Genomic DNA, 72,089 nt, shown 5'->3' on the forward strand with positions numbered 1-72,089 from the left:
CCTGGAGAATGTGTAGCATTCAGCAATTAGATTATAATTTAAAAAAGCACCTCTAAAGGCTAAAGATAACAGCATTGTTGGGAAAGGCAAGGGACAGAAGCAAAGCTTGTTGCCCTTCTGACTGCTGTGATGTGGGGCATAACCTCAAGGCTAAGGTGTAAATATCTTCCATCTCAATAAGTTCTTTAAGTTTGTATACTTTAATCTTTATGGTTTACACCATGAATGATATATCTACCAATCTAAGGTCAAAAAACATAGCAATAAAGAGCAAAAACTTGGTGGGAAAACTGAGGAAAGCCGTGTGGTAGCTTGCTTTTATATCTGGATTTCCTCCAATAGTCCAATGGATGATATGAATTATGCCAAAATGATTTTATGAGTAACTGTAATTGTGTTATACAAAGAGTAAAATAATCTGCAGCGTGTATTTTAAATGTCCCTTTGGATGTACAGTTCCAAGTTTTGTTTTTGTTTTTTATTTGGTTGGGTGGGGGTCTTCAGTTTTGACCATATTTAGTAACATCCTAAGTTGACCCTATATTACCAGTTACCGGTTCTGGTGATGGCTTTCAATTTTCTGTAAGGCTGTTTGGCTGTGTTCTGGCTGGATTTATATCTTCAAAGCCTATTAATAACAAAAGGGGGCTGTTCAAATTCCTTGGGAAATACAGATGTGCCATGCTTTTCTGTTATCCTTCATCCTTGTTTGTTTCATAGGTTTTGTATTCTTGTTATACAATCTGAGATACTCAAATTGAATAACAAGAATACAGACTGAGATACCCAGATTTTATAACAAGAATACTATCTGGGTATCTTGTCTGTTTTCTTTTGTCTTATTTAAAATCTTCTTTTTCATTGGAAAGTCGCACGTACATCCAATGGGACTTGAACCTATGACCTTACTCTCACCTTGTTCTTAAGGGCCTCATCTGGGTTTTTCAGAGTATGTATTTATATCTGTTCCCTGTTGCAACGGGAATAGATTATTTCTGTTCTTTTATGTATTCTTTGCTGCAGTCACTTTAAATGACTCTAATTATGTTTTGGCATATCAACAGAGGCTTGGATTGTGGTGAAATGGTTGTGCTCCGGTCTTCCGTCTGTTTCTCCCTGTCTTGCTCCTTGACTGAGGTTATTCCAGAGTAGAGATTTGCATAGACTGTCCATTAAAGAGGATATGTCTTTGAATTAATAAATTTGTTTACCTTGCCTGCAATTGGGTTTTATTTCCTTTTTCTTCTTGCATTCAGATGTTTGTACAAAATCCAAATACAACCGCAGGTTCGGTGCTGGATGACTTAGATGATTATGAAATCTCAAACTTCTAGTTTTGTTTTGTTTTACATGTGATGATCTAGTGAAATTCTTCAGTGTCATTGTCTTTTCACCACTGCAACTAAATAAACATTCCCTGCCAGAATTTGGAAAGGACGGGGGGGTAAGTCTCATGTTTCTTGTTTTCTTTCTGTTTTTGCCTCTCCCTAATCAAGATGATCAACTTTTCTTATGTAGGGCGCTGTTCTGTATTTGTCGGTATAGCAAACTCTGCTTATGTACCCATATCATTTCGTTGATTGAGACATTTTGTGATAGGAAAAGACAATGTTTGAAACAGGTAGTCATGATATTCTGGAGGGAAGTCTCATGAATATATTTGGGAAGAGGTACCAATGTACCATACCATGAAGTACTTAGGGTGTATGATTGGAAAGGAGGTAGATGAGGGAGAGGAGAGGGGAACGGGTGCCCAGAATATTATAGTTCATGTTCAATATATTAAACCCCCTCTTTCCATCTCTTCTCCCCCCATCTCACTCCATCTAAACACAGGGCTCAACTAGAAAAATCTTGACTGATCCGAAATTTTGAATTCTAAGACCTCCCAAGTTAACCAAAACTGAAAGGACTTTTGGAGAGTGTTGTACCTGAGGTGTGATGACAAATGAGATCATTTCATTAAAGGTTCAAATAAATATGTTCCTAGTTTTGAGCAGTTATTTAGAAGGCGGTAGTGGCTTACTAGCTCTAATGCCAATTACAAGAAATGAAATCATATGGTTTTGTTGAAGAGGAACTCCTTAAAGTGAAGCTTCCTTTTCTTCCTAGTGTTCTGCTCATTGCCATGTCTGTTTCCCGCAAGTTCATTGTTTCGAGTTCTGTTTCCATGTGCTTCCAACCCTTAAGAGATCATGCTTGAAGATATGAGATCTAACTAGCTTCGAAATGGCTGTCTGATAAGCGTGTACAAGAGTTTAGACAATGATGATGTAGGAAGTTTTCAAGCCCAGTTCTAGTCTGTGAAAGGTCCCTCTAAAATTGCCCCTTCTAGTCTTTAATTCATGGTTTAGTTTAGAGGTGTCTAGTTAGGGTAATTGTTAATAAACAATTTTTAAAAAGTTTTAACACCGCATTTATGAGAAATATAAAAAGTCATAAAAGAAATTAATTATTTTTTTTCCCATAAAAAGTTTTTAAAAATATATTTTGAACAATACTCTTAGGGCATCTATTAACATTTTCCTTAATTTGATGCTAAAAGTGAAAGCAAGGAAGGGTCCAGAACATCTGAATCTACAAAGCCCAGATCCAAGGATGCTTGTCTGACATTGGGATGGGCCTTAACTTGTTACAAAAATAAGCCCAAAGGGACAGATTTTGGGTAGAATAGTTTAGCTCTTCTTCTAAAAAAGCGTACAGAATGAGAAAAACAATTTGCACAATCTGTAACCTCATCACTATGCTTGTGAGGTATTTGCCATTTAGAGGGTTTTAAGGGTCATCACTCATCACTATGCATGTAGTATACGTTGAAAGATATTAAATTATTAATTAATCTATATAATAATAATAATAATAGGTTAAGGTGAGAGAAACTCAAATTAGAATTTCAAATTAGAGTTTCAATTTTAGACCATGTGTCATAAATTATTTATTCTTAAAGAGTTTTATTTCTTTATTTTTAGAATCAAATGTGGGATCACATTATAAATATTAATCCAAGTGAGTTATTAAGTACAAAAATCAAATAGTCTAGAATAAATGAATTATAAAAAAAAAAAAAAAAAAAAAAAAAGGACAATTTACATTTTATACCTAATAATATCTTTACAAAATTTTGTAAAGAGTTAATAAAATATAAAAATGACTATCAATAGTATTTAAATTATATATTTTAGGAATTATATTATGCATCTTATTGTATATCTTTAAGTGTATCCATGCATATATATGGGTTACAAGCTAGTATTGTTAATGTGCAGGTCCTTGCTTTTCAAGAATTGTCTCCAAGATGTATGTATGTAGGAGTAATGCTACAGCCACAAACTATTTTACAACATTTTTATAAACTGCTGATGTGGTAAATTATTATTAGTTCTAATATGGGTCCACTACTAACATTACATTTATGTTTACCAATAGTTATTTGAAAATTACTAAAACCACATTAACAGTTTGTAAAAATATTGTAAAATAGTTTGTATCTGTAGTATTACTTTGCATATAGTATTTTTTAATTTATTGAAAGATATTAAATGATTAATTAATGTTATTAGTGTGCGAGTCCTTGCTTTTCAAGAATTGTTATAATGTTTTTAAATAGTCATATTAAGTTTTGATATCATTTTTATTAGAAATATAAAAAGTCGTAAAAAAAAATTGTTTTATCATTTTTTTATAAAATATTTATAAAAGAAGTTCCTAAACCAATGCGCATCTATTAACTTTTCCCGTAAAAAAAAAAAAAAAAGAAAAAAAAGGAAAAAAAAGAAGAAAAAGAACTATTATGTTGTTGCCTCCATGCTTCGTAGACATAATTACATCTGCCACGAACCCTATTGATCCCAACAACGAGGGCATTACACCTATGCAAATAGGCCGTCCTATTACCGTCCCTATAAATGAGCACAAGAATTTGATGAACAAATTATATAGGAAGCTGGTCACACAGGTAATTAAATGAGCTAGCTTTAATTTTTATAGGTTGGGCTCTTTCCTATAAAATCAATGAAACTTCAATCAGTATGTACTATAAAGTATAGAGTAGGTTTTTTTTTTTTTTTGCTAAATAAAGTAGTTTGGTGGGTTGATGTTAAAAGTTTAATGCCGTTGATGCCTATGGGGTATATAACAATTAATTTTGGTGACATTGGACTAATTAAATAAGGGAAATGTTAACAAGCACCGTGTGGTGATTGTTAACATTTTTTTTTTTTTTTTGTGTCTCACTTAAAAAGAAAAAGAAAAAGAAAAAAGTTGTCAAAAAAATTATCAAAAGAGATAAAATAAATTGCCAAAAGCTGTCAAAAGTTGCTCAAAAAGCTGAAAAGCTGCCAATAATTGTGTTGTTAACGGGCACCTTACGGTGCCTGTTAACACAACCTATTAAATAATTCATGCATGTCAACATATTATATTTAAGTTTGTTTCTCAATTTTAAGTTCCCTAATTATGCATCCGAAGGTAACCTAGGTTAGTGAAATTCTCTTTTTTATAAGAAGTTTTTTTTACTTGAACATTGTGGCCTTTTTGTTTTGTTTTTGTTTTTGTTTTTGTTTTTGTTTTTGTTTTGAGTAGAGGCATCTTTACTAGTTAAGGTGATCTATATCTTTAAGATTTTAACCCTGAGCTGACCGCAAATTTTAAATTATATTTGAAAATTTGGAGAAAGGAGAGAATAAAAGAGGGAGTAGGAGGAGAGTAGTGGAGAGTAGAGTAAATAATAAATATCCTTCCAACTTGTTTGAATGTTTTAATAATGAAAAAGGAGGAGAGGAAAGTTGATAGTTGATACCCAATCCCTTAATTGTTTGGTTGTACAGTGAAAATAAGAGGAAATAATAATATATAAAGAAATCTGCAAATATAATACTCTTGATTAAAACTCTGTGCTTAAAAATAGGACAAATTATAGATCCTATATATCCTGTGGCCCTTAGAACATGCAGTTATCTTGAGTTTTATTTTGTGCTAGATACCTCCCTTATGGTTTGTTCCGTAGTTCCGTGATGCATTTCTATTAACTTTAAAGGAATTTGATGATGTTGCAACTGTCAAGTCACCTATTGAAAAAAACTATTGAAGAAAAAATTATTTTATCCTAAACCTTACACTATGTAAATAGACACAGACCCAGATGGGGATTGAAGAAGAAAATTAGAGAAAGAATGAAAATGTGAGGATATATATATATATATATATATATCTATATTTCTCTCTCAATAAATGATGTTACACTTCCCACATCCTTAAATTTCATTGAAGTTGATAGAAATGTCGTAAAGCATCACAAAATAAAGTATAAGGTAATACAACATTGTAAGAGAATGCATGGGTGGTGGCAAAATGAAAAGAACATAAAAATTCAATAAACTAGAAAATTTTATCCTTCAAATCCCCCATATGTTTGGAATTTGGAAGTTTGTTTTGATGACTTCATTTTTTTTTTTTGGGTAATTCAAGAGTTTATTAAACTGAGAAAAAACTAAGGAACAGAGAAAGACATAAGTCTCTCAAAGTACATACCACACACCAGACAAATCGTAAAACAAAAACAAATTAATCTCCATAGGAGGAGGACCATAAACAACAAAATCTTAGATTGGCTACAATCAAATCCGGAGCTAAGTTTGATTACTTCATTTCATTAGCTTAGATTATCTACAATAAAATCCCAATAGGAGCCCATATCTACCTCTTATTTTTTTTAGATAGGAGCCCACATGCACTTAAAGGGAAAACAAACATTCCGAATTCGTACTCCCCTGATATAATTCGCTAGCGGGGTTTACCGTTTACCCTGGACATGGGGTTCTAGTTCTACATCATAAAAATGAAAATCACAGTGTCAAAGTCAGCTTATACTTATAACACACCTCCATACTCATAAAGTTAACATTGGCCTAAATTCTTCATTTCTTCTATTCCTTCTTGCTCAAATTAAAGAAAGCAGCAACTTTTCTTCTATATTAATTAGCACAATTAAAGAAAGCAAAAACTTTGGTATGAGAAAATTGGACCCAGAGAGCAATGCGATTGATTTCCTTTTTTGATAGGTCATTGTGATTGTTTTATGCCATAGCATCCCTATTGCAATAAGTGGACATTAAATATAGCATCCCTAATGCAATAAGTGGACATAAAATATGATGTTGTCAACTCTTGGCATATCATCCAAATATTGCAAGACATGATAAATCCAGAAATAATTTTCTCCATTTGAAATGGATTCATTTTAAGGTTCAAATTAAATATTGAACTAGTATTATGTCATTTTAAATTTTAAATAATGTAGCAATTCTATATATACAAAAAATTTTAACTGTAAAATAGATTTTATCTATCTCAAGTGAAATAGAGAGGATTCTATGGGGTGGGGGAGTAGAGAGTTGTCATTTGCTTTGGTTGTACTGTGAAAATAGAGAGTTGTCATTTGCTTTATTTTAATGTTACAACTTACAACCAAACATATGAATGTGTTTATTTATTTCATTCCAACGCATTTTATTTTCTCGTAATATTGAATTTGGAAGTAGACAAAATTTTCAATGGCCTATAATATATATATATATATATATATTTTATTTATTTATATTTATATTCCTTTTTTTGCTTTCTTTTCGGGAAGGGAGGGGGAGGTAGATTTAACCTGTGCCATAGGGATTGAAAAAGGCGTGGATGTCAGTAAATCTACAAGCCAGTAGGCTATTTTTGGAATCTTTAGGAAAATATTTAATTACTATTAAACAAAAATACCTAAATGTCTTAAAGTAGAAATTGTATTTTGAAACATAGTCATATTGGTAACATAAGAGCCATTTTTTTTTTTTTTTGTTTGGAAAATACTAAATATATTACTAATTTACAAACTGACAAATGTAGTTGGAATAACTTAAATAACATAATAAATACATGAATATATTAATATATACATATTTATATATATTTATATATATATATATATATTTTTTTTTGTGATTGATTATAAGTCAATTTATAAGGTTATATAGTAAAATTTGTAGTATCTTTAAGATGATTCTATTTATTTTGTCTTTTGACCCCATATATGGTAGAAGCACGACACATCAAGGACGCGAACTTATAAGTTATATTGTTGCATTTTGTTTAAATTGACTTGATCTTTGATTCACGCTTAGAGGTTATTTGTGAATGTCAAATTTGTTGCTAACTTGTCTCATCCCCTCTTAAAAATTGCCATAACTTTTGAGTAGAATTTATAATATACCTTTGTGTTAGAACCTCATTCCCATGCATGTGTTTGTTTGTTTGTTTGTTTTTTTTTTTTTTTTTTTTTTTTTTAAATTTATTTAAAAATTTTAATTTATTTATTAAAGTCTGTCACCGTTGTACACATTGCCATAGCTTAATACTTGAAGGGAACTTTTGTTTTTGTTTTTTTGTTTTGTTTTGTTTTTGTTTTGTTGTTTTTTTTTTTTTTTTTGTACAGAGTTGGAAGATTTTTAGTAGAGTTTGTGGTATACCTTTGTGTTAGAACTTCATTCCCATGCATGTGTATGTGTGTGTTTTTTTTTTAATTAATTAATTAATTTATTAAAGTCTGTCACCATTGTACACATTGCCATAGCTTAATACTCGAAGGGAACTTCTGTTTTTTTTTTTTTTTGGGTGTGTGTGTGTGTAGAGTTGGAGGGTAATGAATACGTCATTGCTTAATTTCCACTTCGATGGCAGCACCTCAAAATATAACAGGACCACCTGCAGGCATATATACCTTCCCCGGTCATTATTTCGTTATATATTCTTTTTCAACTTTAAAAACTACCAACAGCTAAATATTTCAGTTTGAAATCATGGGTTCATTTTTGTTGCTGTATGTTCTTTATCTTTATTAGGAGGTTAGGGAGAAAAAGACTATATATTAGACCCTGCCCCACTATTCTAGGTATCTTTTTAATTTTCCCCTGATAATTGTTACAGATACCTTAAGCATATTTATTAACTAAGACAATAAGCAAGTTCAGTGACATTGAAACTAATTATTTCCCTGCAGCCAATATTAATTCAAGTATTGCGGTTTGCTTTTGTTCTGCAATCAAGTTTCTCTGATTGCTTTTGTATTATTATACTGCGCGAATTGATCACATTAGCCTTCTGTTTTTATAGTTTTTTTTTTTCCCTAGGGTTTGGCTTTAACACTTTGCCGGCACAGTACTGCAATAACTGCATGAGTAGAAAAGAGAGATTTTCCACGCCAAGATTTGGAACGTGAGGCTTCAATGATTTGGAATATGAGAATGCTAAATCACATGCATTTGGGATGTACACACTAGATCACTTTGAGTTACATAAATGACTATAAGAAACTCTTATTAATGGTAATTAATAGTAATTTTTTAACCGTATATCTCACTAACGCAGGATAAATTACTTTGTGCTCTTGGAGGACCATACTAGTAAAGTCTAGTGGTCCATCCATCCAGCACTATTGTGTCATGTGTTATAATTATTTACTTAGATAATCCTAATCACAAACCTAGTTATAAAAAAAAAAAAAAAATACCCTTCATCTTCACTGTCGTTGCTGTTGGCTCTACCACCACTACTATCCCCAACTCAATGTTGGCTATGACGGTGGTCCTCTATATATTTTTAGTATTTACACTATTGATTTAAATCAGTCATTATCGAGTTGGGGATGTGGATGATAAATTCCTTATATTGATATGAAATTCTTTGTGATCTATATATATATATATATATTTCATAATTGATTGTTTTTAGACAATGAAAAACTTATAATTTGGTTGAACGGAGCTAATCCAAGAACACATGGTACCCTGGATTAACAATGCATTTAGAATAGTTTAAGAAAATCTCATTCTCTTTAAAACTTAATTTTTAATTGAAACTATGAGAAATTCATCTAAACAATAAGAAAAGTATGATTTAAATTATTAAAAGAATGGAAGAATTCATACATCAAACGAAATCTCTTTGAGAAATCAACTATTTTGTCATCTTGAACCTTAGGAAGAATCACAATGAATATTCATACCGTACAAAGAAAATATAACCCCTAATCCTAGTTGAAGGCTTAGGTTGGCACAAGAGAATAAAAAAAAAAAAAAAAAAATACAAGTTTTGTGTCTCCAAAATTCCTCTGCTTTAGCCCCCATTGAAACCCTAACTTCAAAGCAAAAAAAAAAAAAAAAAAAACTTGTGACTTTTTGATCTTTGCCCAGATTTTTAGAAACTACTTATGGGTTAATTTCAACCTTTTAAAAATAGGAGTGTCAATTCGTGTTTGTGTCTTGGGTTCCTGTCGTGTCAACTCATGAGTATTCGACTATGTAGGTCAACATTAACCCGACATGTTTTTTAAACAGGTCAAGATTCTTCAACCCTAACATGACTTATTTATTAAACGGGTCAATTGTGTCGATTTGTTTACCAAATTTTATCAAAATGAAAAAAAAAAATTTATGAAAAAACAAACAAATAAATATTTTTAAAATAAAATTCAGAGCTAACTAGTAATTGCATCATAGATAATAATTCAAAACTAAAGCATATCATAATATTCCAAATAATTAATCACAATATGTCAAAGAAAATAACACAACAACTAATAAGTTTATATACCTAGAGTTTGAAGTGTATATTGGTAAAATGTCATTTAATTAAACAGGTTAGACGAGTTAAATGGGTTTCATGTGTTGTGCACTAACTCAATCTATTTATTAAATGGGTCAGTCGTGTAAACCCGAATATGACATGAACCCATTAAGCCTAAACCCATAATTTGCTAATTTCGTGTCAAATTCGCGGGTCGTATCTAATTTTGCCACCGCTATTTGAAAGTGTAAATTTGGCAAAACTCAAACTAGAAAGTTGTAGAGCTTGAAGTTATGGTTCCAACCCTTCCAACTTTAGGTCAACTGGATTTTGAGGTGAGAAATATGCCTAAAATACTAATCAAATTGAGTTATGTTTAAAATACTAATCAGTACTCAAATTTGATTTTTCATTTTAAGATAATTATGTCTTTTTTATTTATTTTCTTTAATTTGAACCTTCCAAAAATGGTACACGCCCCAAGCACTGTAGCTACACCTCCTTGGACATATAAGCATGATCTTAATGGTCCTTTAGCTCTTTTTAAATTCTAGTTTGACATCCATTCTTCCTTACTTCTTCCATACATTCTAGTAATTTTTTTTTTTTCACATGGTTTCTTGAAAATTAAAAATTATACAAAATAAATGACATTTTATTGAAGAAATTATGTAAATATAGATAATAGGGACTAATGCAAATCATAATTTTTTTTTTTTTTTTATAGAAAGAATGCAAATTATTACTTAATTGTACAAATTAAGCATAATAAGGAGATAACACCCAAATAGATATATCATAAATATATAATTTAAGATGTTATCAGTTTTCAACAGAATTTTAAATGAAATAAAATAATAATTTATTTATTTTATATTGATAATCGGGTTTCAGGTGAAGCAAATTTTCTTTTTTATTATCATAGTATAATAATTCTTACTTGATATTTAAAAAAGAAAAGAAAAACCACGATGAGTCATTTGATAGAAGGGGCACGTAACATTGATTTTAAGCGATACCACCAGACTTTTATTACATTACACTAGTATTATACATGTACATACAGGATTAATAAAAAAATCACATGTAAGTGAAAAATTCAATAATATATTTTAAAAATGAACAATAAATAGATGTTAAAACTAAAAATATAAAATTTTCTTATAAAATTACGTGACTAAAGCACATGCATTGTTTTTATCAAAACCAAAAATTGAAATAAGTTATTAAAGTTTTTTAAATACTTAGTAAAGCTTCTTTTAAATTTTATTATACTTTCATAATAGAGTTTTACTAAAGTAAAATATATTAATAATTTTAAGACTTAAATACTGTTTTCATCCCTAAAGTTTACATGAATTTTCTGATATTTGAAATATTGAAAGTTGAGAACTTTCAACTATTCATTTTCTTTTATGAGTTTCATTTTCTTCTTCTTCTTCTGCTTTTCACTTTTCATTATTATGCATAGGTAGTACATATAGGTTTTTATTATTATTAGACTGAAATTTAAGCTTGAGGCCAACGTATTAGGTGAATTATGTGCTTATGATTTTAAAGACTTTTACAAATTATATCGGTCTTGACCAATAAATAAATATGTGTATATAAAAATACACACATAATTAATGGTACACCTATATATATCAACTAATACAAGATATTTCAATTCTTTGGTCAGATCATAATGGCATCTGATATGGTTTTGATTATTTTTTGTTTGCACTATATTGTCCATTACTTACTGTCTCAAATGGTTTAGTCATTAACTTGATCGATGCTAACAGTTTCTTTCTCAAGGGCCATCTTATTGAAACCGTTTATGTGGCCTATCCCCCTGCTTCACTGATCCACTCACCCAAATTATGTATGCAAATTTCAATGGTCTCTATCTTTGGTTTTAAACAAGTCTGGAGAGCATGGTTTATGCATTTCCCCAACTTTCTCCTTTGCCTTAGGTTCTATGCATCTAGATTTAACGCCTCTTAATTTGTTCCCATATAACAGTGATGATGTATGAATTTGCATCTTAGTGTATATATGTTGATGTGACATCGATCCTTGACACCAACAATACTCCCTACGTAAACCTTGACTTTTTGAGATATAATCCAAGTTTTCTCTAAGGACATTGTTGAAACCACTCATTTCTCCACGCGCGAGACTTCTCTATCCTATCAAATAATTTTCCTTGACAGTGCTGGAATGGCTACTTGTAAGCCTATGTGAACTCAGTTTCTACCACAATCAAACTCTCAAAACATAAATAATCGTCCTTTCACTATCCCAGAGTTTACTGCCAGATTATGTGTGCCTTACAATACATGACAACAACCCACTTGTCTTGACATTACCTTTGCAATTAACAAGGTGTGTCAGTTCGTACACATAGGGTTATGGTACATCCTTCAATATCTGAAGCATAAAACACATCTTGGTTTGCTTGATCTCCTAGAATTTCTCTCTGCAACTGTTCATGCACATTTTCAAAATGTAGATTGGACTGGTTATGTGGTTGACAGTTGCTCTGTAGGAGGTTATGCCATCTTTCTGGGGTCCTCCAAGAAGCAACGTATGATTACTCGCTCCTCCACAAAATTTGAAGGCTTTAGCAGATACTGTTGCTAAGGTTTCATGGCTTTGGCTCTTGCTCATGCTCCAATATTTTGGTGTGACAATGTTGGAGCCATCTATTTTACTGCTAATCTTGAGTTTCAGGCCACACTAAACATATGGAGGTTTACTTTCTTTTTATTCATGACATAATTAATTACCTGCAATGCCCTTGAACTTCGTTTCATTTCCACTAAAGGTCAATTGACAGACATCATAGGCCTCTTTTCCCCAAGGGTCATCTTTCTATGTGATAAGTTGAAACACTCCTCATGAGACCCTATAACTTGAGGGAGTGCATTAAATGAAAAAGTTAAGCTTCAAATTAGTTTGAAACTATCTCTTTTAAATTATTATGTGATAATTTATAAAACAATTTATATGTATTATTTGAGCGAGTTACATAGAATATTGAAAATTTTATGTGACTAAAATTACAAAAGATGGTTTTTTTTAATCATCATATAGTGGTTTCGAAGAAAATAACTTCAAATAAGTTCGGAGCTAAACTTTTGTATTTAGGCTGCGTTTGGTTTGTGTAAAACGTTTTCCGGAAAATACATATTTTTCGGAAATGCTATTTTCCGGAAAAGGAAAATGTATTCAGGTTGTTTGGCTGTCTCGAAAATCGTTTTACGAAAAATCAATTCTGGTGTTTGGTTCGGTCAAATATTTTACGGAAAATGCTTTTTATTTTACGGAAAATCAATTCTCATGTTTGGTTCAGTCAAAAATTTTACGGAAAATGAAATTCATTTTTTACGGAAAATCAATTCCCATGTTTGGTTTATGGATCATTTTACGAAAAATATGAAATTCCTTACAAATTTCTGCTCCTACATTACCCAGACAAACTTGTAATAATATAAAACTAATCATCCACTTCAACATCAACATTAATCATCCAAATTCAAGTACCTGGATTGCCTAGACATATCTGTAACAGTACAAAAATAATCATCCACTTCAACAACAAAAATCGATTTCCATAAATATACCCATAATATTAATATAAAAACAGTCACATTAATCGTTCACCATTGTCATTACACCTCCATGGTGTACAAAAATGATACCTTCTCGTGGTATCTGAACAGTTCAAATACATAATTTGGGCAATTGTATTGTCCCAATAATACAAAATACTACATATATAATACAAGAGTAGGTCAATACTAGTTCTACAACAAAAGTGAATTCCAAATGGAGAAAGCCCGATGAATAAGACGTGCATTGTTATGGAGAAAGTCCAAGGTTTCCGCCATCTGGAGCAAACCATGCTTCACCTCCAACAAACCCATTTCCTGCAAATTTTTTTAAAAAAATGTCCCTATGTCAGCAAACTAGATAGAACATAGTGCATAACCTATAGCCTAAGAATAAGCACTTTTTCAGAATGGCATTGAGAAGGAATAGCTGAAAAAATTAACAGGCCACCACCAGAATTCAGAACACAAAATAACCAAATAGGAGGTAATGTGACAACAGAAATTCTTTCCTCACAATCAATCTACCCACAAAAGCAAGGGCAATCAAAGCCATTAAATTACCAAATGGCCTTTACTAAATACTAACTCTTCAAATTCATAATAGAGTCCTCTAAATCATGTAGCACCATTCAAATTCAGGCAAGCATACACTAAAAGTCACATTTCATTTCAAACCTTCATATGGGGTTCACTAAATCACATAGAAAATTATAGTTCTTCAAGTGAGCATTCAATAGCGCACTCTTCAAATCTTTTCAAACAAGCATTCGCTAAATCACATTAAAAAGAACCATCAAAATCCTTCAAATGGGGGCACTCATAAATTGCATGTAAGCTCTCAAATTTAATTCACTTCAAGTGGGCATTCACTAAATCACATAAAACCATTAGAACCCTTCAAATAGACACTCACTAAATCTATATAACTATAAGCTTTCAATTCCAACTACGCATTAACTAAATCACATAGAGACATGCACTTAACTCTTCAAATTCAGACCAGCATACACAAAAAACAACATATCTCTTCAAACCTTCAAAATGAAGCATTCACTAATAAATCACATAGAAACATCAGAACTCTTCAGGCAGACATTCACTAGCACAACTCAAATTCTTTCAAACAAGCATTCACTAAATCACAATAAATAAATAAAATAAAAACTCAAAATTCTTCAAATGGCACTCACTAAATCACATATAAAGCTCTCAAATTTAATTCAATTCAAGTGGGCATTCACTAAATCACTTAAAACCATTAAAGCCCTTCACATTGGGCACTCACTAAATCACATTTAAACAAAAATTTAAAATTCTTCAAATGGGCATTCACTAAATCCCATACAAGCTCTAAAATTTAATTCACTTCAATTGGGCATTCAATCCAATACTCACTAAATCACATATAAGCTCTCAATTCCAATCAAGCACTAACTAAATCACATCAACACACATTCTTCACTAATTCACAACCCTCTCAAATTACAAAATACATTCAAAATTACAAAGCCAAAAAAAAAAAAAAACACAAATTAGTGAATTACCATTCCCTTGAGCTCCTTAGGCACTTTAGGCACATTCTCCTTAGGCACCATAACAGACCCTAAATATATAAATATTTATGTAAATATATAAATATTTATTTATAAATAAATATGTATATATTTATGTAAATAAATAAATAAATAAATATATATATATATATAATGCCATCGGACTCAATCAAAAAAAAAAAAAAATTTGCGATTGGACTCACCGTTAAGTGGTGGTGGTGGATCGGCGTTGAAATCGGCGAGGTGAGCTCTGGGTTTCTCAGATCGGGATGTGGATCGGACTCGCCGTTCAGTGGTGGTGGTGGAACGGCGTCGAAATCGGCTCGGTGACGTCTGGGTTTCTCGGATCGGAGGTGGATCGGACTGCGCGGTTATGAGTGGTGGAGGATGACTTCTCTCGGTGTGGTCTCGGCGTCGAGCTCCAGTGTCTTCTTCCTCAGATGGTCTCGGCGTGGAGGATGTCTTCTTCAAGTTTCTTGGCTCTCTCAATGTCGCCGGCGTTTTCTCTCTTTCATTTCTCTCAATCAATTTCTCTGGCTCTCTCTGTTGTGTGTTTTCTTCTTCTATTTCGTTCCCAATCAATTTCTCTCAGAGGCTCTATTTTGTGCGTCTACTCTTTTGTGCGTTTTTGTGCGAGACCCGGAAATGGTTTGAAGGTAAAATAAAAGCGTAAAACCATTTCCGAGTCAAAGGGGAAAATATGGTCAAAGTGGAGCCATATTTTCCGGAAATTAGCATTTCCCTTGCCTTCCAAACACATGGGTCAGGTGGTAAATGATTTCTTGAAATCATTTACCACCAAAACAAACGGACCCTTAGTTTCTTGGCATGTTTAAATTTATGCAGCCTTTCTTTGTACCATGTCCTATCTTGTATTCTTAAATATATAAATATAACATACAATATTCTATCGATTGCGGGAATGATATTTCATTCAAAGCATTGTGTGTTTCAATTCGTGGGGGTGAAATGGTGCTAAAGCAAGACCCGTGACTATGAAAAATGACTCCTTGATTGACACTTGAGTCCCTATCTTGTGATTATTAATTTTTTTTTCTTTCAAAAAAGTGAAATGGCGCTAGAGAAAGACCGTGACTATGAAAAATGACTGCTTAGTCGAGACTTGAGTCCTTATCTTGTGATTAGTACATTTTTTTTTTCCTTTCGGAAAAGTTATTATTTTAGTTATGCAAAAAAAGTACTTCAAATTTCATCCAAAGGACAAGTTAAGGACTACTTGAAATCTGTCTACTATGTAAAAGTATCTAACTTGAAATTAAACAAAAATATCTGAATGCCTATGCAAGGGGAGGATTAGAGTGTGCTGGTTCTCTCATCTCAATCAACAAAGGGTTGAAAGTCATCAAGAATTTAGGGTTTGTGGAATTAATTTTTACATTTTACTCAATTTCTTTAGTAGCTTTATGCAAGCTCTGACAAGAAACATTGAGTAATTTTTACAGTGAACTTTAACTCAATGGTACAACCTTCTTTCACAAAAAAGCATCTATTATTGGATATGTGCGCCTTGGCAAAAGGTTAATTTTTTATGAAATCTCAATCCTTTCTCTCACCTGAAAATGTTTGAGCATTATTTCAATCATTTGATGCTGTATCTGACTAAGGCTTCTTTTATATAAATAAATCTGAACATCTTGAAGATGAGCTGTAATCAGAACAGACAAATCTCTTTTCCGTGAGAAATTCTTCTTTTGCATTGGAGAAACAATTCTGCAAACTCAGAGAGAAAATTAATCGTTCCCGGAACAAAGAAGCTGTGGTGTCTGAGATTTAGGGACCATTATATTTATTATGGTACTCTAAAAATGAAATAAGAACATTGACCCTTCTCGTGAAATCCGCCACTTTTTTCTTCTACAAAGTACTTACAGAAATTCAGACAGAAATAACTTCCTATTTTCACCACATATAGTGCAGAAAAAACCCTAAAACCGTGAAAAATATTATTTCATGAAAATCTTATTATTTTCTTTATAAGGAAAACTATTCATTGCTTCTAAATTTAAAAAAAAAAAAAAAAAATTTAGTGTAAGTACTTTAAAGAATAAGGATAGTGGGTGAAGTAGTTGGTCTTAGGGCTTTGAAAAAAAAGGCTTCAAGCATCTATAGATATTTTTTCTTCCAAAATTAAGAAATGAATGCACTTCATAAAAAACAAAAAAGAAAAAGAAGAAGCCGAAGCTGAAGAAGAAGGGGCACTTCAATACATATTAAATTGCTCCTCCGAAGCTGAGGATGGCAGATTCATTTGGGGTTTATAGGGTTTCAATTTGTGTGTGTTTCTTGGTTTAATACATTAGTGATATAAAGTAGGGCTCGGCTTTTGACTGGTGTAACTGCATCTCTGCAGTCTATTAGACCTCAATTATTTTTGATGAAGATTCCTATTATGTAGATTGGCGTCTAGTAAGAAAAGCTGCCAAGAGTCTTTAAGATTTTTTATGCTTAAAAGTTGATTATATTTTTTTTTTGTTTTTATTTATTCAACAAGCGATATATTATTAAACCCTAGGGATTAAGGAAAGGTATCACTTTTCAATTTATTGATTTTTATTTTTAAAAAGAAATCCCTAAAATACTTCTTTGCAATCCCAACTGTTTGAAATTTTCTTTAAGATGCTGATGAGCTCCTCTTACTTTTTAAAATAAAAAAATTTCAAGGACAAACAAAGCTCTGGTTTGCTTTATATGGACCAATTACTCTTTAATTTTTAATTTTTTGGAAGCACACATTATTTTTGCATAGTGTCAGTAGTATTTTAGGGTTTTCCTTATTTTGCAATATGTAGATATGGGAACCACAAAGAATAAATTTTGAAAGTTGGAGGAACCCCAGACTATGATCGAGTTTTGAAGATTAGATTCATAGTGGCTTAAAGTCAGGAATAGCGGTTTGGTATTATCAACCTTGACAGATATAAAGGAGCTACTTGATTATGAATGATGAAACAGAATTATTTGATTATATGTATTATCAAATATAATGTATAAACAACAACCATCTAACTGATATATATCTCTATGGTAGTGTGTACTGTGAAAATCTCACTGTCATATCTGCATGTGGTCCCTTTGTCTGAGTGGATGCCTCAAAGAACCTACATATTGGTCCCTCATCTAAATGGTATCTTGATATCTGTCATATCTAATCCAGCTGATTAACTTCAGTAGCTATAGCATACACCACAACTTTGGAAGTTGCATTTGCATTGCTGTGTTTTATCTAATTCAATTTCTCAGCCTACTTCTATCCTCTGGCAAGTGAAATCTAATTGCAAACCTTAAATTTTACTATTAAAGCTTGTCCTTCTTTCTCATCATGATGACCCTGGTCCATCTGAAGAAAAAGGAGGGGAAAATGTTATAATTAACCAAGAATGTATTTCAATGAATACTTTGGTTTTTACTTTTGTTAAAGTTCATGTTTTTTGTAACTAAGGATTATAAGTTTATAACCCCCTTAATCCCAAATTGGGAAAGGCTCTCCAAATAGAGAAAACATTATCCAACATCATGGAATGGAGATTGTGTTTGTGTCTCCATTTCCCTTTTTATTTTGTTTTTTTACAACTAGGCATGCATTCTTCAATCCCATGCTATATGGAATGCACTGATAAAGTTATTTGCAGTTGTCTAAAGTGTATGCCCCTTTCCTATTATGTTTTGGATGGTCCCCCTTGAAGCTAACTATCTACCTTGTATTATATATTGAGCAATTGAAATCTAACTAAAGAGAAGACCAACTGAGCTTATTTAATATATTAAGATGTGATTGTTCAATATGTGGTATGAACAGTTGACAAAATTACTACTTTCTTGTCCGATTGATGTGTCATCTCACGCGGTCGCCACTTGGCCATAAGTACACCATTCCTTTTTCTTTTTTCATTCCCATGCAACATGGAGCTGTTAAATATCGGCATCTTTTCTTTTCCCAAATTGTAATTTCTTGAAATAATTTTATTCTCTCTGAGAGAAATGTTATTTGAACTTTATGCCTTTTACCAAGCTCACTTATATTATTGAAGTGCATACTTAAGGACTTCAATGGCACTATGGCATCTACTTCCTCCCTCTTCCTCCTCCTCATCTTTGCTGAAAAACAATAGCCAGAATTAATTAGCTGAATCTGCAAAAGATTGTTTGCCTGATGTAAGTTCTTTCCATGACCCTATTTCTCAGGTTAAAGTATTAGGGTAGATGCATATATCAAGTGTTCTCATCTCAAGTGAAAAAAAAGAGTATATTTTTTCTAATTTCTAACAAGTTCATGTTCACCTTCTCTTGAATTAGATCTTCATGTATTATATTGGCTTGAAAAATATAGGTTTCCCTTTGCCCTAGATTTTCTTTCTTTTTTTTTTTTTTTTTCTTTTTTGAATTTTTGTTTTGGGTAAGTCATTTACCCTAGATTGAACTCACTGTTACTCTAGTTTTCATTATGGAAACTCTTAAATATGATTTGTAATAGCCAATTCAATGCAAAACATTGTTTTAGAAGAAACTCGTTTAAACCTTCTCTATTTGCTATTTTGTTACTATGTAAAACATTCTAAAGTAATTAAATAATATAAAATATCCTTAAGTATTTGCCAAAATTTTGAGATTATTGAGAGTATAGAAACATCCTCAGCACTCTTAATTTATGGGTTGGAACATGATTTACAATTGATTTCAAAATAGACACTTTCTTTTTTGTTAATCTTTATATTATAATTAAAAGATTTTTTTTTTTGGCTAAAGACCACATGAATTGATGTAACTTATACTCTTATAGTACTTACATAAATTTTTAGGATTCATATTCAGAAAAGAGGGAAATGAATACTAATAGATTGAATTCTATTGTTCGTTTAGTCAATCCTTGCACCTCAATGATGAGAAAAGTAAGATGATTTCAAATTCAAGAGAAAAAGATATTCAAGCTAAGCAAGAGGGGGAAGCCAATGCTGAGAAGTTGTCTAAGGCAGCATCTAGCTCAAGGCAATGGTCAGGATTTAGAAATCCAAGGATTGTACGCGTCTCGCGCTCTTTTGGAGGAAAAGATAGGCACAGCAAGGTTTGCACCGTAAGGGGATTGAGGGACAGACGGATTAGGCTTTCAGTGCCCACAGCAGTTCAGTTGTATGATCTTCAAGATAGACTTGGACTTGGTCAGCCTAGCAAGGTAATTGACTGGTTGCTTGATGCCACTAAACTTGATATTGATAAGCTTCCACCACTTCCAATTCCTCAAGGATTCACTCAATTTCATCCACAACTTTTTTCTCATGAACCAAATGCCTCTCAACCTTCTTTCATCCCTTCATTTGATGCAAATCCCACATTTATAAATGATGGGGCAGATCAAAATGCTATGGAAAAATCCAAGTATTGGGATATAGATGCTGCATTCAGACTAAAAAGCAAGGAAGTTGAAACAGGATCAGCCGCCAACAAAGGCAAGTGGATCAAAACTAACGAAGAAGTAATTCAAGAAGGAATTGGTGGTTATAGTGGACAAATTTCAGCTCAAAAGTTCTTCCCTATGGCAACTGATTCTTCTTCGAATTCCTTACCTGGCTTGCTAAACAATGCCATGGCATATAACTCCCACCATCATTCTGAGCCTTCAAGTTTATCTCTATCTCAGTTTGGAAGCCATGGACTATTTCCCTCCCAAATGAATCCCCATACAAGTAATGCCATACAACTTCCACCTTCATTACCGCTACTACCTGCGTCTCAATTCTTTTTCTGTCCATCTACGACGACACCAGCACTTTTCACTCCATATTCTTCATATATCACTACCCCAATAGAGAGTGATCCAAGGCAATTCAACCATATTCAGTTCTTGAGCTCAAGTTCACAACATGTCCTACCTCATCCTCTCATGCCACCATCTCTTCATTCAATGAGCTTGCCATTAAAATCCTTTCCAACGAATGAGAATTCCAAGCTTCCTCAATCACAAGAGGACAATGGAAGTAGAGTGGATAACGACAACGCTGGTTCTTAATGATCTTAGAGTGGACTCCTCTTGTTGAACTGGTCACTACCTTGTGAATCTCTCATTTTGAAGGCTCATCGGACGTGTTCAACAATTGGCAGAAGATGATTGAGTTGCAAGATGGATGCTTTCAGCTGCTCCTCAATTTGTCTATATACAAGTAAGACACTTGAGAATACATTTATTTTCTGAATTTAACTACGATTTTCAGCAAATGGTAATGTGAATACGTGCAAGTTTGTAAGGATTAAGGATGACAATGCTATACAACACTGCATACTTGTGTTTGAGTGCTTATAGTTTTATATACTAAACTCAGTTTGATAAAATTTTGAATGCTTAATTTGGACTAAGTGAAGTTGGATATAGGATTCATTTGCAAATATGCTCGATATTTATTCTGACCTAGTTAATCAGAACTTATTTCCATTTCTTCATATCATTATCATTATATAAGCTTGCAACTCCTGCATGCCATATGTACCAACATCAATTATAAGAAAACTAAAAAAAAAAAAAAAAAAAAAATTCTAGATAAACCATGTTCAAATTATGATGATAGTAATCACATTTACTTCATCACAAATCTAAGTTACATGCTAAATAAGTTGGGTAAATAGAAGAAAAAAAAAATTAAAAGAGAGAAGTCAATGAAATATAAACGTTAAAATGTTGATTGCCTAGATGATGTGAGGTAAAAGGATTTATTTCTATACTCGAAAAAAAAAAAAAAAACCTATGAAATGTGGATTTTTAAATGTCAAAGAAAGCGGCTAGCCACTAGTAATGAAGGATTCTAGTCAAATTGCCAAAGAGTAAGTTTGGATTAGGGGTGTCGGTATTCGACCTAACCTGCAAATATGACACGAACTCGACATGGGTTTTTACGAGTTAGGGTTGGGCCTTAATGGGTTTGGGTCATAAACGGGTCAATCCAAAAGCAATATGATAAAAAATGTGTCATAAGTGGGTCTACCCGCATAACCCACAATAGACATATTTGATATGTCAATTTATTTGTGTCAACTCGAAATGGCCCACTTAACACAACCCGTTTAATTCGTATAACAAATAAATATTCATTTTATTTTAGATTTGTCAAATACATTTTATAGCCAACATATATTTTAAATTTAAAAAGAAAAGTGAGTAATTACAAAAACTTATAAGGGATAGAATTAGAAATTGAAACTTTACAAACCCTAGATATCTAAACCCTACAAATCCTAAATCTCTAAACCTTCTTATAAATATCTAATTTTATTTTTTTATTTCAGCCGTACTACTTACTTTACTATCTTATAGTCTTACGCCCAATTCTCAAACTCAAAGTCTCAAACCAGTTATTGCTCTCTTTTTAATGTGTTTAATGAGTTTTAGAATTAAAGAAAACTGTTTTCTTGGTGTTTCAAAATTCTGCAGTAATTTTTTTTGTATAATGTTTTTGTTCTTTATACTTTGAACCCATGTGCTGTTATTAATATATGAGCTATATTAATTGTTGATTAAGGCCACGGTTGTAGCTTTTGTCTTGTGCCGTGTTTTTTTTTTTGGTTAGTGTTGGACACCATCTGCATGTCTTGCAAGTTCGTTTATTGAGATAGTTTATTAACTAGAATCTATGGATGATAATCGTAGTAATAGTCGGGATTAGCCTACTATTTGCTCAAATTATTTCAATATTGATATTTAGCATTTGGCGAGTTCCAAGAATATTATATTTTTGTTGAACTATGTTATTTTATTTTTGTTAAATTATGTTATTTTGAATTTGGGTTGAAGTGTATGCACTTATTTTGGAGTGTAAAGAACTTATTTCTAAATGAATGTTATATTTAATATTATGCAGGTTGAAATGAGTTATGTTATAGTGGCGAAGGGAGGGGAGGCCATCCCCCCATTTTCAAATTCTCCCCTTCCCCATCAATTTATTATCAAATTTTACGTAATGGCCTCCCTTCAATTTTTGCTTTAAAAAAAATGGTAAATACACTTCATATAAATGCTAATGTCTCATTTTTTAATTTTAACATTCAATTTTCTGCCATATAAAACTCATTAACTTTAATATCATTTAAAGCATATGTTGCCAAAATTATACAAATAAATATATTTAGTAAATCCCCCCACTCCCCAATCTCCCCCCCCTAGAGAAAATAACACGAGAAAATTCAATGACTAACTACCAATTCAATGACTAACTACCAATTAAATACTAAATTAATATAGAATTTAATTATCTAAGTAAAGAATGGGGTTTAAGTAATAAGAGTTCAGTGGTAATGACATCCTTTGTAGTTTTCCTAATTCAAATATCATCTCCATCTCCCCAAACTATCTACCTATCTCAAACGTTTNCCCCCCCAAAAAAAAACTAATTGTATGTTTGGTGACTATTTTTTTTCCTTATTTTTTGTTTCCAAAAACAATTTTCTATTTTTGAGACTAAAAAACTTGTTCGATAATCCAAAATTGATAGAAAATAAAAACTGCTCTCAAAACTCAATTTGTGAAAGAAACTGAAAACATGCAAAATATTGTTTTCAGTTTTTAATTTTTAAAAGTCAATGAAAAAATGCATTTAATTTAATGAATCTTTCTCATTTAATGAGTTAGCATTAGAGTTCAAATTCTAGTAACAACATATTTTAGTATTTTCTATTTTTTTTTCCAAAAACTATCTTTTTAATTTCAACTAACCAAATATGTTTTTGACTTCAAAAATACAAGAATTTTTTTCTTTATATTCCCAAAAACAAGTTTTTGAAAATAGAAAACAAAAATTGTTACCAAACATAACCTAACTTTTTCTGCCTTTTCCCATCAAACGAAAAGATACTATGATTTTTATAGTTAAAAGTTTAGGCTATATTGTATTTTATCACCCATAAATAAATAATTTTTTTTAATTTAGCATTTTTATTAATATATTTCTTGTATATTATATTTTAGATATTTTTTTTAGAAAAATATTTTAGATGTTAAGGAATATAAAAACACATTTATAATTTAATTTATCTGAAATTAATTGATTTTTATACCTTTTTATGTTTTCTAAAACTATTATTATATATACTATAATGTGTAATCTTTAATTTATTTAACAAAAAAGCCTTGATTTAAAACTTTTAAATAATATTAATTATGATTGATTATAATTATACAATGAGAAAAGAAAATATTTATCAGGTATTATATGAAGCTCACTTGATGAAATATCTTATATACAAGGAAAAAAATATCACGCTAAAAACATGTTTTATATATAAATTATCAACACATATACGTGTCTGTTATTTTTGTGGATTAAAAATTATTAATATATTTATTTTTCCCCTCTTGCCAAAAGCTTATTTGCTAAAAGTTGATAAAAATATAATTATATATAGAAAATGTGAGTCTTTAAAAAGTTATATATAATTAAATAAACTAAAGAGACATTCTAAAAAAAAAAACTAAAGAGATAAAGAAATAAGTTGTTTAAAAAAAAAAACATTACGATAAGAGTTTAAATTCAATAAGGATTTAAACCTCCACCAACCAAAAAAAAAAAAAAAAAATTACAATAAGAATTTGGTGTTAAAAATGAGATAAAGTGCACCAGGTGTGAAGCAAAACACTAATTTTTGGAGATAGAGTCGTTGGGAATAGGATAAAATCACAATGGTGGGTGGAGGAAGCTAATGGTGAAGGTAATGATTTGTTGAGGTAGGGATTTTAATTGATGTAGCTTTTCATTGGAGGGAGAGGATATTTTACTATCTACCTATCTCAAACGTTTCTCACAAAAAAAAAAAAAAAAAAAAACTAAGGGCTTGAGGTATGAACAAAAAATTAAACAAATAAATTAGAAATGGTATGCAATAAGAGTAAATAAGAGATTGCAGGCGCGCGCGCACACACACACACACACACACATATATTGTGGTGGGACGGCTCACAACGACTTAAGGCTTGTTAGGCCTGAACCCCCAATTAATTTGTATGTTGTTTTTGGTTTAGCCCACAATGGGAGGTCCCAAGAGGAGTTTGGCTGGTGAATGGTGGTTGAAAACGGTTGTGAGATGGTTTTATTACTAGAAATCTGACTGTTCAAGGAAGATCTTAGACAGCCGAGGTGCCCTTAGGCATCTCAAGCTGGATCACCCTTCCCATTACTCGTTTATTGTTCCTCTCCTATCTCTCGTTTGGATTGGGGGAGGGAGAGTGGAAGGAAATAAAATAGAGTTTGTTAAAAATTATCCTTAACCTAGAACTTCCCTAACATGAATAATGAGGAATACGTTAAGAGAGAGATCAATTAAGAATTGTGAGGAGCTTGCAAATGATGCATTCCTCGATGGAAAGATGTGACGTATAGAACCATAGTCTATAGAGAAAGTTCAATGAGGGAGGTGAAGCAAGGTGTGGATGTTGGTGCTCATATAGGTTTTGGAGATCAAAAAAAAAAAAACAAAAAAACAAAAAAAGGTCATATATGGTTATATGGGGATGTCACACTTTTGGACCTTGGAGTCGGGCTTTGTCAGATGGATAAAAGGTTGGACAAGTATGTTTGAACGTAGTAGTGTGACAACAATTAGGGGTGGCAAAATTTGACACGACCCGCGAACCCAACACGACTAACCTGTTTATAAACAGGTCATGGGTTGAGGCTAAATGGGATCGGGTCATATTTGGGTTGACACGGCTGACCCGTTTAATAAACGGGTCGTGTTCGTGTTTAACATGTGAACCCTTTTGACCTGTTTGACCCGTTTAGGTAATAAAGGTATTAAATTTTGTTATTTTTGCTTAATTTTTGTTGTTGTAATTATATGTTTATTATTATATTTATGGTTGTAATTGTATTTTAATTTTAGATATATAGAAATTAATAATAGATTATTTAGATCATGTATGACCCATTAATCAAACAGGTTATTAGTATTAATTTTTACATGACTTATTAATTAAACAGGTTAAACGTGTCGGGTTGGGTCAACCTGTTTAATAAACAGGTCGGGTTAGGGTTGAGGATTCTTGACACGTTTACTAAACAGGTCGGGTTCGGGTCAACCCATATAGCAGAGTACTTATGGCTCGACACGACACGAACCCGACCCGCGAACACGAATTGACACCCCTAACAACAATGGTATCAAAAAAAAAAAAAAAAAAAAAAAAGTAGTGTGACAACAAGCTCCTCTTCTAAGTTGAGGCATTTTGTCATTTGAATACCAACAATTATTATGGATATGAGAAGCTTCAATGATTGCAAATGGCAATATATATATATATATCGTTTACCAAAAAAAAAAAACTATATATATATATATATATATCAAAACCTTGTAGATCAATTCTGCGCCATACCCACATAATAAAGCATATGTACAATTTTGCAGTGAGTAGGTATTCTCTATTGGCAGTGAGTAGGTATTCTCTTATTGGCATTAATGATATCAGAGGTACATATCTCTCGTTGCCTCAATTATTTCTGACCCTGTACAGGTTGATTTATTGTCCTTGAACTCGAAGCTTGCTTTGCTAAGTACTTCTCTTGGGAACTCACGTGCTTGACTTAGTTGTTTACTCTACAATCTAACTAAAGACTTGGGCTTAAGTAGTTGATCTACAATCAATTATGCTGCATATTGGGGTTATGGGTGTTGAAACCAAGAAAGTCGATACCGTACCGGTACCGGCACCGTACCGGTTGCATACTAGTATCGAAACATTAATGTTTCGTACCGGTTTAAATACCGACCGTACCGGCCATATACCGGCCAATTTCGGGCAATATCGGCCAATACCAGGCGTACCGGCTGGTACAGAAAAAAGTTTTTTTTTTTTTTTTTTTTTTTTTTAAGTTTTGTAATTTTTGAATTTTTGTTAGGGTAGAATGATAACTTATTTGAATTAACTTATTAGTATTATTTGTTTTCTTAGTATGCAAAGGTAACTTTTAAGCTTTCTATTTTTTATATTGTGTGTTTTTTTTTTTCTTTTAATTGATACTAAAGTCTAAAATTATGAATAATTAGTTTTGAATTGAGGAAATATTTTATGGTAAACTTTTATGTTTATTATAATATATATACACACACTACATAATATATATATATATATATATATAAATATAAAAAAAATAGCGGTAAACCTGAAACGGTACACCGGTATTGACCGGTATTCGAAATATACCGTACCGCTGGGCAAACCGGTACAGTCTCCGGTACGGTATTGACTCCCTTGGTTGAAACTTAAAAACGAAGGGCTGGAATTTTTAAGTACTTGAGTTAACTATATGAAATATGACCAGCAAGGGGGGTGTATATAAATATTAAATAATGCAAAAATATTCGTTTGTTACCCCCTACTAATTGGGTCAAGTTCTATTTAAATTCTTGAAATTTAGAAAGTTTGGTTTCAGTCCTCATTTATTTTTAAATGCCTTTAAATTACTGATTCCGTAAATGTAACATTAGAATAATTGCTTATGTGATTAATAGAATGCATACATGACACATTTTTAATAATGTGGCACTTGAACTTGGATAGGTGACACGTGGACAAGAGATAACCACATCATATGTCCAACCCCAAATCCCCAAATCACTAACACGACCATTGGTCCCCAAATCCCCAAAGTTCTAAAATCGCAATTGGTTTTGCTGACCTCAACCTTTAACCCTTGTTACTTGTACACCGACCTCACATTCCCCACCCCACCTAAGCACACCAACTAAGGGATTCTTTACGGTGGTGGCTTTATGAACACCCTAACTTGCAATATATATATATATATATATAATTATTTTTTAATTAACTTGTTTTGTCTACCCGAAGCAAAAATATTGAACACTTTGACTTAAGAATCCCAAGAATTTGGGTATAAAAATAATACTAAGACACAACAAAAAACCACAAGAAGTTCACAACATTCCTAAAAGGGCTTGCCACAATCTCCAATAAATTTTTGCCGTAGCTTTTTGTTGTATCCATAGCATTATTACTCTAAATATAATCTTGGCCCCCCAAACATATCTTTAACTCCTTAAACAAACAAAAAAAAAAAAAATAATTATAGGTTCTAGTTAGCTTAATTGGTAAAGTTTCTAATAGTTGAATAAGAGATTTGAGGTTCAATTCCAGTTTACACCAAAAATTAATTTGTGTCTTAGTCTGATGATAAAGAGTTATTATCAGGAGCGAAAAATAAAAAAATAAAAAAATCCCGAATTTTATTTTTCCTAAAAAAAGGTAGCAAGTGAAATATTGTAGCCATGAGTTTTAATTTTCTTGACAGTATTGGCAACCCTGCTTTCCTTGACTTTGCAATTGTAATATTAATAATAAAACAATCATGCAACGATTCAAAATATGAAAACTCAAAAAATAAAATTGTAAAACTTTATGCACATTTTTTTTTATGACGATATATTCAAGTTATCTTTTTATTAGATTTTATATAATATAACTTTCTTAATATATGACTACCTAGTGTAAGCACCATTAATTCTTTAAACTCTAGGGTTAGGCCGACAAAGTTGGTCTCCTTCTCCTCTCTTCTTTCACTCTTTGGACTACAGATGACGAAGTCAACAATGAGAGGCGCCCAAGCTTAAGCCTGACAATGCAGGCACAGCTAAGGGTGCAATTCAAAGGTTCTTCAAGCTCTTGTGCCCAATTTACTCTGCATGAAATTACAGGTTTGGCCTCGAGGGAAAAGTCACAATGAGATTATCATTGTAACATGAGTAAGAGTTTTTTTTTTTTTTTTTTTTTTTTTTTTTTTAAATTTTTCTCAACAACCAAACATGAGGAAAAAGGGGTTACAAAAAATGAGCAGAGCCTGTTTGTTTTTTGAGAAAATTAAGTGAAATGGTTATTTTTTTAATTATTGTTTTCTTGTGTTTCCTCAGAAAGCAAACGACGGGAACGTCTATTGTGGTCTTCTCTTACTCACATGCCCTCCAACTATCCAAGCCCAAGTTTCACATCACTAAACTTTGCTATGTATGCATTTTGATAGGCACATAAGAAACGATTCTAAAGGCACATACACAAAAAAAAACGATTCTTTAAAAGAAATTGAGGATAATATAACTGTAAAAAAAAAAAAAAAAAAAAAAATTTAGGGATTTAAATTGAACATGATCAAAATTTGGAGAAATTATAAGATCGACATAGTGGACAAATGATGTAGTCTACAATTCTATTAAAAAACTGCCACTTGTTTAAAATTATTAGTTAGAAAAATTTTTTAAACAGAAATTAATTACTGACTCAGTAATTTTAAACAAATAGAATTTTTTTAGTGGAATGGTTGATAAATAACGTAGTCCACCAGATGACTCTATAATTTCTCCCAAATTTGGGAGACCAAACTTATATTTTTGCCTAAATATAATTTTCAACAAACCAGAGTCCTCCTCTATAACTAACGATTTCCTTTGGACCCTATGTGACTTAATAAGATATACCAAAGAAATTTCCTCAAAAAAGGGGTTGAATTTGGGCTCTTCAAGTAGTTTTCAAACCACCAATTACCTATGGATTATATAAAAAAATTACATACATTTTTCTATATTTGAGAGTTTAATAAAGAATTAATAAAATGGTTGGGTCTTATAGGAGGTAAGCCCTTCGAAACATTCCTGGGTGAGAAGAACACTAATTTCTTTAATGAAAGTGAGATAAAATACTAGTTTTGTCCATATTTTGAATAAAATAAAATGTGAATTACAAAACTATATATTTTTCTCATTTCATCCTTTATGTATATAAATCATCGAAACACTAAAATAAAAAAAAATCATATTACGTTCCAAATATTCTTTGCTTTTAAAATCTCCTAATTATAGTGTTAAGAGTACGTAGGGAAGATTATATGTTCAAGTGGCCTTGTGTCATTATTGGTATAATTAGGCATTATGAATACCATGATCACTGCAGAAATTAGAAAAATGATTATTAGAAACAATATATCATAAAAATGGAAGGGATTCGTCTGTGAAAGATAATTTGTTATAGATATTGTACACAGATTAATTACTACATTATTATAGACTAATCTAATTGTTGACCTAATTGTCATACTATATGTATAGTACATCTGTACATATGTAATTCTATTCTCTATGACACCTACCCAAAAAAAAAAAAAAAAAAAGAGAATAATTTCCACATTACATATTAAAAAACTAATTAACCATGTTAATTTAATTTAATTCGTAGTAAAAAACTATATTGATGGGTTCAAATTCACTCTGGCAAAGTCTTAAAAATAACAAGCTCTACATTAATTTAATTTTAACATATACATATTTAAAAAATAATCACCATAAAATGGACATCATAGATTAAAATTTTAACTAATCTAAAAAAAACTATATTAAATTTAAGCCAAACAATTGTGCTTGCTTAACTCAAATGAGATTTCCAATTTTGACACTTAAGTGTCCTCGGTTATGTATATAAAAATAAATAAATAAATAAATAAATAAAACTCAAATGGGATTATGTCCTATAGTTTTGGGCAGAACTAGTTAGGTTTGGCATGACTTTTGGCAGCCCTATAAAAGTAGTGTTCTCTCTCTCTCTCTCTCTCTCTCTCTCTCATGCGCATGCAGCAACGCATGCCACATATATATATTTGCAGGAAACCACGTGAGGAAACTAGGTTTTAGTATGGTTATACGCTCTCCCTTTGAGTACCAATTAACATCATTACATTTACCTATATATATATATATATATATGAACAGTTTATTGACCATGCGTGCATACCTTTTAACTCTAAATCCCACCCTAGAAGAAATGATTACAGAGCACAGGCTACAGCACATAAGTTTCAGTGTTATATATTATTATTCATAATAACGTTACCTTTTGCCATTTTTGAATACCTTTATGTATAAGAGCTAGCCCAAAGTTCAATTACCTATTATCTCAGCACTCCACAATAAGAATGTAATGGAAGAGTCCACTCAAGAAGAAAAGCCTTAGAACCTGCAGTTCCTCTGAGAATGAAAAAGATGTAGCATAAACCAACAGGCAGAGAAAGACTGAATTTGAGACTTTACCTCTGTGCACTGTTTCTCAACAATGTGTCGCAAGATCCAAGAAACATTAAAATACAGCCCAGCACTCCAGCAGTTGTTGCAGTTGGCCTGGCCCCCTTTTAAAAGTGATATCAAGCAAAATGGCTTTTGGAAGCAGAAATTGTGGTCCAAGTAGTGAAAAGGAAAGAAAAATAAATTTATGGCTAGGGCCGGCAGGCATATGATAAGAAGGATTAGGATCCCATGCAATGCAATACCTTAGGCATTTCATGGGGTGCGATTACGCCCTCATTTCAGTAACAACATTTTTTTTTTTTTTTAACTTTTAAATTTAAATTTTTTTTCCAAAATTTTTTATTCAAATGTTGAGATTAAAAGTTATTTATTTATTTTTTATTCTTTTAAACTCTCAATCTCAACCATTGAGAGAAATTGCACATGCATATGATCTCAATCTTGATAAGAAAGTGTACATGTGCAAGCAAAATATTAGTCCCACGCGGTGTTAAGAGCGTGGTGGGAATGGGAGACCTTATTTCTGTAATTCTAGCCAGTGTCGGTGTACTTTTACCCTTGCCAATAAAAAAAAAAAAATAATAAAAAAAAATTACATCTAAATATGTTTGTAGTTAGGGAAATTTCTCAAACCTACTATGTAGTAATTGAAAAAACGATTCATGTATGCTTTTAGTCACATGAGTTTTTTTAAAGAAGTATGTAACTTATTTAAATAATACATGTTGATTGTCATATGGATTGCCATATAGGCGATAGGAGATTTATTTGAATTGGTTTAGAAGAAAACTTTATCCATAAATAATCCTAGTTATAAATAATGTACCATACTGTAACAGAGGGTATGATTTATTATTTTTTTGTAAGAATTACATACAACATCCTTTTCACATTTAGGTGGAGCATGGGATTCTATCTCATTTTGTGAGAGAAATATTAAGAGTGAGTGAGACACTTTATTTTCATAGTTCATTTCATGATTCAAACTAAATGTTACAAATTTAAAGGTGAATCAAATATTATGTCATTTAAAATTTTAAATGATGTGTCACTCTATATACAATTAGACCTCAGAAATAAAATTTGAATTGTAAAATGAAGAAGAAATTGTTTCGTGAGGGAGATGTTGCATACTACAGTTACACATAACACTACCTCACATAACTCTATGAGGGAAGGAGGCAATGACCCTTCGTTGTTGTTGTTGTTGGTTTTTTTTTTTTTTTTTTTTCCTCCCCTCTTCTACCTATGTATATTCTTATAAAAATAAAACTTACATAAAAAATTAAATTAATGGCTGATTTTTAAAAAATGATTCTACATATAATCTCAAGGGGTTTGTTTTGTAGTTCCCAAAATTTCATGAAATCCATGAAGCCTTAGGTTCAAAACTTCTTATCAATATCTTGGGCCATCCCAAGAAATTTTATTGTAATTATCTAGTGTGTGTAGGATAAGGAAGCTACACATATATGTATTATTATATTATTATTGGATTTGAACCTATGATGATGTATGTCCACTTCATGTCCATGTTCATGATGGTTTCTATTAATCAAATCATGAGACCATTTTTTTTTTGTGTGTGGGCAAAATTTTAAACCAAATCTTCTATTCAATGATAAGAAAATTTAAAAGTTGAAACTAACTTGAATCCAATCCTTATTATTCTTATTATTCTTATGTCGTACTGGGCTTATTAAATTCACACACACACACACACATGTATGTGTTCAAAATTTAGATGTTTATGTAACCGAAAGGGATTGGCCTAATAGTTTTTAAGGTCTCATAACTTTATGAGATTCATGAAATTCTAGGTTCGAAACCTTTAACCAATGGTCCAAAGAATTCATCTATGTAATTTATTGGTGTGTGTGGGATAAGGGACTATACTTTTCCACACACACACACACAAAAAATATATATATATATATATATATATATATATATATATATATATATATATATATTTTGCATTGGAGAATAGATAGGGATTTTTAATTTATAAGAAACAATTGCAATTTTTGTGGTTAGAAGTTAGAAATCTTTATTGAATTTGTCTTTTATGAAAAAGAATATGTATTTTTATTGGTGTATTTTTTATGTTCTTATTATATTGAATTATATAGTCTTAGGAATGTAAAATGACGTTTATTTTATAAATTTTAAAACAATTAGTATTGTGTGTGATCAAATATGATTTGAAAGATAGTTAACAATTTACAAAATGACTTGATGGAGAAATTGTTTTTAGTTATGTAATATTTTGTTGGTTATATATTAGAAAGTACCATATGTTAAATAATGCTATATACATGTTTTATATATAAATACCATATAAAAATAATATATGTTATTTTTTAGATTTAAGACTTCTCGATATATTTAACTTGGCTTCCTCTAAAAAAAAATATGGCTCCTCCATTGCATACCACCAGCTACTACTTTAAAACACTTAAGCTTAACCCTTTAAATTTTAAATTATATTCGATCTATACAAGTTGTTCCAACTTGTTTCAATTGGTATCAAATTATGGAAAAAAAAAAAACTTGTAACTTAATTGGTACTTCATAATGTTTCCAACCAAGACATTTAGAATTCAACATCCCCTCTATCGGGAAAATAATTGCATTTCAATTGAAGCTATATAAGTGCTTTCTAATTGAGAAATGTTTCATTCCTAGATGGTATATTGATTCTAATTAAGATCAAAATATTTCATTTCTCTAGTCATTGAGACGTACTTACCATATTTTTAACTTTGAATCCTATTATAAAATTCATGGAAGCTCCTATACAAGGTTTTATGAAGAAAAAAAGAAAAAAGAAAAAGAAATAGTCCCCTCCCACGCAGGATTAAGAGCGTGGAAGAATGGTCTTTCTCAAAAAAAAAAAAAAAAAAAAAAAAGTTTTCTAGAATGGCCGGCATGCTAATAGGTAGTCCTACTACAAAGTTTATGGCTATGGGCATTGGTGGTCCTGCACTACTACTCTGCTACTTCACAAAGGGATCACATGTGATTCATATCAGACTAAAGGGTGGTGATGTTTTCAAGAAGTTAGTAATTTTTGAAGTTCGAGTATTCAATTTAAGGTGACTTGTTGGGATTATATTTAATGGGGTTTGTCTTATCTCTTATTTTTCGTACATCAATCAAAATTAATTGACAAAAAGTACGGAAAGTCATATTATTATGGTTTTAAAAACTGGACTGGACCAGTCAATACTAAACCCTCAACCAGTCTGATAAAAATGAAAAAAATCAATGGTTTAAATTGTTAAAATCGTTGGTTTAATTGGTAAAAACTGGAAATCAAATCATTTTTTGATTTTTTTGACCACTCCAGTTTTAAAATCATGCAAATTATTGACTTTTTTTTTTTTTTTTTTTTTGGTGGAGGTAGTTTGGGTAGAGATTCAAACACTACTAGGGTTTGGAGCTGAACCCATAAATATATAACTTTTATTCTAGTTTCATTATGGTAATGGCTTGAAGTGAAGGCAGGTCTAAAGTAGTCATTATGCAAGAGTAACAGAAACAATATGAAAGAGTTGAACAACAATTTTGGCCCAAGAACCCAAAAAATAAAGCGTGTCCAGTTAAATACAAATCTTTTCAGAAATAGGCTTGAAACGTAAATGGGCCACATTGGAGCCCAGTTAGGTTCGAGTCAATTTGGCGCCGAAGCCTTATTAGGAAATTAGAACAGAGTGAAAATAAAGTTCGAAGTAAAAATGAGCCCCCGACGAGGATCGAACTCGTGACCTTTCGCTTACGAAGCGAACGCACTACCACTATGCTACGGAGGCTTCGATTGTTATAGATGAACGATAAATATATTAAAACACTACAGCATTGCTATACTTTTTCTCACCCATGACCCAGGAGAACTATTCCCTGCTGAATGCTGATGTCAATTTCGAAAAGTCAAAATTCAATGCAAACGTTGGAACTTGGAAATCTCATTATTAAAAAAAATTAAAAAATCAGTTAATTCCAAATCAAGTATTTCCTGAAAAGTAATGCTACCATCATAAATTATTTTATAATATTTTTATAAACTATTAATATAGCAAATTCTTATTAGTTCTAATATGGGTCCATCACTAATATCACATTTATGTTTATCGATGATTATTTGAAAATTACTAAAGTCGCATCAACAGTTTATAAAAATGTTATAAAATAGTTTGTATCTGTAACATTACTTTTTCTTGATTTGTAGTCTTAACGTTAATTTTTCCCATAAAACAAATTGTAATTTTTTCTTCTTTTTTTGACTTTATTATGGCATTGCAATATTTTGAAGATGTATGACATATTTCCAATTTTGGATAAGTATTTAAAACTTTTCCAATTAGCCATGTAGATACAAATGTTGATATAATGGTGTGACATATGTACAATGAGAAGGCTGAAAGATGTAATTCAAATATGTTAATAAAGAAAAATGATACAGACAACTAATTTACAACATTTTTACAAACTGCTAATATGATTTTAGTAATTTTTAAATAATCATTGATAAACACAAATGTGATGTTAGTAGCGGACTCATATTAAAACTAATAAGAATTTGTCACATCAATAATTTGTAAAAATATTGTAAAATAGTTTGTAATTGTAGCATTACTCAAGGAAATAATGACAATTATCAAATTTTGAATAGTGCGTGGAATTGAGGACATGTGTCATCGAAGTGCAAGGAAAGGATGTCACATGAAGTAAAAGAACTGTCAATAACTACTACTATCCATTGATAACTGTCAGAGATTCAAGTATAAATTGAGGACTACTGTGATGTTTGGTTTGAGCATCACTCATAATTCAATTTTCATAATTCATATCTCTAACTCTACTTTTTCACTCACTCTAAAAAATATTTGTTTGCTTTCATATCTTGGATGCACATCTCATGTCTAAAACTCAAATAATGCATAAAGTAGTGGGACCCACTTAAAGAAGAGAAGTTACCTAAAAATAGGGGAAAAAGAGAGAGTAAGAGCTAACTTCCAACAATCACACACTGGTTTAATTTGACATTTGATTTAACAATACATTGACGTGGAACTCATTATGATTAAATTATTTACAATAGTGTCATTGAAACAACACTTAACTCAAAATTTGGAAACAGCCAAATTTTATTTTTAATTTCCGTAACTCAAACTCAAAATTTTGAGTTTTGAGTTATGGAAACTCAATTCAAAAATAAATTCAAACAATTTAATTTTCTGTGGGGCTCACATTTTTTGAGTTTTGGTTTTCCCAAAATGGGAATTTTTTTTTAATAGAAAAAGGACACTCAAACCTCATGACAAACTACTCAATATAGATTAATTAGACCGGTTGCTTTTGAGAATTAGTGGTATGTTGCTTTAGATTGCTCTCTTGATGGTTTGGTGGTTTTTTGTTCTTTTTAGTGTATTTATCTATATTACAGAAGTTTAGCAAGTTTGTAGTTGTCAACTCATAAATCTTTATAGTCCTTAGTTCAATTGCCATTTATTGTTTTTCATTGATACAGCCTGGTAGCATCGTACTTTGATAACTCTTTGAATTCTTAACTTTCCAACACACTTGTAGTTTGATAAATCTTTTAAATTTTAACTCACTGCTCTCCATCGATTGTTGTTACTAAGCATTTTTCTCGATAAGCAATGTAGAATGTTTAACGACATTAGCATCGATAGATAAAAAGTTCTCTTTATTGAGGCATTGCTGAATCACATCCTTTTGAATATGAAGTCATCATAAAACTAAGATCTTAAGAATGGTCACAAGACTTGGGAAAGTTTATCAATACATAACCGTAGCATCAATACACAAAAATTTGAAGAAAAAAAAAATCATCTCAAACATGATCAATTCTGGATGAGTTGTGGTGTGTTTGGGGAACTAATGTGAAGAGACATGGTAGTAGAGTAGTCTATTGGTAAGAACTTTCTTGCAGCTTAAGGTTAGAGAATCGCACTCAGAAGCTTAACTTGCTGGTTAAGTGTTGTGGAAAATTGGCTATTGATACTGAAATACATCTGCACTGGAAACTGACTCAGGTATTGGATTATTGGTTTGTCATGGAGATGGTGAGAGGAATGTTGCTCTTCAAGGCCACACCCCTGCTGTTCATTTACAAGTTTGGACTAGTCGTCAAGAAAAACATTGATTTTGAGCTTCAGAGCATCAGGTTTTGGAGAGTCTGACCTGTTTACAACAATGTTAGAGAAAGGCAGGCAAAGCTAATTCTGAGGGGAATGAAAAGAAAAGCTGCAGAAACTTGCTTGGCTGTTAGTGTATCTCTTTGCTGCCTATCTTGATGGGAAAAACTATTTTTCAAGTAAATATTTAGCAGAAGCTATTGCAAGATGGCCTGAATTTAAGGCATCTTATTTATTGTGGCATGGATGTTATGGAAATGTTTATGGGAAAATCTTTCATGATCAAGTATTAACGCTTCTTAAAAATGAAAGAAACCATAATGGGATACGATGGGAGTCCCAGAGTCACTATGTTGCAGAATTTGACATCTCAGTATTGCATTTTTCACACGGAAGCTATGCTGGCTTTGGATATCACATCCACAAGACTTGGACTTGGATGGTTGATTTTCAGTTTAGAGATCTATTTCTTCCCTTCTCTTCCTTTTCTTTTATAGTCTTATTGCTTCAATGGACATTTAATCTTATAACAGAATTTTAAGTTTGCTTATCAGGTATATCGGTAGACTACTTGCTTAGCAAACACTTGTTCAGCTACATGATGTGCGGTAGTTGAATCAAATTTAAGTAAAACCGTCCTTTTTATCATTCACTAGCTCCTACAGTTTATAAGCCTTACCCTTTGATTCCGGCTGTTTCAATGAGATGGGGGAATTTGTAATGATTATCACATGTAAGATTATAGGAGAAACGTAAACAAAGAACTTCTATGTAAAATTGAAAGCAAAGCAGCGTGAAAGTGTGCAGGTAAAAAGGGTCACATATATTGACACTTAAGAATATGTATGTTGTACAACTTTGAGAGATTACTTCCTTTACAACCCAGCAGAAAATTGCAGTACTTACCCATATATTATTATGCTTTGACACAAAAAATATAAATCACAGTTAATTTAAAAAAGAAAAAGGAAAAAAAGATAAGTGGAAAGGAAGAAGAATTAGAAGACACTACTTTGCAAACAGCTGCCTACGCCTACCTGACTTTGCTCGCAAACTACCTGCCTCACCAATCACAATGTCATCAACTAAGTCCTTAAAAATTAACCGCTCAACATCTAATACTACCCCTGAGGTCTCACTCCAGAAATCTGTCCAACTACCTGACTGATGCATCACATCCTCCCATAAGATACTTTTCAAATCATCCTCTTCGTCGTCCAAGCTGCCCACCGACTTCTTGGTTTGAAACTCCTCTATCTCAATGCATAATTCTTTCAAAAGCTTCTGTGCACTAAGGGTCCTCCTTGCCAGTCTGTCAGGCTTCAACCACTGCTCAGAGCACTTGCCAACTAAAGCTAACTTTTCAACAAGAATCTCATTAACAGCATCAAAAATGAGTTTTCGGTGAAATTTCTCCTGATCTGGCTTTGAATTGGCAGCCTTTACATGACCTCTATCTTCTTTTGAGGGCAAACTGCTTGCCTTGGTTTGCTCCAAAACAAAGAATAACTCAGGGTTGATAGGGTAGCCCGATGGGTGGAGCTGAAATGTAGTTAAGTCAGAGCCAAGGTCTCTGAGTAGGAGGCCTGAAGCTAATAAAATTTCAGATATATATCTGTGGTCTGGATTTGTATTCTCACAGAGTGATGCTATGTAATCTGTTCTGGCTTCATCATGATTGGAGTTCAGTTGCCTAAGCTTCTGAACTAAATGTTCAATGTTCTGTAATTTCTTGCGATTGATCTCCGAGGTAAGACCAGATCCCATGCTGTTAGATAAGAAGTTATCTGTAGGGTTCCATTGATCTTCACTTTGACTGTCATTAGAATCTTGAATACCATCACCTGCAGCATGAATGAATATTAAAATGAGATTTGGTAGATGAAAGAAGCCTTCCTATCTTTTAATTAAATATAAACAACAATGACAATAAGAGAACTATTATTTATCTTTTGTTTATATGATCTCTACTTCCTACTACCACTTTTGTGTACCTGCTCTTTTCAATCTTTTCCATTGTCCTTTTTCTATATTCTTTTCCCATATATTTTTCCTCTCAAACTAAAAAAGTAAGAAAATAACGTGCCACAAAAATATACATGCAAATGTCACTCCCACACATGCCTGCATTTCATCCTGTAACTTTTTTAGGATTTCCCATTATTGTCTACCTGAATGCCATATAAACTTTACCCATGACTAACTTGCCCTAATCTATAACAAATATTTTCATACATGCTAATATGCTATGCAAACATAACCTCGGGTCTGTCTTCCAGAATACATAATTTGTTAGTCAAACATGAACTCATCAGACCAAAATTTAGTATCAAACTGCATGATAGGGAATCTTCTGAATTTTTTCATTGGACTTGAAGTGAATCATGCAAAACTATGTTCCTACCTGTTCTTCGTTTCTTTGAATAGGACCACCAAAAACCATAACTGATTTTTCAAATTTCAAAACAACCCCTTAGATAGACGAATTATTAGTTTAATGGAAAAGAAAAGAGAAGCATATGTCCTAAGATTCCATCACAGTCAGCAAGTGGGATTCAGTCATTAGATTGCCCGGTGCCCAATTTTTAATCAGTTTAGTTGTGCCATATCCAAGTGAAATTTTTGGGTGACAGAAACTTCACCTTTAAGGGCATTTGGTATCTGCTTCACAGGAGATGGTGCATCATCTCTATATACTGAGGCATCAAGAACAGAGACAGGACTAGGATGTTCTGGGGCAGCAGTAGCAAGTTCTGCCAACAACCCATCTTCATCCATGCTTGGAGTTGATTTCTGAAATAAGCAAAACACGGCATCATTCATCTGAAGAAAAACAATTTACATGTAAATTATTAAAATACTTTAAATGGAAGAGAAGATCAAAAGCACCAACTTTCTGCATTGAGCCAGAAGCCAAGAACTTGAAAGCCTTCATGGATGGACTCTGGGTGCCATCGATCTCGATAGATTCTGCAGTACTGGTGATTTCAATGTCCATCTTTGAATCCAAGACAATATTACTGTCCGATTGCACAGACATGTCATCTCCTTGGCAACTCAAACTTCTTGATTCGTTACTTATCTCACTCAACTGGTCATCACTTAGCTGCGAGTTAGAAGATTTTGGTCTGGCTTTTCCACCTGGGGAGCTTGAATCTTTCACATGCCAGTTGGACTGCCTTCTGGGTTTGTTTGAATCAGATGGATGAGTAGGTGGACGAGATCGCTTCTCCAACTCAAGCTTCTTCTGTTGCAGTCTTGGGCTTCCAGAACCAGAGCTCTTTACTGAACTTGTGGTGTTTTCTTTTGGTAATTGTGGAGACCTTGACGAAGACTGTGTTGATTTCATTGTCCTGCCACTAACTTTTTTGTCAGTGGAACTAACATCAGAGTTCCGGCGACTGTTTTTAGGAGACTGATCTTTAGTTGTCTGGCTGTTAATTGAAGCCTTTTTTGCCTCTGCAGATCCACCACTCTGGATCTTATGCAGACCCGAAATCTGATCAATTGGAATAGCTGATGAGGCAGGTATACCAGATCCCTCAACAAGTTTAGCTGGTTTTATGATCACAATAGGGGACTCAAAAGACCTTGAAGAGTTAGATCCCCTACTAGGAGAAGTAATAACATGGTTGCTCTGCGAGTTTCGTTGGCTTAGTGATCTAGAATTTTGATTGGAACTCGTACATATTGGTTCACAGTCTCTTTGAGTTCCAAAGTTCGAATCTTGTTCTTCTTTTCTGGTTTCTAACAGCCCCTTTGCCTGCATTGCTTCCAGGATCTGTTTAAGAGCTCTGAGATCCTTTCCAGATTGTTTAAATTCAAGATCATTCAACCTCTTCTCAATCTCATTATAAACAGAACTGAAGGAGTTTGATTCCCTTGGTGGAATTTTGGCAGGCCTGAAAGCTGGTTTCTGAGAACCTCGATTTCCATCGAGCTGCTTCCATGGAGCTGATTCAATTGGAAGCCTTGAACTTGGAATGGGTTTCATGACAAAATCAGAATTCCTCCAGCGTGGGGATGTAGGGTCTTTTGATGAGTTTCTGGGGGACTTTGGCATTCTGATTGCCCTGTTAAGTTCATTTGTTTTTGATGATTTGGAGAAGGGATCACTAGTACCTTCAACTGAACATGTTTTGATCACACCCAACTGATTATCACCAGCCAATGCAGAGTCTGGCAAGGTTTCTAAGCCCATCAACTTTGCTACAACACTAGTAGGCCGCTTCTGAGTTCCAGTTCCTGATGATTGCTGTGGATTATGGGCTTCATCATTTGAGTTGCCACCATTCTGGAAGTTTTTGGAGAGGCGATTTGGTTTTGAATCAGAGTTGGAACCCCTGAATGAACCTTCCCTGCTGTCAAGTGAAAGTCTAGGCAGCTCTTTAAGCTTTATGGTCGATTTGAGGTTTTCTCGTGATTCAAAGGATAAACGATTTATCTCTCTCCCATCATAAGAAAACCTGGGAGCATCCCTTGAAACTGAAGACCATGACCCATATTTTGCTTCATGTGATGATATTGGAACTTCTTTAGCTTCACTGTGGTACCAAGGTGCTTCTTGAAGTTTAGCAAGTACTTGAAGAGACTCCTTGAGATCAACAGGTGCATTTTGCTTCATGTTAACCCCAACTCCACGAGATCCATCCACAGATTTGGACAGCTGTAAAGGCCTTGGAGAGTTTCTATGCTTTACAGCACGACCAACTGCTTCCTCTCTGGTTGTAGTTTTAATTGATAGCCCTTTGGATTCCCTATACATAGAATCCTTGACAACATCACGAAGATTGAGGGGCTGCTGCCCTAAATGTGGAGAGTTACTTGGTTGGTTAATTTCTGGGTCCCTTGAGGGAGTTTCAGGAAAAATGATTTGATCAAAGGAAGAAGTTTCTAGTTGAGCTGTTTTGTTACAGTCCAGAGAGGATAAGTTAGATGAACAAGAGGAATAGAAGGAGACTCTTGAGGATTCTGTGGAAATTCTTTGTCTCTCATTCATATTCTTGTTTAAATTCATTTCCTGCAATCACAAATCGTATTGCATGTTAACACAACAAATCATAGCACCATGCAGAACTGATGAATGCTAGATACATATTAAAGACCAGCAAATCTATTTGTTTAGTTCATTAAAAAAAAAAAAAAAAAACAACAACACATGCAAATAATTCAGAGCCAGAAACAATTTGCTGTTTAGAATAGATCAGTGAGAAGAAGAGTAAGTGTGACACAAGCAGCCAAAGCACGGCAGTTAGGGCAAGATGTTAACTAATTCTAAGAAATATTAACATGTAAAAGATCCACTGTCCTGAGTTAAGGAATACAAAATAATAGAAAAGGAAATATAGACTTGAGTCCTGAACTCCAACAATAGAACTTCTAAACTAAAAATTGTTAATTACAGGTTGAATCATGAAGTGGAATAAAAGATAAAGAAGAAAAAAAACCACTTACCGTTGCTGCCTGTCGATGGTATACATTATTAGACTCTCTTTCCAGGCTTCCACTGTTGAAGTGGGAATTACCTATAAAAGATACAGAAGCATTAACTTTTTGAGTTTACAGAAAACCATAAAAGATATGCTCAGTAGGATAAAATACAAGGAAAATTGGTTTTAACACACATGATCAGGAACCTAAAACTACAGGAACATGCCGTTCCTTAGATTTGGTCTACATAAGTTTGTTTATAAATTATAATATTAACTTTCATAAGCTTCATGAGATAAACATTTATGAGATATCAATTTGCATTCAGTTGTATACAGCTAGTGACAGATGCAATCAGGACTATTAACTGGACCATTAGCCAATGAACATGTTTTGAAAATCCTTGAATTCTACATGTCTACATACATCCATCATGTATGATGTGTGATTAGGCATACACACACACATACACACAAAGAGCAGAAATCAATGACAAGTAACATGACATTTTAATTAGATTAAAACGAGGGAAAACAAATGAAGACTTATTGTTCAGATGCTACACATGAATCAAATAAAACAACAGAGACATAGAGCAGCTCCATATATACTGATGCAATCAGTGTAAAGTCATATTTTACCAAAGTAAAGAGATTCAGCAATACCCACATATGAAATAACAAACAGTAGTAATTATTAAGCAATATCAAGTTAGAGGAATACCTGGAGGAAGCCTCTTGTGGCTAATGCGCCTACCAGTGAGGGCATTGGGACGATCAAAGAGTTGAAGTATCCCTGTCATGCATCCTATTTGCTTCTGCAAGTCTTGGTTGTCATCTGCTAAAGAATGCAAGAGTTTTGCAGCCATCTCCACCTCCTCTCCTCAACTATTAACACAGTTAAAATACACCTACTTCTTAGACCTCCAACATTATTTCTCCAAATGAGAGAATTGCATCATTTTAGTCTCCTTAATGTAATTTGAATCTAAAACTCTTCAAACACGTTGCAACCAGTGCTTGCAGTTCACAATTTATCAGATATCTAACAAAATCTCTGGTGACTCAGTTTAGAATCAGGGATTTTGGACACCTCAAAGACCCAAATTTTACAAGATCTAAACCTTATCTTCCTTCTTCTTTCCTCCTTCACAATGTGCAGAAAACAAAGGAGAATTTAATTTGTTTTCAACCCTTAGTGACCATAAGAGAACAAGGCACTTTCCTCATTCATGAAATTCCAATGGCAGAATTCCAAAAAGAGAAATTACCAAACGTATCAAATTACTTCTTCTTGCTTATCAACAATGCCACATAAAATCTCTCTTAGAACCCACTTTACTCCAGCTAACAACAGCTCAAAAAACAAGAAAGTTTGGCTAATACCTACCACACATTTGTCCTTTTGCAATCAAAAGTCCAAGCCCAGAAAAACTTCCTAATACATCAGTAAATACAATACACCTTCTGGATTTCTCCGAAGTCTCAAATTGTTGACAAAAAAACACATTGAAAGCCAGTATTGTCAAAAAAGAAAACAAAAAAAAAAAAAAAAAACCTTATTGGTCTTTACAGAACAAAGAAGACAATGTCTTGTGCGGTAACCAGAAAAGTGCCAAAAGAACCTAACAGTCAACACCCATTACAATATTCACACAATAGTCAGAGTTATCAGCATTAGAATGAGCAACATTACCTTCGAACTGTCCAAAAAACAAAAACAAAAAATAATAGGAATGAAAACTGTAAAGGAATCTTTGCAGATCGAAGAAGGGATTTTTTTTTTTTTTCCACAGAGGAACAAGTGGAAAGACAGCCAGAAAAGAGAGGAAGGTTTGTTGTTTATCATGAAAATGTGTAATCCAATCTGGTATGAGTTTCTAAACCATTAGCAATTTTTTTTTTTTTTCAGAGAGAGAGAGAGAGAGAGAATGTGTTTGTGTTTGTGTTTGTGTGTGTGTGTGGTGTGGGGTGTGGTGGGACATATCCTGCCAGGCTCTATCTCACACATCCATGTGGGTTGAGTATGTGAGTGGGTCTAGAGCTGTCTGCATGTGCATGTGAATTTGTCAGGAGAGAGAGAGAGAGAGGGAGAAAAATGTGAGTGGATTTATTATGTACTGGAAAATGGGATATGAGGAAAATAAAATCATATCTCTCTCTCTCTCTCTCTCACGAGTGTACAGAAATGCTTTTTACTAATCTGGCCATTTTCTCGGATTTGTAATTCAGGTAATTTCAAAGAGAAATTCTTTGAAGGCTCTAAAATGTATGATTTTAAAAATCAAAAAGGTCAAATAATTGAATTTTTAATTTTTACACGCTAAACTACTAATTTTGGCCTTTTTATTGAATTGTTTTAAGATTCGGTTCCTATTGAACCAACCAGTTCAATCCAGTTTGTAAAACCATGCCAAGATGTTAGTTAAATTTTTTTAATCCAAACCCCCCATTGAATCTCATGAGATTTTACTTTTTTTTTTTTTTTTTTAGTTTTAAGAACCACTAAACTGACCAATGAGGATGATAATAATTCTTCTTAAAGCATTCACATTTGGTTAGCTAAAATAGTATTTCAACAAATATGCCTAATAAACCCAAAATAGCACCCACATTGGATTTACCAACTTATTAGCTAAAATGAAATTTTGTTATAGTGCTTCTCCAAAGATGGATAACATTGAAACTTAGGCAATTAAGTATTTTTAATAATTTTTCCTCTTGGTTCCTAAGCTCTCTCTCTCTCTCTCTCTCTCTCTCTCTCTCTCTCTCTCTCAACCTAGTGAGCAAAACCACACTAGTGATCCTCGCTGATTAGGTTTGCCATTTTTGGATTTTCTACAAGAATTTGTACAATTTTTGGATTTAGATTGCGATTTAGTTGTTGATTGATTTGACAAAATGGGAAAGGAGAATATGGATTTGTGTGAGCAGAAAAAGAAAAATGGAGTATAAATTAGAGAATATGATATGAATATTTTGAAAAATAGTTGGTTATAAATTAAAACACACAAAAATAGATTTCATTTTTTTCTACATAATAGATTTTAGAGAGAAAATTTTAACTACAACCACTACTATGCTCTAACTCTCGCTAATAGTTTTGGAGTTGGCATGTTATTGAATGTTTGTGAGTTATGAAAAAAAAAAGAAAAAAAAAAAGTAAGGGGCTATTTTTTTCACAGTTGTCAGGTACTGATATACCATATTGCCCTCTAATTATTCAATGGTCAGACTTTCATATTGACCATCTTAAGAGACAAAATTAAAAATAAAAAATAAAAAGCAGAGAGAGATAGCAATAATTCAATAATGATAGAAGATGAATAAACTAATCCTTGATGACTGATAAGTGGCAGTTAGTATCCACATATAATACTGAAAATCAAATAATACAACTTGTTGCACAGGTAGGAGGTTATTAAAAACCCACAAATAAACAAACCAAAAGACAAAGCGCACATAAATACACAATAGTCTAGAACAATGGTGGATATCTGAGTCATTCACATCACAGGTATAGTAACTTAATAAGGTAGTTGGGATGGCCTTGACAAGTATGAGATTTCATCCACAATGACTAAAAAATGTACCAATCTGACTGATTGAACACGTTGCATATTGATGGTGAGTAACTTTAGGTAGGTAGGAAGATGCAGTACTGGAAATTTACATTATAGAGTAATAATTAACAAGTTCAGGGAAGTGCTATAGGTGTGAAGGCTACTACCACAAGCAAAAGTAGTATTTTTTTTTTTGGGTCCAGTATGCTCTGGCATACATTAATAATTTATTTTTAAAAAAAATTATGGATAATTGATAAAACTGTTTGTAGGTGAAGAATTTGTTCCTCCCCACATCTAATTGTTGTCCTCCGCGGTGCCTGGCGCGGTGCGGTTTTTGCCCCTCGTCCCCGAGTGCAGGCAAGCAAGGAGGGTTTCATAGTCTCAGCCCCAAGCCTGGAATCCCACATCGGTTAGAGAGAGCGCCCCACTACCCTTTATAACGCTTCAGGAGCTTGGGTAGTGTACCACTACTCACGCGTGAGTAGTGGTACACTACCCAAGCTCCTGAAGCGTTATAAAGGGTAGTGGGGCGCTCTCTCTAACCGATGTGGGATTCCAGGCTTGGGGCTGAGACTATGAAACCCTCCTTGCTTGCCTGCACTCGGGGACGAGGGGCAAAAACCGCACCGCGCCAGGCACCGCGGAGGACAACAATTAGATGTGGGGAGGAACAAATTCTTCACCTACAAAAAGCGCTTTTTGGGGTTAGGATGAGCCTTAGCTTGCCTCCGCCCCATCTAATTGTTGTCCTCCGCGGTGCCTGGCGCGGTGCGGTTTTTGCCCCTCGTCCCGAGTGCAGGCAAGCAAGGAGGGTTTCATAGTCTCAGCCCCAAGCCTGGAATCCCACATCGGTTAGAGAGAGCGCCCCACTACCCTTTATAACGCTTCAGGAGCTTGGGTAGTGTACCACTACTCACGCGTGAGTAGTACGCTTCAGGAGCTTGGGTAGTGTACCACTACTCACGCGTGAGTAGTGGTACACTACCCAAGCTCCTGAAGCGTTATAAAGGGTAGTGGGGCGCTCTCTCTAACCGATGTGGGATTCCAGGCTTGGGGCTGAGACTATGAAACCCTCCTTGCTTGCCTGCACTCGGGGACGAGGGGCAAAAACCGCACCGCGCCAGGCACCGCGGAGGACAACAATTAGATGTGGGGAGGAACAAATTCTTCACCTACACTGTTATAAAAGTTAATTATTTTTTTACTTTCTCATAAAAATTTTTCTTAAATAGTTTATTAATATATGTTCGAAGAGAATGAGTTAATAAAACTCTTTTTTTTTTTCCTTTTATAGTAGTTAATAATTTGTTGAAGTAGCAACTTTTTCATCTCTATTTAGGAAAATATTTGGCCTAGAAACAGCCTCAAAAAAATTGGTGACAATGAGCTCCAATAATGTAAACCTAGGTGCCTCATTATTTTCGGTTTGGTTTACTACTGGGTTATAGACATCGAAGCGATTGTTTCCCACAAAATAAAAAAGTTATTGTATGAGGTAGAGGAGTAAATGTTGACCTACTTTTCATTATATTATGAAATTATTAATGCTAAAGAGATATTAGGGGTGGTACAGTAATCAAGGTTTAAAAGAAAACATTCTTATTCTTGTTTTGTTTTTTGTGTTTTTTTAACCAAGCGATAATGAAGGTTTGAAATAATGAAACTAAAACGTGGAAAGTGATTAGTTTTTGTCAACTCTTACAAAAGGGCAGTTATAACTTATAAAGGAGGTTTCTTCTTTTCTTTGTTGATGTTTGCAGAATTCCTTTGTTTTATATTTGCTCTAATATTTAAACTCTAAGTAGTTGGGTTATTTTAATGAAGCTGTGTGAACATAGCACTACAAGGAGGTCACCATCCTCATAGACCAAAAATGTCCTAAACTATATTTAAAGATCATGGTTAAAGACTAATCAGAATTTAGAAATTATTAGTATGATTTAAGACTTTCTGGCAATAGGAGTTAAAGTCTTGTCTGAGTACAAAGTTATTCCCTCACAGTCACAACTAATTGTTGGGTATATTTTTTTCGTTTTCTTCCTATTATACTCCTGTTCTTTTCTCTATACTCTTAAAAAACATCTGGCATTAACTAACCTTCTCAAAAGTGCTATGTTCCTGTATGATATCCTAAATTGTGTAAATTTGATTGTATCAGGACTTTAATTCCGAAAAAAAAAGAAAAAAAAGAAAAAAAAAAAGAGAGAAGGTTGAGTACATTTTGTGTGGGTATGTGCTGAATCTCACATTAGGTTTTTACTAGGAGATCTTATGTATATAAGTGATGATGAGAACTCCAATTATAACTTAACTAACAAGTTAGGTGTTCCAACTCATTGGCTTAACTTTTAAGTTTAGTAGTGTCTTTATCTACAATCTTCTTCTCAAAAAAGTGGTGTCTTTATTAAGGGCCAGCTGACTATGCCATTACTTAAGGCTCCCAAACTTTAGTTTAATAATTTGATAAAGTAATCTTATTTTTTCTTTCTCACCCCCAATAAAGCCTCTAATTAAAATTGTAGATAAATAGAATTCTAACCTAATTGAAATCCTTAAATGTTTTAAAATACTTGTTTTAACTATAAATTGTGAACAAGTCTCAAGCACAATAAATTGTCAATTTTTGTGAACTAATCTCCCATTTGACTGCACATCAATCAATCTCTCTCTTTCTCAACACGAAAGTCAAAATTAAAAATTAAAATTTTAACTTTCCTTCACTATGCATCACTTTACCCAAAGTAAATTAAATTTCTTTTTAAGAATAATTTTTTTAATTGATTATATCACAATAACATTACACAATTCATCGTATTATAATTGAAAATTATATGTTAACAAAAACTTAATTAGTAATTTTGTATTTCAAAAAGCCATAAAACTATTAATCACTCATTCTTGTCCTTCTTTTCCATTTATGAATATTCCAAAATGGGACTAAAAAACCTCACTAGACAGTGACATTTGGATGCTACTAAAGTTGAGGAAATAACCTTTGCCTATTTCAAGAATATCTTTTCCACCTCGGCACCTACAGAATTGGAGCCTGCTTGGCAGGAGTCGAAGGAGTTGTGACCAGAAGAGGGGCTCAACTTCCTTATGGAAGCTATAACATAAAAGTTATATTTCATTCATAAAAATACCTTCCACTCTTTATCAAAAATGAATTCAGAGAAATGTTGATAATTTCAAGCAGTAAGCTTATTTTGGAAAATCCAGAAGTTTCAAATATTGATATTTATTATTCTATGGATGCTGTCCTCGCAGTCCTGTGTTTGAGGGATGAAAAAATAAATAAGGCGAAAAGTACATTTTAGTATCTACATTTTCAGACAATTCTCATTTTAGTCCATACATTTTATTTTCACCGCTTTTAGTCCCTAAAATCAAAAAAGCGATCTCATTTTTGTCCCTACCGTCAGTGCCTTAACGACAAAGTCCTAAGTGGCAGACGGAACACCTTATTAGCTGACGTGATGATTAAAATATTATAAAAAAAAATTATTTGGCATTTTTATATGCCACGTCAGCATTTTAATTTTTTATAAAAAGCCACGTCAGAAAATTTAAACCAAAAAAAAAAAAAAAAAAACAACTTAAATCTAATTGAAAAATGGTTTTAAAAACAAAAATCTAATTAAAAAACAAACACAAATACAAAAATAGGTTTCCCAAATCTCATATCAAATCAAATTTTCTTTAACCTTAATTCTTTTTCTTTTTCTTTTAATCTCATCTTTAAACTCTCTCTATCTCTAATTTTCTCTTTCTCTCTTCACCCTCGACGAAATCTCTCTCAGACCCAAACTCTCTCAAAATCTCATCTCCACTGACTGCCAAACTCCAATCTGACACAAACTCTCTCAAATCTCAATGATGAGGTCGCTATCGTCGAACTCGTTCAAGACTCAGTGAGGTCGCCGCTGCCGTTAAAGAAAGAAAACCCATCGTGAAGGTTCACCGATTTGGTAACTCACCATAGTTGTCGATTTGGTATGGCTCCGTTGTATGAAACCCCAGCCACTGATTTGGTATTGGAGCCTAAATCAGTGGTTGTGAAGCTGAGATGACCCCAAACTCTCTAATCTCATAATCTCATCTTCACTCAAACTCAGACCCAAATGGCTCTTTCATCTCTCTATCTCTCAGCTCAATGGTGTAGATTGTGGTGGAGATATTATTTCGACGATGGGTTTGTGGGTTGTGAGTTTTGTTGATCTGGGTTTGTGGGTTTGTGGGGTATGTTGATTTTTGGGTTTGTGGGTTTGTGGTAATGTTGTATTCCGATGTTGATTTCTGGGTTTGTGGTGTGCATGGAGGCCGAAAATCTGGGTTTGAGTTTTGTGTTTTTTGTGCTTGGTTTCAAAGCATAAGAAAATCTTGTTGAATGCTTGTGTTTTGTAAATTTTTATGGGCATGTCTTTTTATTTTGTAAATCTGAGTGATTTAATGGGTTTGGTTACTAAGAAAATGCAAGAAAAGAAAAGAAAATTTTTAATTTTTAATTTTCTAGGCAAGCTTAGTTGGGAAAGAAAATGAAGAACACATAGTCTGAGTTCTTCATGTTCTTCCAAAAAAAAATTAATTAATTTAACTAATTTCTTTTCTTTTTTTAAAAAAAATAATTAGGTTAGAAATTTTTATATTATTTTTATCTGATGTGGCTTTTTTTTTTTAATTAAATTGCTGATGTGGCATTTTTAAAAATGTAAATAATTTTTTTAATATTATTTTAATGGACACTTCAGCATTTATTGTTGAACCGTTTGCCACAGAGGATATTTCTATTAAATGTGTAACGGCAAGGACTAAAATGGAATGCGATTTTCAAAAAAATGACTAAAAGCAGTGAAAATAAAATGTAGTGACTAAAATGAGAATCTCTTAAAAATGTAAGGACTAAAATGTACTTTTTGCCAATAAATAAATAAAAAAGGGTTGTAATTAAGTGCTATGTCAGGTTCCTTAAGCACAATGGCCCCCCACACCCATTACTGCTTTGTCAAATTCTGCTTGTATTTCACCATTCACCTATTAATTCTTTCTGTCTCTATCTGCAGCACTATATAAAAGGATGGAGTATGATGCATGCATAATCAAACAACTTAACATTGTTGTATTTTATTTTATTTTTTTCTTTTTGGGTACAATTTATATATGATGGCTTTTGGCATTTCATCTTTTATTAATGGAACATAATTTTTTGCCACAATTGTAATGTGATAAAATATAATTGTTAAATATAAAATAATGGGTCTATATGTAAATGATAATTAATCATACACAATTTACCACGTCAAAATTGTTACAAAAAATATCTTGAAAAAAGATATGACCTAAAACTCTACGAAAAATAAAAGCTTTTGTGAGATGTCGTGTCACCATGATTGAACAAAAAAGCCCACCTCAACTACTCAAGCCACCTTTAAGACTTGTCTTGTATATTATCATGAAATCAGCACAAAATGAGATCAAAAAGAAATCAGCACAAAATTTACTCTGTACTTGGTGGGAACAAACATTGACATGGCTTTAGCCAATAACAAACAAACATACATCATTGACACATAACAGAATTATTAGCTCTTTAAACACAACCATTTCAAATAAGTGTTTCTTTTGTGCTTAATAAGTATTCATTCATAATCAAGTTACCAGAATTTTTTTTTTCTTGTTTTTTGCCAAGCATTCAATAAATTTCTTTCAATAAATAAGTGTCTATAATTTCGTTTTGAAATGCTTTAGATATTGTCTATTTTGAAGTTTGAACAAGTCAATACTAATGATATTCATAATTTTCAGAAGTTGTCTTTCTTATTTCCTTTATTTGAGTTTAAATTCAGTGTTTTCTAAACATGAATAACTTTGTAGTTAAAAACACTGCATTAAACAATGTAAATAAATAATTTATGACAAAAGAGAGTATATAAAAATGGTGGTTATGACTTATGAATTATGATAGAGTAGTACTAGAGTTATTACTAATTTTATTACATAAATTTTATTTTTATTTTTAAGCATACTATATAAATTTCATATAGTGCTGTGCATGTCAACTTTTATATTAAAAAAAAAAATTATGCTATTGACGTGGCAGTGGTTATCTTAATTCTTAATTGTCTTGTCAGTTTGTTTATTTTAAGATACTTTGCATTAAAATCAATATTATATTTTTAGCATTTTCCATCATGATAGCCTTTTTATCTTAAAGGAAACAAAAATGTTGGCTTTAAATTTCAGAGAGAGGGAGATGATACTGAAATTTCACAGAGAGAGAGAGAAGATACTAATTGGTGGGTATTTTGTGATTTTTTTTTTTAATTTTTTTAATTTTTGCTGAATGAAAATATAAATATAAATATATATATATATATACACACACAAAGATAATACCAACATTCACAACTTTTTTTCATTCAGCAAAAGTTGTGAATGCTAGTTTGATCTTTGTATAGTTTCTTATATAACTAATGGAAACTGTGGAATAATGCTATTGTAGAGAGGCGTATGACATCCTCATGAAAGTTGTTGAATTTAGAAATGATCCTTGCATCTTATCTTAAAAAGTAACAAAAGAATATATCCAAACTTTTCATAATTATGCTAATGACATTGACTTGGGTAAATGATTGCTCACATGCATATTGGTAAACGTGGCCTGCCTACCATTCAAACGAAATTGCCTACAGAGGCCCACCTTATTCTTATATATTATATGATAAAAAGGAATATTTATATAATCAATTTCAATTTTTTCACAATCACTTTTTCACACTAAGCGAAGTTTTTTTTTTTTCCTCTATCCCTCTTTTTAATAAATTCATTTATTAACAAAGCTTAGCTGAAACACATAGTTTAATTACTAGTTTTCCACTTTTGTTTGCTTTGTTATTGCCCAAAATATTAGAAATGTATAACAGAGATTGATGGAGGCCTTAATTTGAAAAAAAAAAATTATAAATTTATGGCTTAAATTGAAAAAAATAAAAACGTGTGACATAATTTAAAATATGGTGTAAACTTTGGGCATTCTTATGTGATAGTTTATTGTTGTGAAATATAAGAAAAATAATAAAATAGCTAGCAAGCACCACAACACACAAAAATTAATGTATGGTTGAGCTAACTAAAACTCACTACCACACGTATATTAAAGGGATGGCAAGAGAACATGACGAAATAGAATTAAGGATGTCCCGTCCCCTCTTCAAAGCAAGGAAACCCCATGCAAGACGGGTTGGAAGTTGTTTGTCATCTTGAATATGGTAGCTTTGACATTAATAATGCAGTGATGAAAAAGAAAAGGGAGGGAGGGATAGTAATGAGAGAGTTAAAAGAGTAAGAAAATAAGTGTATTGGGAGATGATAATAGAAATATGCACTAAAATAAAAAATGAAAATAGAGAGAGTGCTACGCATGACAATTGAGAATGCATGCATGTGAGTTTGTCACGCTAAAGGCACACAGCAATGCCTTTATCTGCAAGCAATTGAAAAAGGAGATAGTGATACACACTGGGACAGAAGGAAGGGATTAGGAAAGAAATGAAACCCCACATGAAATAATGAGAAGGAAATTTACATGTGGTGTGCCTGAACTCTATTAGGCAACACCAACTAACCTATCTCAATCATCTAAACCCACGTTCCAAGGAACATTACTGATTCTTCTTCCCTTTGATTGCCATATTATTCCTTACTTTTCAAATAACTTCATCCCCACCAAGATTCATCATGTGCATAGAGTCACAGACATTTCAACAAGTTAGAGAATTATAATAAAAATGGTGGGATCAAACCCTAACGTTTATCCAATCAATAGCATAAAGTCATGATTTGAGAGAGAGAGAGAGAGAGAGAGAGAGAGAGAGAGAGAGAATAAGTTATAGTTTCCAAAAAAGTGTCTTATATTGAGTGAACATGAAATGAGCTATGAGTTCCATGCTGAGGGCCTATCGAACTAAGGAGTTTGGGTCCTTTTCAGTATCTTTCTCGATTGAGATTGAAAAAATAATGAGTGATAAGAGATATCCAAAACTATAAACAGGTCTAACTATAAGCTTCGGTTGTAAGAAAAGTGATTTTCGATTTGAAAATCAGCTTTATACGATATATTTTATCGGAATAAGTGTAAAGAAAGCTACTGTTTCATTTTTCTCTTGCTAGTCAAAGAGCGAACATGTTTCCAATAACACTGATGAGAAAGTATAATAAACATTTGGATAATTCTTCTAAATTTTCTTTTAAAAAAAACACTTGGAAAAGTGAGAAAAAAAGAATTGTAATTTAAGCTATGCATAAGATACATTAAAAGAATATCATTTTTTTTTTGTTTGTTCCCATCAATTCAATATATATATATATATATATAAAAGTAGAGACCTTGTGCGGGAGTGTATGAGGTTTTGCCATGTGACATTCTATATGAGTTTTCTGCAATCCTCTTTATTATGAGACGATGTTTTCCAACCTCAAAAATTAAAACAATGCAACTTTTATGTTTAGCACTTATTGCTTCATCAAAAATCAATTCACTTCTTCCTCTCTCCTAACTCTTCACTTATTTCCATTAAAAAAAAAAAAAAAAGACTTCACTTCTTCCGGACCAAAAAAAAAAAAAAAAATTCACTTCCCTGTTCAAATTTAAATGCACACTATGGATAAGCACCTGGCAAAATGAGACCAAGCTTTGCACCATTACACCTTTACAATAATATTATACTTTCCAAGTAATTTCCATTGAGATCAAACCCATCTTAAATTTTTAAATTTCATTCATTCTCTTTCTTAACTCTTCAGTTCTTTCTCTGTCTCTTAACTTTTCACTTCTTCTAACAAAAAAAAAAAAACTCTTTCGCTTCCACTTTCAATTAAACGCACACTACTGTATCTATTTCTTTAGAAAATTATATATTGATGGATCAACAATTCCTCTATGAGTTCATGGACAAAAGCTCCTTTCTTAGTGTCTGTAAATAAATAAATATTGCCATCTCTCTCTCTCTCTCTCTCTCTCTCTCTCTCTCTCTCTCTCTCTCTCTCTCTCTCTCTCTCTTTGTTTCTTTCATTTTTTTTTTCAAAATTTGATTTGGGATACTGAGTTTGTGGTTTGCAATGTTTGAGGGAAGACAGACTCAGGGAGATTGAAGCTTCAACTTCACAAATTAAATTAGCTACGAGTAAGAAAGTTGTTATTATTTTTAGGTGAATAATTTTCTTTTACCTATTGAGGGGTTAAGTATTATCTGGTAGCAAAGTTTTAAAATAATCACCACAATCTACACATATTCTATGTCCTATTAAATGATAGAAACCCAATTGTTAAAAATAAGAACAAAGAAACAATAGAATTGCAAAGGTACAAATTAAGAACTAAGTGGGCAAAAAAAATTTTGTGGTGTCTCCATTATTTGAAGGTTAGCCTAGAATCTATATAAACTCAAAATGGTATTAAAAATTTGTTAAATATATTATACTGGTACACCTTTGTTAAAATTTTTTTAAATATGTTGAATCATGTCTACCTCAACCATCATTGAAACTACTTGCTTTATTTATTTATTTATTTATTGGTCAAGTATCATGTATGGCAATCCGCAAGAGCCTTGACAATATCAAAGTGTATTTGTTGCCTTGCCTAGACATGAATCACTATGCAACCTTAGCACTGCTATAGTTAAAATATTACTGAAGATGCTTCATAAGATCAACGCCTTAGTTAGACTTTTCGTATGACAAGGGATAGGTTCAAGGAGTTTGATATGCATAATGTATGCTTGCAATTAATTGGTTTATGATCAACTTATGGTAGGCAACAAAATATGCCTACATGCTCTGAAGTTTCTACTATAATTGTAGGTGATTTAGTAATGAAAATATCCACTTTTTATGCTATAATATATGTACAAAAATTTCAAAAACCATTTTACATAAAAGCTTACAGCATTATTCGTGCAACGTGCGAGCAACCTTCTAGTTTTATAAATTACAACTTGCCAGTTGCCATGTATTATTTTCAATATCTTATAAAATATTAAAGTTTTAATATATATATATATATATATCAGACACATGACTTATCATAATTAGTAGAGAATAAAATAATATTGGATATATTTCAACAATTTACTTTTGTGATTAAGCAAAAAAAAAAATGAACAACATACATATCTAATAATAAGTAATAACACAAATAGATGTGATAGGCAAAAATAATAAATAAATATTGTATACATAAGAAGAAATCTGTAAAATAGTTAAAAAACTCACATACCAAATGCATGAAGGATGAATGATACAGATCAAGTCTTGTGTTTGACACAATCTCCTGAAAGCATATTTCGCCTTTCACACAATCTGTGGTGCTTTGATACTTACGAATATCTGCCTCCCTAGATAAAATGATCTATAGCACGGAAAAGAAGCAAACAGGATCCGTGCTCTGCGAACTAATCTATGTCTCTTTCTCTCTCTTTGACTCAAATGAATGCACAAAAATATTCTCTTTGGAAGAGTTTTTTCAAAAGTTATTTTTTCATGAATGAGGTACCAAGAATATATACGTTACTAAACAAACACTATTTCAGAAAAAACTGATGTATACAGACTTACTATCTCAAGAAATAAAATAAAATAAATATTATTATTATTTGGACAAGAGGGCTCAGTCCACACATGTCTAAAGCTCAACCCAATGTCCAACCCATGAGCATATAAACCCATATTCTCTATCATTTCCTATGTGGGACTCAAGGATTCTCACCACTTCAATATCATGTTCAAGTGAATACATTAGGAGTCAATTTATTATTCACTTCTTACTATATTTCCAACAATCCCCCACATGAATGGCAATTGATAAAACACAATCCAAATGATGATGCAAACAAGAAGACTGTAGAAGAAAAGTTGCAGTATCAGGAGAAGTAGCTTTTGACTAATACAAGGCGAGACTTGTTGTAGAAGGCTGCAAAAAAAGGAAGATGTGAGTTTTCATAATACACAATAAACCAAAGAGATTTATGGTTCCTGTACAAGGGAACAAAGTGTGTAGACATGTTAAATCTTTGTATACATTGAAGCAAGTTTCAATACAATGACATGAGAATTTGATAATGAGATGATGTCAAAGTGTGATGCGAAATATTCACAAGAGGCTATGTCGTTGTGGGATATGCTTGTGCATGTAGCAATAATAAAAGCTACCAAGATGATGTCGACCAATAATTTCAACTCAAAAGATATATGTGTTGTAGATGTGATACAGGAAATGAAAATTTCTAATACATCTAATGGACTTGTCTCAATCACATGAGAGATATGACGACAGTCTAGTGAGAACACCTTATATGAAGAGCATATACATTTTTTGGGAAGTCTTCATAAATCTAAACAAATATGCATTGTTGGATACTTGTGCCTCCTATTTGTATATATTGGTAGGGCACAAAGTTATGGTAGGTCTCTACATATTTGTTGGAGACAATACCATAAGGCAGTTGCTCTCAAATGGAAGTACTTCCAAATTATAAAATGAATCTGAAATCAATTGTTTGAGTGAAGAGCAAATAAATTGCGCGTTCATCGAGATAAATGAGGTTAAAGCCTAAAAGTCTCCAAGATGGCAACCCAACCTAGCTGACTGGAGATCCCAAGATCTAGGTTCAAAGGGACAACCGAATCGTGAAGACTAGTTTTATCACTATGGAGATAACATCTCCCACCCATTCCTATGATGAAATAGGGATGCCTGTAAGCAATGTTCAAGGTAAGCTTTGCTTTTAATGATTCTTATATCTTGGAAATCCAAGTGGGGTATAACAGGATATTCTTAATAAGAGTCACCTATATGAGTGTGAAGTGGCCGCTTCCATTAGAGTTTGAAGGTTGAATTCTCTAAAACATTTCATGAATTTACCAGGATATGTTTAGGGCCAAAACGAACACAACTATAAAAACAAAATATGTACGAAAAGGAAATATGTGAACTTGGTTGGATATTAATCTATTCAATTCCAATTTTTTTTTTTGGGTAATATTTCGTTGGATGAAATATATGGAACATGCCTTGATTGACGTGCTTAAATTGTCAAATTTGGAATGCACAAGAGCCTGTTATGAGTGCTTATTAAGTAAGCAAGGATGAGGCATTAGAGATGTTCTTTCATTATAAGAATGAAGTTGAGAAATAATTCAATGAATGCAATAAGTTCTTGATTACCATTGAACTTGTGGGGGGAGGCTATTATTTCCACTATTTATTTTTTCATTGAGATGCCTTAAAAGAAAATGTGATCGCCTTTATATAAATTTTTTAAATGTGGGGGTGTTTAATGAAGGTGGTAGTTCCTATTCCAAAGGATAAAGAACCATTGATTGTATTTTCACTGCTTATGGTCATAACAGTAGTGCATAGTGCTTTCTAATTTATGAATCTAGTATTCCTATTACTATTGTAGTGTTGTAATTGTGTTTTAGTGTAACACTGCTTCAGTAATCGTGTCAAAGTAATTTGTTTACAGACTAGATTGGCATGTTGTTGATTATTAATAACAATCTTAAAGCAGATATATTATTTTCTTAATTTATTTTTGTGATTCTACGAAAAGTTTTGTAAATAATGGGTCAAATTATGCTACCATCGTTATCTTGTTTTTGGTGGTTTGTTGTATTGCCTGTTACGGTTTGTGTTAACCGATATGCAAGTGACAATGTTGGTGATGGTTATGGACCTTACGACTAATGATCGGTGAGAATCCTTGAGTCCCACATAAGAAATGATGGAGAACATGGGTTTATATGCTCATGGGTTGGACATTGGGTTGGGCTTTGGTCATGTTTGGATTGGGCCATCTTGTCCAAATAATAATAATATTTTATTATTTTATTTCTTGAGTTAGTAAATTTGTATACAGCTGTTTTTTCTGAAACAATGCATCTGTTCAGTAATGTATATATTCATAGTCCCTCATTCATGAAAAACTAACTTTTGAGAAACTCTTCCAAAGAGAAAATATTTTGTGCATTCATTTGAGTCAAAAATAGAGAAAGAGACATAGATTAGTTCACAGAGCACGGACCTTGTGTGCTTCTTCTCCCTGCTGAAGATTATTTTATCCTGGGAGGCAGATGTCCGTAAGTCTCAAAGTACCACAGATTGTGTGAGGGGCAAAATCTGCTTTAAGGAGATTATGTCAAACACAAAACCTGATTTGTATCATTCATCCTTCATGCATTTGGTCTATGAGTTTTAAATTATTTTGCATATTTCTTCTTATGTAGACAATATTTATTTATTGTTGTTGTCTATCACATTTATTTGTGTTATTACTTATTATTAGATCTGTATATTGTTCATTTTTTTTTTTAATCACAAAAGTAAATTGTTGAAATATGTCTAACAATCTTAAAGCAATATTTAACATTTTAAGAATTACTAGCAATTATACGAGTATCCAGGCACTTGAATACAAAATAAAATATAATATTGTTAGGTTCTAAAGATTTAGGATTTTATGTATTTAGAACTTTAATGTGTAATGTTGGCAAACTATGATCAAAACAATATGTTTAGTCTTGTTTAGGCTTGCTCAAAGTATGTTTATTTGTAAAATTGGAATCGAGTGATTGCAGATTTATTGGACTAAATCTGTAAGGCTCGATCGATCGAAAATTAGACTCGATCGATCGAACCATGTACATATTTATTTTTCTGCAGAGTTCCAGTTCAGCCCAAACTCTATTTAAACGTCTTAGGGTTCAAGTAAAACACTCCTATATATAAGGAAAACCCTAGAACATTTTTAGGACTTTTGGAGAGAAAGATTAGAGTGCCTCTTGTGCCTCCTTTTATTTTTAGGGTTTTGTAACCAAACCTCTCTAAGTCTTTGTTGCTCATATTGCTGTTTATGTGAATCTCTTATGAGATCTTTGAGGAGCTTTCCTTCACATAAACTTACGGTTTTCAAGGTGGAGATATTATCAAAACCTTGATGATCATTCAGTTGTAAATTCAAGAACTTAAAGATTATCAAGCGGGGGTGCTTGTACTTGATTGAAGAATTCAAGAAAGAAGGAGTCCGTGGATTCGGAGCTTGCACGTGGTCGTGTCAGTAAGTTCTACTGGTGGGTAGCATTAGGAAGTCGAGCGGGGAGCTTGTAGTCCTTTTGTATGAACTTCGATTCTTTCATAGTGGATTCAGGTTTGCCTTGAGGATCGGTGGGTCAAATCCTCCCCAGGTTTTTACCGTGTGGTTTCCTGGGTGATCATATCATTGTGTCTTTTATTATTCCGCTGCTCTATTACTTTGATATGATTATTTGATTGCTTTAACCTAGAATTGCATAATTTGACTAAGTAACAACTTGGCTAATTAATTTAGGTTAACCAATCTGGTTGTGTTTTAAGGGTCTAAACCGTTCAAATATTATAACCATGGCCAAGGAACTCATCTGGTCCTTGTAATGAACATGTAATAACAAATATAATATACAATAATCAAAAGATAATCTGCTTGTATATCCAAAATAATCACAATAAACAAATAGTTTTTAAAATTCTTGATGCTTACTAACCAAGGAAATCTATGAAGCGGTGCAAATTTCCAAAAACAGTATTTCCTTTGAATCATCAAGCAAACAGATATTAAAACACAAGAGCCAAACAAAGTCAAATCTCTTTGTTAATTTGTGATATCATGATTTATGTATGGGCTTGATGAATAAAAAATGAGATGGATTGCACACTGGTGGGGCTATAATTATGGGGCTTTACTCTTAGTTAGAGAGTGTACAGATTGTTGGATATATTTCAACAATTTACTTTTGTAATTAAGCAAAAGGAAACAACATACAAATTTAATTATAAGCAATAACACAAAAAAGAGATGTAATAGGCAAAAACAATAAATAGATATTGTATATATAAAAAGAAATCTGTAATATTATTAAAACTCACGGACCAAATGCATGAAGAATGAATGATATAGATCAAGTCTTGTGTGTTGACACAATCTCTTTAAAGCAGATTTCGTCCTGTTAGGACATATGTGTTTCATTTCTTAAGAACATATGTCATTCTTTTATGTAATTGACTAATCCTTTGACAAAACACACTTTACTTGTAATTGGGTAGATCTAGGCGTTTTTTAATACTTTAAGAAACAAGGTTTCAAGTTCAAGTACTAAAGTCATGCAAGTCTATCAAGAATTAAGTGAGAAAGTGCTGAATTTTAAAACTCGATAACTGCTCAACACCTGTCTATCTGTTGAGCTCTTCAGCTTTCTTTTTATCGCAATCTTGACACCTCTCGATAGCTCCTTGATAGCTCTCGATAGCTCACAATAGATAGGCTCGACCACCTCCTCGATTGATCCGAGAATTACTGATCTTTACAAAATTCAGATTTTCAGATCTGATTTCGACCTATGCTGACATGTATGTGTAGGGTCTTTTCTCACAACCCTAGACCTATATATACTTATTTAGAGGCCGGTCCACATGAGAGATTATAAGAAAACATATGCAAAAGGTGACCGATGCCTTATTCTCTCTAAAAGAAGCTACTACGTCTTTGTGCCTTAGAGTTTTGTAACCAAGTGCTTCTTGATCTTCATTATTGAAGTGAAAGAACTTTGCAGCCAATAATCTTCTTCAATTAGGTGTGTTAGTCACATATGGAAGCCGTGCATTATTGGTTAGTCACGTACTAAGATCTGTGTCATCAAAAGGGTGGTGTTCATATATTGAAGAGTTTAGAGATTTTGAAAATGGTAGAAGGTTCTGTTGTGAGTTCATCTACGGGGATTGTAGAGTCTTGGGACAAAAGTTTTGTACTAGATTTGAAACTTTTCTTTACTATAGTGGATTGCTTTTCGAGAAGGTTTCCCCCAGGTTTTTTACTGTTAAACTAATTTGTTTCATTGGTTTTCCTGAGTCATCATATCTTGTCTTATTTATTTTCCGCTGCATGATTTGACATGATATTGATGTTTGTCTTGTTTTAACAAGTTTTATTCATAATAAATCTAATTAACAACTTGAGTTTAAAACTTGTTAATTCTATCAACCGGGGTCTAAATTTTCCAACACGCCTCTTACACAATCTGTGGTGCTTTGAGACTCATTGACATCTAGCTCCCAGGATAAAATGATCTACAACACAAAGAGAAAGCATACAAGGTCCGTGCTCTGCGAAATAATCTATGTCTCTTTCTCTCTCTTTGACTCAAATGCTAATTCACAAAATATTTTCTCACTAGAAAAGTTTCTCGTGAAGTTTTCTATATATTTTTACAATAAAAAAGTATATAAAATTACAAACAATATAATATATAAGTCACCTCTGTATCACACAACTAAAATATCCACACAACTACAATATCACACTTAAATTATTACAAACCAAATCCACACACTTGCGATAATACAAAATCACTCTATATTAATTTTGAAAAAAACTGAGGTTTGAATTTGTGGCTTGTCATTTATCGCAATATCTTCTTTTTATATTATAAGTTAATTTGTGATCTTTAGCTTTTTGATAACGTTGATTTCGTTGTTTGACAATTGAATTTTTGATATTGTTGTTGGTATTGATTATTCAAGGACTTCCATCTTCTTTATTTATATTATATAATATTAGGCTATTTTGTCTTTTTTAGATCATTAAAAGCAAAACTTTACCCTAAACATCGCTTACAGGAATCACTATTTCATCATAGGAATTGAAGGGAGATATTATCTCCATAGTGATAAAACCTAGTCTCCACGATTCGGTGTCCCTTTGAACCTAGATCTTGGGATCTCTAATCAGCTAGTTGGGTTGCCATCTTGGAGATTTTTAGGTTATTAGGCTTTAACCCAATCCCCTTGATGAGCAATTTACTTGCTCTCCACTTCAAACAACTGATTACGGATCTGTTTTATAATCTAGAATTACTTCCATTTAAAGAGCAACTGCCTCATCGGTATTATGTCCTCTAACGAATATGTCAAGATTTACCATAACTCTGGATATGTTGGTATTTTTTTTGTACTGAACAAAAACTAGGTGAGCCACCATTTCTCATCCGTCATTTGCTTTGTAGCACGAAACAAACCTCCACNTTTTAGGCTAATATATATTTCAAGATGTCATGCTCTATTACTAGTTTACTATTAATAACCATGACAATATGATAGTAAGTTGAAAAAAATATATAAAATATGTTTAAAAAAAAAGGTAACACAAATATATACAAGACAAAAAAAAAAATTATGACGGATTAACAGTAAACTAAAAGTACCACAAATATATAAAAAACAATAATTAATAATTAATGACAGTAAACCATACAAAATTATACTTATTAAACAAATATGATCTGTAACAAAAAAATTACAAATCATAATGAAAACAAGTCTAAAGCAAGCATGAAATAAATTACAAATCCAAAACAAGTATTAAATTACAAACCCAATAAGAAAATTGTTTAAATAAATATGAACAAAACAAAAAAAAAAAAAAAAAAAAAAAAAAAAAAAGGCATCCATCTAATGCTATATGATGATACAAAAAATCATTAGTGAGCCGCACAGTCCTCACGTGCTCTAGGCGAATCCTGCAAAACAAAAACAAAGAAGACCCTACAAAGAGCACTGGTGTGGTACTGGCCAAATACCCTCCGAATGTTAAGTTAAAGAGAATTTCTACAACTCTAGAGTACTAGAGTTGGGAGAATTATGCGTACTTTTATTTGTGAGGGTTTTGGGGTGTTTATAGTAGTGTAGAGCTAACCCTCGTTTCTTAGCGGAGAAGGTCTTTCCTTGTAGGGAAGATTCTCATTAATACACATATTTTGTGAGATCCTTTCCTTGTAGAGATTCCTTTGATTAGGGTTAGTCATGGGATACAAGATATTTCCTTGCATAGATATTCGTGGACATCAAGCTAAGCCATGCTCGACCCGTCGGCCTCTTCGCTTCATCGGTTAATTGCAACGTCCAAAGGCTTCCCGTCGGCTTTATGGAGACGCCCGTCGGATACCATGGGGTCATCAACTTCATGGTGTCGTTGCTTCAAATCCCTGTCTACTTATGGGAAGCTAACAAGTCCAAAGGAACTGTCAACTTCCTTGTATGTCATGCCTTAAATCTTCTTAATGAGAACACCCTTATCAGCTGCCTCCTACTCCATAGCTATGTTAGCTCCAACTGACAGGTCATAAAGTGCAATCATTAACTGCAATTTAATCATTATTATTTTTTCAAAAGAGGGTGTCATTAATTTCCCTTGAGCAACCTTTATTAAATGCTAGGAGACACGTGGCACTAGCTGGTTGGCCTCGTTTCTAATCAGAAGCATCACTTCATTTCTTGTGCTTCTTCGTCTTATAAATAGTCCCTTACCTCCTCCCATTTCTCCTTATTTCACCTTTGGGAGCCTTAAGAGAAATTGCTATCGTTTTGTCGTCCAAGCCACCTGTTACTTGCCGTCGTCACTCCTCAAAAGGACCGTTGCTTTCAATCTGTCTATTTTTTGTAAGTTCTCTTCTCTTGGCTTTTATTTATACTTTTGCAACCTATCCCCTTTTTATGTTTTGAAACTCATCAAGATAGGTTCTTAGAAAAATACCTCCATCACTTGTAGGTGGATAAATGTCATATAGGAAAGCGACAAGTGAACTATCATTGTCAATCTGTGAGGATGCAGGCTACGATGAGGTCTTTCCGTTAAGGCGCGAGCCTGGGGAAGATTCTCCTCGGTCCCCAAAAAGGGAACCGTCCACCCAGTCTTTGAGTTATGAAAATAAGGAAAAGGATGAGGGAGACATTGAGGGAGATAAGCATGACGAAGGAGAAAATGATGAAGAGGACAGGGAGGATGAGGAGGACGAAGTGAACCCATCTGAGGAAGAAGGGTCAGTAGGACAGGAGGACAGTGGTACCCTTCATTCTCCCCTCAATATGGACCATTAATGATTTCTGCCAGACGATGTCTAATAAGGTGTTCAACATCCTTCGAGACTATTACCAAATCTCAAAGCATATCCCTATCCATCTACACGGGAAGTTTGAAAGGTGTTATTCCAGGAAGACCACGAATGTGGGCACGTACGATGCCATGTTTGCCACAAGGTTGAGGCTACCACTAACGAACCTATACCATTAGCTAGCCAATTATTTAGGTATTCCCGTTAGCCAAATAGCCCCCAATGCTTGGAGAATTTTCATTGAGGCTAAAGTAATTTGGGGTCAGCTCAATGGTAGGAACTGTTGGCTTACCCTCAACGAGTTCTTCTATTGCTACAAACCCATCACAACACCTCATCTTAAGGGGTTTATCACTTCCTAACAAGGAAGACGTTGCTTAGGTTAGTGTCAGACATGTCTGACTCGAATTGAAATTGGAAGAATAGGTATTTTTTCGTCCAAGGGACGGATTGGGTTTGTAGACAAGAGGAATGGGATAGCATGCCTCAAGGGTTTGACAATACATGGGGTATTGTGAAGGATTCATGTGTGACACCGTCCACGTTCTTTTGTCCTACCCTTACTTCTTTTGCCATGATTTTTAATGTCATCTATTTTTTCTTTTTCGGCTAAGGTCCATCCGCAAATAACTGACGAGTAGGAAGCTTTTATCCATCATGTATTGGAGATCCTTTTGAACCAAAGGAAGTGGAAGGACCTCGTCACCCTAGACACCTTTCACGCATACTGCGGTGGTCTTGAACTGTCGGTTGAAGCCCGTGGAATATATGCTTTTTCCCATCAGCATAAGTTATGAATTCCTTATCTTTCTTCCGCCGTCTATCTATTCCTTTTCTAATATCCGTCCCTCTTCTCAACAAAGATGGAAGCCAGGAAACATAGGGCGTTGGTGAGGTAAACTGTTGCGACACGCAAGCAGCAGCAAAAGGAAGGGTCTTCGGTGTCGGCCTCCAAGGTCATCACTAAAGGGACGTTGAAATGTAAGAACGATGGCAAAGAGGACCATCCGTTGAAGAAAGGGACGGGCACAACCGTAGGTGAAAAGCAACCAAAGCAGCCGCCACCTCCTAAACCCAGCCATGGGGTTGGCAAAGGGCTGATGACGGGGAAAGGTCCCATCACTCAAGGAGCCATCTGTCGTCTACTTACTCACAAGGAACATGCCATCGAGATGGTTGACATAATCATCAAGGAGACGGATTTGGACCCTTGTGCTGATCAGTCGATTAAGGACTTAAGGTCGTCGGGTCTCTTTGATCTGTCTAGGGTATGTTCTTTTTCTCAGACTATGTTCTTACGTTCTGTTTGTCCATTCTTTTACTGATGGTTGTCTTGATTGTTGGGATTAGTGCCCCATAATCCTATTGTATGATGTTGTGTATGATATTATGTATAACATTATATATGACATGATATATGGCTTAATATTGTCATTAATAAAGTTGTTTTTATTATTATCTAAAAAAATGATAACATGAATATTCGGACATTATCATATAGTCCATGAGATGCATAGTATGCGATTTAGTTGCAAAAGATATAAGTCATAAGTTCTTTGTAAACTCAGAATTTTAGTTCGTAGTTGGTAATGAAATTGGGCATTTCATCTACGAAGACTATAACATATCAACTAAGATGATTTGTCTTGATTATAGAAGTGGAGACTTCTAGTTGATATGTTGATATGTTTTAAGAGTTAAGACATATTGAACTGGACCGCTGTGAGATTTATTATTCTCCTAACGACTGTCAATTGAATAATAAATCTCACGACTTATATTTACATGAACTCTTAATCCTAAGAGAATAATGGACCTGATCATGAAGTGTAGGTTGCTTTGATATATCAGGATTAAGATCTAAAGTAACGGTCAAAACCTCAGTACGTTGGGCAACCACATTTAGTATTGATGGAACATATATTCTCAAGATGGAATTCATAGTCTCTTAATGGAGATGTAAAATATTCCTTTGAGATAAGTGTAATGGGTTCAGTTATTCAGAGAGTTAGGTCTAACCACTTTGGTAAGAAATTACTAAAGTATATATTTATGAAATTGGATTTCATAAATATACGGTGAATAACTTAAAAGGATTAAACCGAGTACTCAAGGATTAAGATGTAGTAATCTTCAAAGTGATAGTCTATATTCATGACTTTGAATTACTACGAATATTTTATGAAGGGGTTACATGTATAATAAAGTTTTGGGATATAATTTATTAATAAGGCCTAGAGTGCAATTATATTTTTATAGTGGTATTAAATATAATTAATAGTAACTTTGGACTTATCAAGAGTTGACAGAAAAGCCCAAGGCCCATTGGAGCTAGTGTCTTATTGGTCCCTTTTGATCCCACTCCAAGCCACATACTAAAACCCAATTGGAAAGGCCCAAAAGACTAGCCCAATTAGACAATCAATTATTAGGAGAGAAACATACAGAATTTTATAACACACAACAAGTTTGTGAAATGGTGTGTATGTGTGATTGAAGCCACTCAATTACTCTCCCTTGGAAACTAATTGAGAAACCACACATCTTGGGCGTTAGTAGAATTGGAGTGAAAATTGAAAGTGTTCCAGAGAACTTCTGATCTTTGGTTTTGAAATTCACTGCACCAAGGTGCACTCTCTTATTCTATATTCTGAAACTTACATTATGCATGTTATCAATTCTGAATGAAGTAGATCCGTTATTTTTCCGCTGCGTATATGATTATTTCCAACATTGATCCCAAGTGTTGGTGCGTATGAAGGTGCTTCAAGACAAGTGCGTCGCCTAAGAAAGGGTGATCCATCGGTATCAAAAGCATCAGGAAATTGAAAACAAGGAACGGGACCAATATAAAGAGGCCATCTGTACCCTTAACAAGGAGCTAATGTCCTTCACTGAAAAGCTGAAGGAGGAATCCCATCTTCTAGAGGAAGTAGAGAAGGCAAAGGCAGGCTTAGCGACAGAGCTATCGACCCTCCGTGAACACATGGATAAGGCTAAGGTCGATGACGTGGCGGAGTTCAGGGCTTTCCAACCCTTTATTGTTGCATATGACGCCTATTATGATGACGGGTTTGAAGACGGCTTAAAGCAAGTCGAATCCGTCTACCCAGACCTTAACCTATCCAAGGTCACTCTTGAAGATCCTGTGCCGATGACTCCTAGGGGTGGTGACACCGTCAACGAAGAGTCCGATGATTCCACTCATACAAAGGAGTAGGATCCAAAAGACGATGGTGTGGTTCTTGCTCAACCCGTTCTTGATGGCCTTGTCGCTCCTTTGGTCCCGTCTGTTGAAGACCCTTCTACCCAAAATGCTAAGAACCCATCTGCCTTGGATGCTCCTCCTACTTAGCCTTTTTCAATTTTTAATTTTTATGTACCCCGTCTTATTCTTAAACAATAGCAAGTGCCCTTTTGTTTTTCAGGCTTCCCTATAAACACTGATAAGTGTAATTTTTACATGATTTTTATTATCCTCTTATTTATTAAAATTGCTAGTTTTCCTTTATTTCTTTTGATTTGATTTGATTTTTATTTATATTTATCTATTCATTTGTGCTTTGAAGGAATGAGAAGATTTCAGATTAATCTACAAGGGCTTTACATGCAAAGTGGGGCTAGGCCAATTGAATCAAGTCAACTTACATCCAGCCAGGCATGAATTCAAGAGAAGACCAACCCAATAAAATTTAAGTCCAACTGGAACAAGGAATCAAAGGAAATTTGCACCAAATCCAAGTCCAATTCGGATTAGGATTCCAGCCTGCACGTCAGTTAGTATTTTCAACATAACTTTAGGCTCAGATGTCCAATCGAGATGATTCAAGTTGGGCTAGAAAGTTAATTTAAAGGGCTACAACTTTGTAGTTTACCAAAGAGTTAAATGGGCAAAAATAGTCGGCTAAGTGAAGCCTAAAAATCTAGGATTTTCTCCAAATGGGAATTCAACTTGTAATAGGATTTCTTTACCTATTTAAAGGCTCTTTAGGGCAAAAATTCAGTGTGCCACATTGAATTTTTTTTTTTTTTTTTTTTGGGAGTCTTTTTGAAGAGGAGGATCTGAGGACAAAGGTGAGAGCTTCATGTTAATCAACCAATTCAGATGAAAGACATAAGTTTTATTTGTTTTCTTTTCAATTTTGTTATGAACTAAATTTTATTTTCTAGAGCGTTGATGTAGTCTAGCAATGAGCACACAATTTATATTCTAAGTTATTTTATTTTTAATATTTCCATGATTGAGTGTTTAATTCTTATTCTTAATGCTCACTATTTTTTTTACGAATTATTGTTTGATCAATTGAATCACAATGAAACCGAAAGGTGATTTGTTATTTTAGTTCTAAAATTAAACACCATTAGTTGAGCTAAAGTAGAGATGCTTTACCGCGATTAGTGTGACTTTTCAGAAAATTCAAAGTATATAATGAGTCTCCAATTAATTAAATTCGCATAGAGATATGGAATTGTTAGTTGAAGATATTTTTGATATTATTCAGGAGAAGATATTGAATACTTAAGGAATTTTTAATCATCAATGGGAGATTATTAGAATTTAATAATTAGGAAGAATAAATTGTGTGGGATTTGTTAGGTGAAATCAACCGCTCTAGATCCATTCTTATCATTTTTTTTTTTTTACGCTTTTGGATTTTTACGTTTTGTATTCGTAGATTTATTTTTATTAAATAGTTTAATTTAATTTAGATAGTAGAACATTCCATTTATTTTCGATTTTCCAAATAGTAATTAATTTAGTAAATTTTGGTATTCAATAACATAGTTAATCCCTGTGAGTTTGATATTCATTTTCTAAAAACACTTTACTACTTGTTACGATTTTGTGCGCTAGCAGATTATTTTTCGCGAACAAACACTTTGCCTTTTATGGGTTTTTATTTATTCTCTCTTCGTTGTTTTGTGTTTAGTCTTGCTGTTTGAATATGTTTTTATCATGCGTTGGTTTCTAATTTATCCATCCACCCTAACACCCCTTGGTACATATGGTTACCTGTCCACCTTGGGGGTTGGACCTAGTAGAGACCAAGCATCCGTCGATGTCCTTGGTCGTCTACCACTTAGTTAGGCCAGGACTTAGTGTAGATTTTATAGACTAGGGACCTTGTCGATATCCACGGTTGTCTGTTTTACCCCATAAGTAATAGTTAGGCTATTTCTTAAGATCGGATACCCGTCAATATTTCTGGCCGTCTGTCTATGTTGTTGGAAAGGATATTTTGGTGACAGTATGGGCCGTCCTCCTAAGGAATTTTGCAACTCATTTATATGTAATTTAAGCTATCTCTTGGGGGTTTCTTGCATCTGTCCTCCTAGGGATTTGTATACATGTTGAGGTATCCCTTGGGATGCGTCCGTCCACTTAGGGATGTCTCCTTTCACTCTAAGGACTTGTATATTTCTAGGCGTCCCTTGGGATGTGACGGTCCACTTTTTGGACTTAATAAATTTCAAGGCATCCCCTTGGGATGCATCCGTCCACTTAAGGACTTAGTAATAGATGCGGTTTTGTAGAGATGTATACATACACATAACATATCTGAATGACTCCTCTTATTATGATAAATGCGTGCATAAGCCAAAAATTGTTCTAAAAAATAAAAAGCGGCCCTTTGGGCTAAAAAGTACTGTAGATAATAAAAACAACTAGAATGAAATAAACTGGAAATGAGGAGTGGCCTGTATGTCGTTGTCTATTGGTAGTATTTCTTTAGGTGCTCGATGTTCCACGGATGATGCAACTTCTGTCTGTCGAGTGTCTCCAGGTGATAGGTGCCTTTCCTTTAACACGAGGTGATTCTGTAAGGTCCTTCCCAATTGGGACCTAGCTTTCCTTTGGAGGGATCTCTTGTGGCACCCGTTACCTTCCTTAGGACAAGGTCTCCAACTTAAAAATCCTTGTGTCCAACTCTGGAGTTGTAGTATTTGGCCATGAGGTCCCGATATCATGCTAACCTTTATTCAATTGTTGCTTTAACCTCATCCACTAGGTCAAGCTATAGGCGCATGGTTTTGTCGTTCCTACTCTCATATAGTTCTCCATTCTATAGCTTTTAAGTCCGATCTCAGTAGGGATAAAGGCTTCACTCCCGTATGCCAGTCGAAATGGTGTTTCTCTGGTAGGTGTTCTAACCGTCATTGTGTACACCCATAATACACTTGGCAGCTCGTCTGGCCATATACCCTTTGCCCCCTCGAGCCAAGTCTTGATGATTTTGAGCAAGGATCAATTCATGACCTTAACTTGCCTGTTGGCCTGAGGGCAGGTGGGTGAGGAATAGTGATTCTTGATCCTGAGCTGTGAGCAAAAATCCCTGAACGACTCATTGTCGAACTACTTCCTATTGTCCGAGACCAGAATTCTAGGGATCCTGTACCTGCAGATGATGTTTCTCCAGATGAAACTTCATATGTTTCTTTCAGTGATGGTGGCCAACGCTTTAGCTTTCAGCTGTCTTGCTGTTGTTGGGAATGGGCCCATGATGTCTAACCCCCATTGGGCAAAAGGCCATGGAGTTGTCATCGGAGTGAGCTCTTGTGTTGGCTATCTGATGATGTTGCTGAACTTTTGACACTTGTCTCAAGCTTTGACATAGGCTTGGGCATCTTTCTGCCTGGTAAGCCAATAGTACCCTACCCGAATCAGCTTGTGCACTAGTGACTGTGGCCACGAATGACAGATCTCTTCATGAACTTCCCTCATGACATAATCTGCTTCCTCGAGGCTTAGGCATCTAAGGTACGTTCGGGAAAAACCTCTCTTGTATAAGACATCCTTTATTAGGACAAATCGTACCACCTAAACCTTTAGTTTTCTTGTGGCCTCCTTACCATCAGGTAGTGTGCTGTCTTTTAAGTACAAAAATATCCGTGTCGTCCAATTGCTTTCTGAGCCTATTTCCTACACACTGGCGCCATCTATCAAAGGCAAAAGCATAATAAAATAAAGTACCTTGCTAGGGATGAGCATTTGTTCCGTTGATGCGGCTTTGGCAAGACAGTTGGCTTGCTCATTCTCTTCCCTTGGGATTTGAATAAACTTGGCCTGAAGGTTGCCCATCCGTTTCCTTACTTGTGCCAAGTATTTCTTCATCCTTTCACATTTGCA

The 72,089-nt window shown here is 33.3% G+C and overlaps 3 protein-coding genes, 1 long non-coding RNA gene and 1 other non-coding gene across 6 annotated transcripts in view; 2 read left to right on the top strand and 3 right to left on the bottom strand.

Annotated features, from left to right (window-relative positions):
• The window catches only part of LOC112017685 (uncharacterized), a 5,447-nt gene extending 4,098 nt beyond the window's left edge, over positions 1 to 1,349 (top strand). Inside the window, exon 2 of the mRNA XM_024050137.2 lies at positions 1,065 to 1,349. The gene's annotated coding sequence lies outside the window, so the exon portion shown is untranslated. The remainder of the gene's footprint in view (positions 1 to 1,064) is intronic.
• Positions 1,350 to 13,202: 11,853 nt separating this feature from the next.
• Positions 13,203 to 15,425, bottom strand: LOC112017671 (uncharacterized). Of its 2 annotated transcripts, XR_002883496.2 has the most exons (3): positions 14,959 to 15,362; positions 14,747 to 14,805; positions 13,203 to 13,517 (listed from the first exon to the last, which is right to left on the bottom strand). It is a non-coding gene; the product is annotated as an uncharacterized LOC112017671 (long non-coding RNA). The 2 variants fall into 2 exon arrangements; XR_010624445.1 differs by lacking the exon at positions 14,747 to 14,805 and having other exon boundaries at positions 14,959 to 15,425.
• Positions 15,426 to 18,739: 3,314 nt separating this feature from the next.
• On the top strand, positions 18,740 to 21,112 carry LOC112017684 (transcription factor TCP5). The gene is made up of 2 exons (XM_024050136.2): positions 18,740 to 18,928; positions 19,634 to 21,112. The coding sequence occupies exon 2, from the start codon at positions 19,668 to 19,670 to the stop codon at positions 20,775 to 20,777; it is 1,110 nt and encodes a 369-aa protein (XP_023905904.1). The 5' UTR covers positions 18,740 to 18,928; positions 19,634 to 19,667; the 3' UTR covers positions 20,778 to 21,112.
• A 13,460-nt stretch (positions 21,113 to 34,572) lies between these two features.
• Positions 34,573 to 34,644, bottom strand: TRNAT-CGU (transfer RNA threonine (anticodon CGU)). The gene has a single exon. It is a non-coding gene; the product is annotated as a tRNA-Thr (tRNA).
• Positions 34,645 to 37,793: 3,149 nt separating this feature from the next.
• LOC112017678 (protein LONGIFOLIA 1) lies at positions 37,794 to 44,510 on the bottom strand. The gene is made up of 5 exons (XM_024050131.2): positions 43,147 to 44,510; positions 42,448 to 42,518; positions 39,887 to 42,013; positions 39,636 to 39,786; positions 37,794 to 38,837 (listed from the first exon to the last, which is right to left on the bottom strand). The coding sequence occupies exons 1-5, from the start codon at positions 43,289 to 43,291 to the stop codon at positions 38,002 to 38,004; spliced, it is 3,330 nt and encodes a 1,109-aa protein (XP_023905899.1). The 5' UTR covers positions 43,292 to 44,510; the 3' UTR covers positions 37,794 to 38,001.
• Positions 44,511 to 72,089: the final 27,579 nt, after the last annotated feature.

The sequence above is a fragment of the Quercus suber genome, unplaced genomic scaffold (assembly GCF_002906115.3).
Source record: "Quercus suber isolate HL8 unplaced genomic scaffold, Cork oak 2.0 scaffold_447, whole genome shotgun sequence".
NCBI classification, from domain to species: Eukaryota; Viridiplantae; Streptophyta; class Magnoliopsida; order Fagales; family Fagaceae; genus Quercus; species Quercus suber.

Bases quoted from the DNA above. Each gene is read 5' to 3' on its own strand.
- LOC112017684 (XM_024050136.2), top strand. From the start codon at position 19,668: ATGATTTCAAATTCAAGAGAAAAAGATATTCAAGCTAAGCAAGAGGGG.
- LOC112017678 (XM_024050131.2), bottom strand. From the start codon at position 43,291: ATGGCTGCAAAACTCTTGCATTCTTTAGCAGATGACAACCAAGACTTG. The intron at 42,519-43,146 runs GTATTCCTCTAA...TATCTTTTATAG, and splicing joins CCACAAGAGGCTTCCTCCAG to GTAATTCCCACTTCAACAGT. The intron at 42,014-42,447 runs GTAAGTGGTTTT...TTGTGATTGCAG, and splicing joins ACCATCGACAGGCAGCAACG to GAAATGAATTTAAACAAGAA.